At 45.3% G+C, this 69,158-nt stretch overlaps 5 protein-coding genes across 12 annotated transcripts in view; 1 reads left to right on the top strand and 4 right to left on the bottom strand.

The window, feature by feature from the left end:
- Window positions 1-628: 628 nt before the first annotated feature.
- On the top strand, window positions 629-6,790 carry EDF1 (endothelial differentiation related factor 1). The gene is made up of 5 exons (XM_074289125.1): window positions 629-1,384; window positions 4,052-4,103; window positions 4,567-4,727; window positions 5,050-5,143; window positions 6,230-6,790. Exons 1-5 carry the CDS (start codon window positions 1,307-1,309, stop codon window positions 6,289-6,291), a joined length of 447 nt encoding a protein of 148 aa, XP_074145226.1. The 5' UTR covers window positions 629-1,306; the 3' UTR covers window positions 6,292-6,790.
- Window positions 6,791-9,472: 2,682 nt separating this feature from the next.
- On the bottom strand, window positions 9,473-26,236 carry MAMDC4 (MAM domain containing 4). Its single transcript, XM_074289110.1, has 29 exons — window positions 24,183-26,236; window positions 23,077-23,184; window positions 22,527-22,700; window positions 22,286-22,411; window positions 21,511-21,644; window positions 21,302-21,386; window positions 20,898-21,029; window positions 20,678-20,815; window positions 20,400-20,488; window positions 20,048-20,218; window positions 18,655-18,739; window positions 18,274-18,474; window positions 17,942-18,067; window positions 17,579-17,710; window positions 17,228-17,352; window positions 15,552-15,663; window positions 15,161-15,277; window positions 14,860-14,994; window positions 14,568-14,704; window positions 14,013-14,232; window positions 13,740-13,877; window positions 13,300-13,418; window positions 13,041-13,131; window positions 12,659-12,805; window positions 12,126-12,266; window positions 11,765-11,892; window positions 11,547-11,655; window positions 10,641-10,819; window positions 9,473-9,850 (listed from the first exon to the last, which is right to left on the bottom strand). Exons 1-29 carry the CDS (start codon window positions 24,220-24,222, stop codon window positions 9,782-9,784), a joined length of 3,708 nt encoding a protein of 1,235 aa, XP_074145211.1. The 5' UTR covers window positions 24,223-26,236; the 3' UTR covers window positions 9,473-9,781.
- Window positions 26,237-26,345: 109 nt separating this feature from the next.
- PHPT1 (phosphohistidine phosphatase 1) lies at window positions 26,346-31,033 on the bottom strand. The gene is made up of 3 exons (XM_074289126.1): window positions 30,785-31,033; window positions 28,724-28,848; window positions 26,346-26,648 (listed from the first exon to the last, which is right to left on the bottom strand). Exons 1-3 carry the CDS (start codon window positions 30,948-30,950, stop codon window positions 26,556-26,558), a joined length of 384 nt encoding a protein of 127 aa, XP_074145227.1. The 5' UTR covers window positions 30,951-31,033; the 3' UTR covers window positions 26,346-26,555.
- A 4,078-nt stretch (window positions 31,034-35,111) lies between these two features.
- AJM1 (apical junction component 1 homolog) lies at window positions 35,112-53,436 on the bottom strand. Of its 2 annotated transcripts, XM_074289111.1 has the most exons (3): window positions 49,044-53,436; window positions 40,393-40,478; window positions 35,112-40,282 (listed from the first exon to the last, which is right to left on the bottom strand). In XM_074289111.1, exon 3 carries the CDS (start codon window positions 40,221-40,223, stop codon window positions 37,221-37,223), a length of 3,003 nt encoding a protein of 1,000 aa, XP_074145212.1. In that variant the 5' UTR covers window positions 40,224-40,282; window positions 40,393-40,478; window positions 49,044-53,436; the 3' UTR covers window positions 35,112-37,220. The 2 variants fall into 2 exon arrangements, with proteins under 2 accessions (XP_074145212.1, XP_074145213.1); XM_074289112.1 differs by lacking the exon at window positions 49,044-53,436 and having other exon boundaries at window positions 40,393-47,870.
- Window positions 53,437-53,570: 134 nt separating this feature from the next.
- The window catches only part of RABL6 (RAB, member RAS oncogene family like 6), an 80,108-nt gene continuing 64,520 nt past the window's right edge, over window positions 53,571-69,158 (bottom strand). For 4 of the 7 annotated variants that reach the window (XM_074289116.1, XM_074289115.1, XM_074289114.1 and 1 more), the window contains 7 exons: window positions 67,991-68,367; window positions 67,328-67,475; window positions 65,248-65,463; window positions 64,105-64,441; window positions 60,243-60,414; window positions 58,098-58,156; window positions 53,571-55,286 (listed from right to left, as the gene is read on the bottom strand). In XM_074289116.1, the coding sequence (XP_074145217.1) occupies window positions 55,092-55,286; window positions 58,098-58,156; window positions 60,243-60,414; window positions 64,105-64,441; window positions 65,248-65,463; window positions 67,328-67,475; window positions 67,991-68,367 (1,504 nt within the window). In that variant the 3' untranslated portion in view covers window positions 53,571-55,091. The remainder of the gene's footprint in view (window positions 55,287-58,097; window positions 58,157-60,242; window positions 60,415-64,104; window positions 64,442-65,247; window positions 65,464-67,327; window positions 67,476-67,990; window positions 68,368-69,158) is intronic. The other 3 variants (XM_074289119.1, XM_074289117.1, XM_074289118.1) reach the window with 1 other exon arrangement.

The following is a 69,158-nucleotide window of genomic DNA, read 5'->3' on the forward strand; positions in this document are numbered from 1 at the left end:
TTTATGTAGGCCTACTATGCACCAAATATTATCTCATTTGACCTTCACAACGACCCTGGAGTATTATCCCCATTTCACAGATTAAGGGAAGTGCGGTTGAGTGACTTGCCCAATGTCACACTGCTAGAAACATCGGAAGCCACGTGTGAACTGTCAGTTCCTCCTGACTCAGCACTCTATCCGCCCACTGCACCACTGTGTGCCACCAGCTGCCTCTCCGTGGAATCGCTGGGAATACCAAAAGTAGTACAAATAATCCTCGCCCTCACCTACTTAAATTTAATGCGGAGACAACATAAAAACGGCACTGTGCAAATGAAATAGATGAAGGGAAAAACTGGAAGCAATTGCAGAGAGAACGCATTGCCCTGGGAAGGCTTCTTAAAGAAAATGGTATTTTGACTATTTTGATTTGACTATTTTGACTATTTTTTAAGGAGAGTATTAGTCAAATGGAGTTTGCGTGTCCTTCTAGCTTTAAAGCCTTTATCTTTGAATATGTGACCACGTTAATTTGACTCCCACCGAGGTATTCGCCGGACACAAATGATTAGATTGTGGAACAGCTGCCCCCCCCACCCCCCCTCGTCTTCACTTCCCTGGGATTTGGTTCTTTTGGACTTTGCGCCAGGCAGCTTACGTGGGAGGGACATGGCAGAAGTGTAATGAGTCCTAGAGACGGTCACAATTTCGGATCCTTTTCCTCTTTTTATTCTAGGCTTCTGCTAAAATACTAAGTTTTTCCTTGCTCTGGAGTGAGTCCGCGGAGAATATAAAAGACTGGTAAAAGAAAAAATACCAGTGGGGATTGAAACTGACGAGAACAAACCAGAACGCTTGTCCGAAACTACAAACCCCAGCAGGCCTCACGTTTAGTTTCGTCCCATCTTTGGTGGGAGAGCGGCATTAGCAAATCAAAAAGCATTCTGGTTTTTGTAGTCTCTTCTCCAGACATTGAGTTTCTCTAACCCTGTCACGCGCCGAACTGCATGCTGGGACGGGTAGTTTCGGCAAGCGCGATTCCCCTACCCCCACCGCAGGCGTTTCCTCCGACTAGACCGGAGCGAGAGTGTCCCAGACTTCCTGGAGAAAACAACGGCCTCCTTCTCTTGTTATTGGCCAATCGGGGCCGAAAGGTGCGGCTCGCGGTCCGAGAGGGCGGGGTGTGGTTTTTCTGACCGCGCAGGCGTAGGGCGCCCGGTGAGCGAGAAGAGTAGCGACCGATCGAGGCAGGCGGAGCGTTGCGTTGCGTTGCTCCCCGAGTCCGGCTTCCCCGAGAGCGGAGACTCCCCTTCACACCCCCGCCATGGCCGAGAGCGACTGGGATACGGTGACGGTTCTGCGCAAGAAGGGCCCCACGGCGGCCCAGGCCAAGTCCAAGCAGGTACGGCCCGCCGGCCGCCACCGCCGCGTCCTCACTCGAGCCTGGGGGTTGCCAGGCCGCGCCGCCTTCCCGGCCGCCTGCCGCAGCGGGCTCCGCGAACGGCCGGAGCTCGCGGAGCCCGCCGCCATCGTCGGGCTGCAGCCGCTGCTGAGTCACCGGGCCCGATAACTCGTCCGGGTTGGACAGCGCTCCCTGGGCCGCGGCCCCGCCACGCGGGGGCCGGGACGGAGAAGAGAACGATGCCGGCCCAGCCCGGGCCCAGCCTGGAGCTTGGGAAGCCGAAGGCCTGCAAAGGCAGGACGAGGGAAGGCCGAGGGCCGCCAGCCCGGCTCTCTTGAGCCCCGGAATCCGGGGCCGAGGGGCGTCCGGGAGACAGGAGAGGATGGCAGCACGCAGCGTGGGGCCCTGGAAGGAGAGACCTCGGGAGTTTTCCGGGGCTCATGCCACTTAACCTCCTCGGGCCTCAATTTCCACAACTGTAAAATGAAGGGATGGCCCGGGATGGCCCCTTCCAACGCCAAAACTAGGAGCCCAAGTTCGAGTCCCTTCCGAAAACTTGTGCCAGTTGCCTCCTGGCCACAGGGCCCTCTGCTGGGCCTTGTAGAGATAGATAACATCTGCCTAGTAGGGGATAGGAACAACTCCAAGTGCACCAGGGGGCTCTTTGTTGCATAAAGGGTAGTGTGTTTTCTGTTCTTCATTCATGAAATTGCCTTCAAGTGTCTGGGATTTCATCCGTGCGGGTGGGGGGGAGAGGTGGCTTCTTTAACCCTTGGCTGCTGAGTAACCCTGTGATCATAGGCTTGGGATCCTTACTCCGCAATTTTCCCCTCTATAAAACGGAGATAATACTTGCCATCCCTCTGAGAATGTTGTGAAGAGAGTATCTGCCAAAGATATTTTATGCTTTGCTAGATAACTTAATGAGTCACTGTGGCCGTCCTTCATTAATGCACCTCTCTGATCTTCACTAGGCCGGTCTTTGGATAGCAAGTAGACAGATTGCTGATGTCTCACGAGGCCTTTCCAGTTGAGTAGTATCTGACAGCACTTGCAGTGTTGGAATCGCTCTTGGGAACTTAGAGGCTGAAATTAGGGGCATGAAGACGGCTTTATCCCTATTTTATCTTAATTTTCTTTTTTTTAAAGTGGTTTGTGATAGGTGTGTGGAAAAGCAAACACTGTCCCGTAAGTGCCCCCAGCTAATACTGGCTACTGAAGAAAATTCAGTGTTAAAAATTAGAGAAGCTAGAGTTATTTACTCAACCATGTAATCTTTAATGTTTCATACAATTTTCCCATCTCTTTGAGATCCTTTGACCTGGGTTGAAAAATTGGAAAAGCTCACCCACTGATTAAGGAAGACTTTCATCAGTGCTTACCATCTGAATCTCTATTTTAACTCCTTAATGTTTAAAATCCTCTTTAATTTAGAAAAACCCAGCATCTTTCTGTTGCTGGACAGTGAACTAGTATAAAGGAAATTCACTGATTAAATTTTTACTGTATAAATATAGGAGGGGAAGATTAGTAGTCTTGCATAACTCCTACTCAATTATCAGCTTGTATTTCCATATTCTGTCTCTTCTCTGCCTTTTGCAGATTGTCCCCCATGCCTTAAATGCTCTTATTTCCTTAACTCTATTTCTTATAATCCTTCAGCTTCCCTTCAACTCAGCTCAGCTGTCATCCCAAATCAAGCCCTTTGCTGATCTCCCTCCCTCTCCCAAATTTCTTTGCACCATCTCTGGATATATTTTCTCCTTAATATAAATAAGCTGCTTGGGGGCAGGAACTTTTTCTTCTTTTTTTTTGTTAGTAGAAAGTTTACTGAATTGGAAGTCAGACTTATTGAAGATAGCAGAAGGGAGAATGTAAAATTTTTGCTTATGTTTTGTGTCTTAGAAAGGAAAAATCTTCCAAGAAAACAGTTCTTTTTTATGACTGGCTGTGGATGTCTGATATTGTTGACCTATGTTGATTTGAATTTTGTTCTTGTGACTGTCAAATTGATTTTATTACAAAAAAAAAAAAAAAAAAAACTATCCAGGAGCATGTAAAATTGCAAATAGTCATCAGAGGAGCTAACCAGAATATAGATACTAAATCTTTTCATGTTAATGTTAGATTTGTAAACAGTTTTGAGTGTTACCAAAAATATATTGTCAAAATGTTCAAAGGTCTCAAGAAGGACTTAAGATTACAATCTACCAATTATTTCTTGAGAAAGAATTTGCCTTGTTCTTTTAAATATTAGTGGATTTTTTTTTTTTTTTTTACAGAAAGAACAAGTCAAATACATCCAGTAAAACTACAATTAGAGCAGTGTCTAAAGCTTGCCCCATTTTCTAAGAAAATTTAATTGTCCTTTGATTTAAGGTCACAGAAATCTATTGCTATGTTTCACCAGGGCCCCTTTTACTCCTCTTCCCTCCTAAAAAAGTAATTTCTCTTTTATCTGGTAGCAGTTTATTGTGAATTGCCAAAGTTCATGGAGGATTTTCCTTTCAGCAGCTTTGGCTATTTAACCAAGTGTTATTATGTGTCAGTTTTCTAAAAAGCAGTCATCATTAGGAAAGGAGAAATTACCTAGAAGTTAAAATATGAGTATGTGCCAGATGCTTCAAGACTTAATTCTAAACCAAATATATCTTCTGATTTTTATAGGCCATCTTAGCAGCTCAGAGAAGAGGAGATGATGTGGAGACTTCCAAGAAATGTAGGTGCTTTAAAGTTCCCAAAAGAAGTTGTATATTAGGGATTGTGTGTGTGTATGTATGTATGTATATGTATGCATGCTTGAGTGCATAAATTTGCTTCCTTTTGGGAAATTCAGGTAAGTTAATATTACTAAAAAAAAAAAAAAAGCTACCTAATTTTTAGACAGAGTAAGGACTTGACAGCTGAATTTCTGATATGCTCAGACAATTGTATTTTCTGGAGATAAAGGAAATAATTTGATCATCTTAATATGACTTGCAAAGGTAGCTTTTCTTAGATCATGATTAAGAGAGTCCCTCACTTTTCCACTATCTGGTATCCTAAGAATCTTTTGACAGTCCAGTTTCACAGTTGTAAAACACTATTAGCAGCTGGAAGCTGTGGAATCTGATGTAACATTCTGAAAAGGTTTTCCTTAAGGTCTTGTTTCAATCCTCTTTACTTCTCTTGTTTGTGCATAGGGGCTGCTGGCCAAAACAAACAGCACTCCATCACAAAGAATACAGCCAAGCTGGACCGAGAGACTGAGGAACTTCACCATGACAGGGTCACTCTGGAAGTGGGCAAAGTGATCCAACAGGGCCGACAGAGCAAAGGATTAACACAGAAGGATCTGGCCACAGTAAGTACTTATGAGGTATAGCTTCATTTAGGAGAGGTACCTATGTGATATTGGGCAAATGACTTAATCTCCCTGGACCCCCATTTTCTTATTTTAAAAATGAAGACTTTAAACTAGATAGCCCAATAGTCTTTGAAGTCCCTTTCAGCTAATAAATTATGTGATCCAAAATTTACAGTAACTCCCTGAATATGTCATGCCATCTGTCCAGCTCTTAATGCCCTTTGAAGAACATGAAGGAATATGTAGGATGTGATGACTTGTTTCTTTCTGAGAATTTCCTGTACTGAACTGATGTGTTTAAAGCACATCTTCTCTTTAGAAAATCAATGAAAAGCCTCAAGTTATCGCTGACTATGAGTGTGGACGGGCCATTCCTAATAACCAGGTCTTGGGCAAGATCGAAAGAGCCATTGGTAAGTATATCTTTATTTGGCTTGGACCATTATAATGTGACACTTAGATTTTCCTTGAGCAGCTCTTAACAATCTAGCCACAAAGGGTGGGGGAGGGGTGGAAGGGTTAAGAAGATTGGGTTTTTTCTGTGTTAAGAAGTGGTGCTATTATCACAGTGTTCCTAAGAGCTTCATTTAGAAATGATTTGGAAATGAACATATTGACTTTTTACCTTGACCGAAGGTAAAGTTTGAGAAACTTTAGGGAATGAGAAAATTTGTTTTAAGATAAGTCATACGAGAGAATAGTAGTTTCCCTTTTTTTCCCTTTGGGATTTCTCTTTTAAAACTTTTTTCTGATATCATCCTCTTCCCCTCAAATCAGTGGCCTCTCATTAGGGGTTAAAGGAATAGAAACCTCATTTTAAGACCCATTGTTCTCCATACTGTGGTCAATAAGCTATATGCAGAAGCCTTGGGATCAGAGGTTCCTTGTTAATTAAACCAGGATCAATTTCTTCACAACTGAGCTCTGATGTTGGTGGCCCAAATGTTAGTATTTTCATTTCATAGTCAAAGAAAAGCTCATCAGGAGAGAAAGGTCTTCATCCTACTTTCCTGCTGCTTCCCTTTTGAGTAGTGGTGAAAAAAAGCCAGATTATTTTCTTTTAGTTCTTCTTCAAAAGACCTTATCTGAACTCTGATGAATTAGATTGTTATTGTTCAAATTTTCCTTAAGAACAGATATGACCATGGACCTTTCAAACTGGCCATGGAATAATAATCAGTGTAGTTCTCTTCAAGTAGTATCTTGACTACTTTAGACTGACCAAATGCAGCAGGTAAAATGAAAAGTGCAGTCTCCTGTTGTTTTTCAGTATTTTGAGGGGAATATGAACATTTACAGCATACAACAAGTATTAGTCTATCTTGGGAGGAAGCAAGTAGAGTCAAGTGAGAATAATTGTGGAAACACCATGACTGATAAATGGGCTAAGGCCAATGGTTGTTTTGGAGGTCTGACTTCTGAAAATGATTTTACTATTAAGAGCTATCTAAGCAAAGGGGAGGATGATATCTTCATTAGGTTGACTGTTCTCATTCTAGGCCTCAAGCTTCGTGGGAAGGACATTGGAAAGCCGCTTGAGACAGGACCAAAGGGGAAATGAACACAAAGCCTCGAAATCAGTTCGTTCAGACTGATCTCGTCTGGCGGGTTCTCCTTCACCACCAGAACCAATGTGTGTCTGCACATTGCCAAGCTGAACACAGGGGTATCAGACTTGTTTGGGGGAAGAACCTTCCAATTCTATACCTGCTGTAACAAAAACAAAAAAACAAACCTTGCAAATTAAATGATTCTCCTGACTTTTTTTTCCCCCTTCCTTTTCTGAAGATTGAGGAGCCAGAACTAATAATCCTCTTAATTTTGTCAGAAAATGTTTATCTCTCTAGAAGCAGTTATAACTTTTTGAGGCATTGGGGCATATGTTGAAATGGGATCAATTTAAATTAATGTGTTTTAAGGGGAGGAGAGAGTTATATCTGTTTGGCATCTGGGGAACTTGCTCCCTGTTTTACAGAGTGCAAATGTGTCACCAACTTAAGTGACCTCTGTTCTCCCTAGCCTGAATTTTCAAGAGAAACTAATAAAAGTTTGTTACCCTTCTTGTTTGTGGCAAAGAGTTACTTTTTAGTTTGCTGAAGCCCAGCCCTTCTCAGAATCTGCTACCAGTGTGAAAATAGATTTAGACCTTTCCTAATAAAACACTCAATTCATTAAGTGTGTTTTCAGTAAGATCTGGCCTGTTTTTAGACTCTTTCTGCAGCAGAACTCTTCAATTTGACCTATCTTAATTAGCAGTGCAGTTGGAGTGCTTCATATTTGGCTTCTGGCACTATAGAAAATATAATGGTCTAAGTTTTATTTTTTTATGTTTATTTTTGCAAATAGTGTCATTTTTTTCTAATATGTAAAAATAGTTTTGAACATTTTATAAAATTTTGCGTTTCAGATTTTTTCTCCCTCTCTTCCAACCTCCCCTCCTCAAGACAGCTAACAGTCTGATAAAGGTTGTATATGTACAATCATGTATATACATTTCCACAGTCATATTGTAGAAGAAGAAACAACAAAAGGAAAAGCCACAAATTCCTTGCCCTTCCCCCTAAAAAGGTGAAAATTATATGCTTTGTTCTGCATTCAGACACCTTTAGTTCTTTCTCTGGATGTGGATAACATTTTCGATCATAATGTCTTTTGGAATTGTATTGGCATTAATGAGAAAAGCTAAGTTTATCATAGTTGATCATCACATAGTGTTGTTACTGTACACAATGTTATGGTTCTCAGTTGAGTCAGCATCAGTTCATGTAAGTCTTTCCAGGTTTTTCTAAAATACACCTGCTCAGTTCTTATGGCTGAGTATTCCATTACATTCATATAGCACAAATTGTTCAGGATGGCCTAAATTTTAGGATGATGGATTCATACAACCTATCAAGGACATAGCTTGTTTTCATCTTGAAAACTCAGATAAATATTCTCTGGCAGAAGGTAACACAACTTATTGTATGAGAACAACTGTTCTCTCCCTCAAAGTGCATTTGACATTACACTGTATGTTCTAAGTGGAGTGGAAATAAAACGTTTTTCAACTAAGCCATTATAAGCTGTAGTAATTACTTTTGCATGGCTCTATTTATAAGTCTCAAATCCTGAAGCAGAGATGCTTATGTATTTGAAAAGAAATTTGAGACTTCAAACTAGCCAGGTGGATTTTAGTTTTTCCTGGACATCTAGTGTAAAGTAATGAGTAGTTTGCATAAAGTATGAAAACTTTGCATGATATTGTTAGTCATTGGACCCCTCTCCAAACAAAGCTGAAGATACTTTAGGATTAAGGACTAAATGTGAAAAGAGACCTCGAATGCCATTCGTCATAAATTGCCAATGTTTAGAAAGAGGTTGGCATTGCTATTTAGTGTTGTTCAAAAACCAAAGTGCCTGGGATATCCTGAAGCATTGGTAAACTGGCTGGACTGGCATTCAATGGCAAGGAGAGTCCCATAGGATGTTTTAATTCCTACCTATATCCATGGATTCTTTCTTTTTCCTCCCTCTTAACTGAACAGAAATCCCCCAAAAAAAGATGTTTTGGGGATTTTTCTTTCTATGGGTATGTGTAGATGGTGCTTCTCAGGATTTTCTGTATCTTCAGTGAACAGGAAGCAAGCTGATAAAGGCTTCTGCTGGAAGGACTCCTCAAGATCTTTGAAGACAGAATATTACTCCTCACTTATTTTCCCTAATTTCCCTAATCCCTGAATTTTTGCCTTTTTAAATTGAGTATCCTAGGCTAAACTTTTTTCTTCCTCCTCTTCCCTACTTTTTGTAATTTCGCTGCATTCCACTTTGAAAAGAGAAATAGGGGTCTAACTAAGGAGAGATAGGGGAAAAGTGTAGCGAGCTGTCGTCTCCAGAAGCTGCCGATCGCTCTCTGGGAAGAGATCTGCTGTGTCTACTCGAATCTCTTAGACAGATTCTTCTTCCTGTAGTGAACCGTTGTCTCCAGGTAGTTGCTGTTAACTCTTGTCCAGAGAAGTGACTTCCCTTCCTGCAGAGAGCCGCGTCAAGCCAGATGTAGTGCAGAGTCTTCTCCTATCTCTGGAGTGGTGTCCTCTTTTATCCTCCCAGAGAATGGGCGTGGGATAATGCAAGGGCTTCTGGGAAGAACCATTTCAGCCAATGAGCTTGCTCCTTCTATCAAGTCAACCTGAGTTCTCACCTTGTAATTGTCCAGACAACCTGAATTCTCACCTTGTCACTGTCCAGACAACCTGAGTTCTCACCTAACAGAAAAGAATGGACTTTTATAGTCCTATCACTAACCTTTGCATCATGTTTATTTTTTTCCTTTGAATAAAAATACCCTTAAGTGTTTACCAGCCTGCCACATTCCTTTAGTCTCATACTCTTGTTTTCTTGTGTTTTTGTAATATCAGAATGCCTTTCCCCAGTCTTGCCTCTTAGTTGGATCTCTCTTAGCAAGTTTGCTTAATTCAGCTTTCTATCATACAAAATAAGCAAATATAACTTCAGGATCATTTCACAGTCTGTCCTGGTGGTAATGGTTACCACCAGGACAAACATCCAGTGTTTCATAATGCTTAAGCCTAGGTAGAAATACTGTTTGATTGAAGTTTTTACAATTTGATGGAAAATAGGTGGTTTTAGTTTGTTGATTAGGAAATATTAACACAAAGCAGCTTTCAGTGACAATCTTTCTTTGACAAACTTTCTGAGACAATCTCACGTACTAAAGATGAATTTCTGCAGAATTGAACAAGTCAACATTACAAAGTGCATTTATTCAAAGAACAAGAAGGTTCATCTTCCCACTCAGTCAAATCTCAGTTCAAAACCAAAATGGAGACTACCATATATAGAAAATAGTGGACAATGGAAATGAATTTCCAGAATTTTAACTTTTGCATCAAATATTTTTCATTCAGCTGTGGTGCTTGGTGACTTTGTTACCCCAAGCATCACTGGCTTTCCTCTATGTTGAGAGAGAGACCATGTTCCAGCAGGGGCTATCTTAGTTTTCTCCTATACCTGGAGTTGAAGTTATAGCACAAATATCAAGTGATCTCCTTTCAAAGGTCCTGAATTGCATCTGGGGTGGTAGTCTGGTCACCTGTTATTGGGGGCAGGGTGACATGATCCTGAAATGGAAAGGGTAGAGTTATCTTAAAGAGCTATATGATTAGTACTTGGATTATATAGTTCAGTGGCTTAATAGAATGCTGAGCTTGAAATCAAGAAGACTCATCTTTGTGAGTTCAAATTTAGCTGCAGACACTGGCTGCATGATTCTGGGAAAGTCGCTTAACCCTGTTTTCCTCAGTTTCCCCATCTGTAAAATAATCTGGAGAAGGAAATGGCCAACCACTCTGGTATCTTTGCCAAGAAAACTTCAAATAAAAGTCATGAGTGACAACACTGTAAGAACACTCAAGGAGGTCTAGTATACATTCTTGAACAAACCTACAAGGTGTGGAAATTAGCAGATCTCCTAATTTCGCTTGATAATCATACAACAAAAAATAAGCAATGTGTGCCATATTCACCCAATTCTGGTCCCTTTCAGCCAAATATCTCCCATGACTTAGGACCATAGATCTAGAGCTGAAAGATGGAGACCTCTGATCCAACCCCTTCATTGTACAGATGGAAACATAGGCTTAGCCCAAGATAATGCATTTGAATCCAGTTTAGTGATAGCAGTCTGGGCTCTTTCCGTGGGGTCACTGTGGGGTCAGACAAGCATTTGGCATCCTCCTTATGCCTTATATGCCTCCTGCTTTTTACATCTGGGGGAACCAGGGCTCAAAGAAAAAAAAACCTTGGTCTAAGTTAAAGGCCAGATTGACAGGAGGGAGTGGGAAGCCAGTGTTCTTGGTCCCCAGCTCTTCCCCCCACCTTCACAAATAAATTCCCAGGTGGGAGACTTACAGAGTTGAAAACGACATTATCAAAGCCAGATGCAGTGGCGGTGGTCTCCTCCTTCTGCTTCTTAAATGGGTGGTCTCCCTTCTTCATCCGGCGCCACATGCCAAAGGCCAGCAGCCCCAGGAGAAGAGCAGCCAAGAGCGTGACCGTCACCACGGGGATGGTGGCCGATTTGGTGTCCTCTGCGAGTGGAGAAGAGGAGGATGCAGAGGGCTCCCCTGATCACAAGGGGCTGAGCCCTCCTCTGTCCAGGCCGGGCGCTCCTGACCACAGGAGGACCTCCCGACGGAAGACACTTTGGACTTTGAACAATATTGAGCAAGTTGTCCATTGTTGATTAGCCCCAAGATAAGCACCCTCCTGAGTTTCCTCTTGAGGGCCTTCACTTCTCTGGGAGCTTTCCCTTGGAACAAGGTCTCTGAGGGCCACTCCTGTGACCACACCTCTGCTAACCCTCCCCACGCTTGCAAATACGCAGCCCTTTTAAAGGCCCGCCAGTGTGCCCTAAGGAAGAGAAGGGGTGGAGGGTAGTGCCCGCTTGTAAAGTGAGTGATGGAGGCCGGGTCCACTGCAGGGGCAGTTTTCTGAGATTCTGTGAAATCCGAACAGAAGCTGCGGACAGTTAGCAAGCTGACCGCCCCAGATTCAAGCTACGGACCCTGGGACCCTGGGACCCTGCGCACGGCCCTGCCCTAGAGTAGGCCTCGACTTTCTCCTGCAGAGGGGAAGGTCCCTGTCAGCTGGTGATGTGTCTGAGCACCTCATCCCCGGGGCCGCCGGAACAGGAGAAGAAAAATGGCAGAGGGAGCTGCGTGGAGCCCAAACAGGCCTGCTGGGGACCCAGCACCCGGCCACGCACCCGGGCCTGTGGGCTCGGGGCACCAGCCCCACGTCCCCACAGCGGCTCACCTCTAGCGGGCGCCTGTGGCTCACAGCTCTGCCCTGTCTGGTACACGATGTCATCCAGCGCGATGGGGCCCAGGACAGGCTGGCCCCCCAGAGTGGCCTCAAATATGATCTACCCAGGGGAGAAGAGTCAAGGGTCACAGTGGGCAGATGTGGATCGGAGCTGTTGTCCATTTCTCCTCACCACACAGCCTCCCCCTCCCTTCAGTCTCTATCCTTACCTGAAATTCCAGCGGGCTTGTCACCTGGACCTGTCCTTCGAGCCACTGTTGGCGCAGATACGCCTCCGTGCCCCACAAGGTCAGCAGGCCCCGGGAGCTAAGTAGGAGGACTTTCAGCTCACCCTTGTCTGCCAAGACACCAGTGGGGGAGGTTAGGCCCACTGCCCTACCTTTAATCAAGGCTACCTGACCAGGAGAGGCTGGGGTAGCCCCCAGGCCCTTGACCCTGCCCCACCCTCCTGCCTGCCCTTCTCCCTGTGGAGGCTTCCTGGTTTCCTTCCACAGGTTAGCCCTCCCCTTCTCTCCCTCCTCTCTCTGAATCCCCTCCTTTCTCATCAGTCCTGCTGCGGATTCCACTCACAGAAATGCTCGGGAAAGCCCATGTAATACCAGAACCTAAGGCAGGAACCGCCCGCGGGAGTGGGGGGGAGAGGCTCGCTTTGAAGCCAGGCTGCGCGACCTCCAGGGCCCAGAACACTGGTGTCGAAGAAGGCAAAGTGACCTGGGAGCCAGAGAGAGAGAGCTGAGCCTGGCGCTTTTGGCGCGGGGGGAGCCCGCCAGGGTGCAGGGCATCCCCCATGTGACTTGGCAATCCCTCCCTAAGTGAACCCGAAGTCCCCCCAAGGCTCACAGCCCTCCTTAGTTTCTGCATCTACTCCGGCAGGGACTTAGGAAGCGCTAGGGGCAGGCGGAAGGGCGGATGGGGCCTGAGAGTTAGATGTGTGCATGGTGGGGAGGGAGATGGCAGGTTGGGGCTCAGACTCCCGCAGCGTCCGTCCCGCTTTCTCTGCAGCCAGACCCAAGGCGGGTCAGGGGAACCCCAGCCAGCACTCCCAGCCACCGAGGACTCCAGGCAGCTCCAGTGCGTCCATCTTCTTCACTTTGCCCACTCACCAGTCTCGGTGCCCAGGGTGTGGTCCACGGAAGGCTGGGGGTACCTGGAGGGGATGGCACCGCTGCTCCAGTCCCAGCTATAGCCGCCCAGGCCGGGCCAGGCCGTGTGACTCCAGCTGCACATGTCCGATTCAAAGTCACAGGACCCTGCAAGCAGCCCCCTCCCTGTTAGCTCATCCCCAGGTCCTGAGCCGGAGGGAGTGCCTCAGGGGGCCTCCAGAAACACGGTCCTGGGCCCTCCCCAGAGCAGGACTTGGGCTGGAGTCCGTGCTGTGGTGTGAGGCACAAACATGGGGCTCCTTGTTTCTGGCAGGAGTTTCTTGGCCCCGGGTTGTAACGCCCCCCTCCACTCCCTGAGCCACAGGGCATGCTGGAGTTCTACCTGGCTGAGGACAGGGGCCATCCTTCAGATGCAGATCATCCACAGCCATGTACGTGTGCTCCACCCCCGCTCCAACTGCCTCGAACACCACCTGGGGAGGGGGAGAGCGCTTCGGGCAGGGTCATGGTATCAGTCTGGCTGACACTCAAGGTCCATGGGTGCGGGAAGAGCCCGAGCCCAGCCCCCTCCTCGCCGGACACGCCATGATGGAAGGGGGGACGGTTATGAGACTTCCCGCAGCTCTGCGCCACTCACTCACCTTCCACACTTTTTCAGGCTGGACGTCCACACTGCCCAAGCGCCAGGCGAAACCACCAGGGGTGTTCGCGCTGAATACCTGGCGTCTCTTCCCCTCATCCACGTGGACACGGAGCGTGCCTGGGAATGGCCAGTGGGAAGCTGAGGAAGGGGCAAGGCAGGGCCAACTACCTGCCCTGGCTCTGTGGGTCTGGAATCCCTCCTCCAGGCCCCGGGCTCCCAAAGAGAACTGGCTGTGACGTGGGCCCGGCAGCGACGGGCTTCCTGTTTTCTGGCCCCGCAGGTGAGTCCCCCCACCCTGTGAAAGGCTGCTTCCACTCCTGGGGTGGGTTTTTCTTCCCAGGGTGGGGAGGCAGGAGGAGAGGGAGAGTTCCTGAGCTACCCCACAAATGCCGTCTGCCTGATTTCCGTCCTCTCTTAAGTTGCCAGCTCCTTCCTCACCTGGATTCTGGAGGCTCAGATGATACCAGAAAGTTAAGCATCCCGGCTGGGCCAGGGGTGAATATTCTTCGGAGGTCAGTGAGGCTGTCTGGCCCTGCGCCAGGGCACCTGGACTCGTGTCCACCAGCATGTAGTGTCCTGGCAGAGAACCACACCTGCAATTCCCCGTGCCTGCCCCATAGCTCCTTTCTGATCCAAGGTACCCCTTTTCCCCATTATCCCTCCCTACCCCTGCCCCCCACCACTGTGGCTTTACTCCTGATCCCCAGTCACCTTCAGGGGTCTCTGTGGTGTGGTCTGCACGCGGGCCCCTTCTGGTGCTGCCCGTGGCATTGCCCTGTCGTTGCCAGGCCCCCTGCCCGCTAGATAAGAATCCACAGTCTGAGTTTTCAAAGGAACAGCGTCGAGGAGCCCAGCAGGGACCCGGCCGCACAGTAATGTCATCCACTGCAATGTGGCCATGGTACCCATTCCTGAGAGCCTCAAAAGCCAGCTAGAGAACAGAAAACCACGGCTGCCGTTTTCCAGCCCGGCATCACGAGTGGATGATTTCAGCTGGGAGCCTCGTCTCCACGATGGCCCCACGTCTGGAGCTCAGGACCCTCCTGTCACTGAAGCTCAGCTTTGTGCCCTCTTCCCCAGTCTCCCCATTAGAATTTGTTCCTTGAAGACAAGGAGTGCTTTTGTCCTGTTTGTGCTGACAACCAGCACGGCGCCCGGCACGTTGCTTACTGCTAACAAAGGTTTGTGGGCCGCCTGGGGCTGAGCTAGCTGTGGGGCGGGGGTGCAGAGCCCTCCGGGAGGTTGGAGGGGCCGCAGGAGTCTCACCTGGTACTTTCCGGAGGAGTCTGAAGGGTGGGAGAGGGTGGCCCAGGCCTGGTGCCACTGGTTGCCATGGGTGCCTGTCCGTGCCCACAAGTGCGTGGCAGCCTCTCCAGCCCGCCTCAGAGTCAGGCTCAGTGTCCCTGGGGGCAGTAATGCCCTCATTAGTCCAGCCAGGATCTAGACCAGCCTTCCTATCGGGCTCCCCGGGCATCCGCTTCGCTTCTGTGCCTTTCCCCGCCCTCCTGTAGCGAGCCCACCCTTCCTGCGCATCCCTCCTCTTCTTAGGGCTGCTCACCAATTTGGGGCCCGTAGAGGTGGTACCAGAAGGAGAGACATTCGTTATGAGCCGGGGAAACCTGGGGAGCCGTGAGGAGGCGGGCCCCTATTCCTCGGGCAGGAGGGGACGTAGGGTCCAAATACATGAAGTGGCCTGGGGAGAGGGAGGAGAGCCGGGGATGGCAGGCCCTCCCTCCTCCCTGCTGTTCTCCCTCCTTTCCCCCCCCCCTCTCCCCCCTCCCCTACTTGCTGAGGCCGCGGCTCCCTTCCAGCAGGCAACACAAAGGAGAGGGTGCCCAGGGCACAGGTCCAGCCCTCACCTTGGCTGGTGGTGTGGTCATAGCCCGGGCCCTGCACTGAGGTCCTTTGCCACAGGGCATCGGTTTTGTGCTCAGGGTACCAGCCGCAGGAGTCCCGTTCAAAGTTACACGAGAGTTCTGTCCAGAAGGGAGACAAGGAGGCAGCTGTGAAGTGGCAGATCCCACCCCCCAATCTCTCCCACCTAGAGTTAGGGGGAGACCCCCCAACTAATCTCAGTTTCCTCTCTGAGCACGAGAGCATGCCTTCCCTTTTGTGCATCCCTGTTCCCTCCAGGGGCTGCTGTAGGGGACTGCCCTTTAGGGTTGGGTTCCTGGTCGAGGTTTCCAAAGGAAAATTTTAGAACATGGGTATGGGGAGGGAGGATTCATAGGTTGTTAGCGGTATGCATACCTGTGTCTTTCTCTGCGGTCACAGTGGGGTTGCAGTTCACAAAGGTAATTTCATCTACTGCGATCCCTTTGGTCCCTGGGGCACTGAAAATCACCCGCCCCAGGAGCTCCAGCTGAGGAAGATTGGGGGGGGGGTGTTGGAGGTCAGGGGAGAAATAAGAAGGAAAAAAAAAGAAATGAAGAGATTGTCTCTGGGCCAGTCTGCGACTCTGACTTCAATCAGTCTGCCTTACCTCTGGGAAGTCTCTCCAAGTGACTGAGGGAAGCTGCAGCAGCCTCTTTCCTCCAAAGTTTTTTGGTTTAATTTTTAAACTGTCTTATTGTTAATAATCAATCAACAAACACATTTCAATAGAAGCTGGTAGGGTGCATGGTGGAAAGAACACTGAACACCTAGATTTAATCCTGTTTCAGATACATACTAGCTGTGTGGCAGTGGGCAAGCCATTTTACCTCTTTTAAGTCTCAGTTTCCTTATCTGTAAAATGAGAATGATGAGGAGAAAGGAAAAGGCATTTATTAAGGGCCTACTATGTGTCAGGAACTGTGCTAAAGCACTTTGAATAATTTGATCCACACAACACTAGGTGGTAGGTACTATTACTATTCCTGTCTTACAGATGTGGAAACTGAGGCAGGCAGAGGTTGTGACTTGCCTAATGTCATACATTTAGTGAGTGCCTGGATCTAGATTTGGATTTGGGTCTTTCTGACTGTAGATTCAATATTCTATTTATAGCACTGTCTAGTCAACTTCATCATATGACAGTGTATTAGGTGTAAGAAGAAGAAGAACAGTCCCTACTTTATAGGGTTGGGATGAAGATCAAATGGGATGGTATATATGCAGTGCTTTGCAAACATGAAAGTCCTCTATAAATATTTGCTATTATAATTAATATAATATTCAAAGAGCAAGATTATATAGAAACTGTTGCACAGTTTGCTTTTAAGAAATAATATTTTAAATTAATCATTCTAATTGTGTTCTCTTTACACGTCTCTTTTGTTTTCTTCTGTGCATCTCCAAAAACGTCCCATTGATACTCTCTTTTCTTTTGCATATCTATTGCTGTCCACTAAGCTACCACTAAGTCTTCCATTTTAACAAATACATACAATTAAACAACACAAATTAGCAAGAGTCTTTTTGACTCTTCATGTCATTTCATCTCAAAGTTGGAGGGCTCTCAGAGGTTACTTCATCCTCTAGGTATCTCTGTCTCATCTCTGCTTGATGCTTTTCAGTACTAAGCACTCTGTTCCCTCCCAGAGCAGCTGGTTTCCCTTCTTAGACAGGTCTCTTTGTTAGCAAATTTTCCCTCGTGTTGAGTGGAAATGTACCACTATACACTTGCCTCCCTGGCTCTTCCCTTTTGGGGCAGGAACAAATCAAACACCTCTTTCACACGACAGCCTTACAGATCCTTAGCAGCATGGTGTTGGGGAAACAGCTACGCGTTTGAAGCTGTGTCTGAATCCTGGTTTCTTGTTTATCACCTTTGTGACGCTGGTTAAGTTGCTCAAGCTCTCAGACTCACTTTCCTCATCGACAGAATGAGGAGTTGGACTAGACCATCTCCAAGATCCCTGAAGTTTTCCCTCCTCCAAGCTAAACATTTCCAGTCCCCCAGTCCTTGCCCCCAGTGCTGCTTATCTAGGACCCTGCTTGCGTACCTGGAAAGGCCTCATCCTTTCTCCAAGTGGCACTGTCACCCAGGTCCATGTATCATTGCTATTTCTCTTAATGCTCCAGGCCAACTTGTGGGCGCCATCCTCTATCACACGGAGTGACAGGATCCCTGAGGACAGAGGGAAGCCCACACTACTTTTGGTACCCTCCTCCCGGAAGTAAAAGAGCTGGGGTACGGTCTGCGATAGGAGACAGGGAGAAGGAGGGATTGGTGGCAACTCTAGGGGCAGAGACTCAGGTGTGGGGAAGTTCAGAGAAGAGCCGTATTCTGAGCTGGTTTGGCAGAGGCTAAGGTTAGAAGTGAACGGGAGATGGGAAGAAGGATGGGAGAGTACCTTGTGGGTTTCCCTGGAGGTAATAGGCCATCTTGAGAGTACAGCCTGGGCCAGATGGACCTAGAACAGGAGTCAGTGCCCTGGCCACCCCCATCAGCTGTCCCCAGGCCCTCTGCACTGACAGAAAATACCCTGAGGAAAGAAACAATCCACTTTTAATGTAGGGATCCAACAGTTCAGAAATACCGCCTCCCAGCTCACTACCCCCCCACCCTGAGTCCTATTAGGAGAGGGCTAGAAGAGGCAGGGAGAGCTCTCAGCATGGGGGTTCACTGAAACTCCATGAGGGGGAGGAATTGAAGACGTCAGCAGGTAGTGAAGAAGGGATGCCTTTCCTGGTGGGGGTCGGGGAGGGAACCTCACCAGCTTCATTCCCCAGAGCATCAGTCTTGGGGTCAGAGCTGTCCTGAGCACGGATCCTCTGCCACTGGAGAGAGCCCACGCTGGCATCCCTCCAGCCCCCAGGGCCTGACTCAAAATTTGTTCCACCTGAAACCAAGCAACCTGCTCAGACACTGTCCCAACTGCATTCGGAGAACTCCTCCGCCCTCCCTGCCCTTTTCCACCCAATCAGACCCTGGTGACCAGCCTTCTGTCTCCCAGTCAGGTCGGTCCAAGAACCCCCACGAAAAGGAGAGTCTGGGCCCGCGGAGAGGGACCAGCAGTCCTGCCCTGGCTCGGAACACGGTCTTTACCACAGTTCTCTTCATCCACACCCCCTGCACACTGGGGCACAAAGTCACACAGCTGCTCCGGAGAGAGGCACAGTTCCCCACAGGAGAACTGACCAGGTTCACAGAAGTTGTCAGCAGGAGTCCTTGGGCCAGTCTTGGCGTCTTGGTGGTGCCGGGGCACGTCAGGGGCAGAGGTGGCTGGGGGACGAATGTCTTCCACCTCTGAGGATTAAATGCGTTATCTGTGAGGGTCCCACTAAAGCAGAGAGGGCACAGTGACAGCCCTTGGTCCCCAGCAATTCCTGGAGCTGGCTGCTCCAAGGAGGGAAGAGAAGGAGCGGGAGGGTGCTGAGAGCAGAGGCAGAATGCTTGCAGAAGGGATGAGGGGGGAGCTCCACTCACTGGATACTTGTTTGCAATGTTGGTTTAGGATCAGATCATCAAGGCCCACGACCCCTCCAGGCCCCGTTTCTCCCTTCAGGAGGATCTGTCGGGAGGCAACAGAGAGCTACTTCACAATTCCAGGGGACATCCCTCCCACATAGTGCTGATTTTTTTCTTCTTAACAGACTAATTCTTTTTTTTAAACCCTAAATCAATCAATCAGTAAGCATTATTAAGTTATTTTCTATAAGTCAGGAAATATGTGAGGTGTTGGAAATATAAAGACAAAAATAAAAGTCCTGCATTCAAGTAACTAACTTTCCCTTTGAGGGAAACAAAATATAAGTCCAAATATGTGCAAGGAAAATACAAAGCTGATATTGGGCCCAAGACAGTAAGGGGACAACTATAAGCTCCAAGGATCAAGACCCCAGGTAGCAGGTGGTACTTGAGCTGAAGTCTGAAGAAACTAAGAGACCAGAGGAAGTGGAGGTGAGAATAAAGATAGTATTCCAGACATGGGGACTAGACTGTGCAAACGGAACGAGATGGGAGAAGAATGACAGAACCATGGAATGCTTGATGTAAAGTGTTGGAAGTCTGGGCAGGTGAGCTGCAGCCAGATTGTGAGGGGTATTAACGGCCAACCAAAGGAGACTGCATTCTAGCCTAAAGATAATAGGATGTGCTCATTCCTTGTGAAAAATGGATTGGCACAAGGAGAAGCAAGTCTGGGAGACCCATTAGGAGACTAATGTAACAGTTCAATAAAGAGGTAACGGGGGCCTGGGCTAGGGATGCAGTCCTGAGAACGGAAGGAAGGGGAAGGATACAGGAGACGAGGTGGAGGTGCTATTGACAAAACTAGCCGACTGATTAGACTAGCAGGGGGTGTGGTGAGGGAGAGCAAAGAATTGAGGATTACTTGGGTGATGAGAATGACAGAATGATGAAAATAGGGAGATTAGGGAGAGAGGTGACTATTGGCTATGTTGAGCTTGGCACGCCTATGGGATATCCAGTTGAAAATGTCCAGCGGACACCTTGGTGGGGTGAGGACTCGGGACAGAGATTCTCCTTCTGACTGTCTAAAGATAGATCTACAAGTAGGAATCTACTGAGCTCAGCGCCTGTTTGTATGTCCAGGTTTTAGGGGAGTATCTGGCCGTGCTCCCTAAACCGCGTGCTCCAAACCTGCTCCAGGGGACACACAGACATCTCCCGTCCCTGCCACAGACATCTGAGGCCCAGTGATTGTGTGTGGGTGCTTCGGAAATCTGTCCTTAACAAGGGCTTTAAAAAAGGGGGATTGGATTGAATTCATTTGACATTTGATGGTACTTTGGAGACCAGAATTCTCCATCCCTCTGACCCGTCTTCTCCGCAGCGCCAAGGCCACGATCCCACTTACCCAGAAGCGCTGCTTGCTGTAGACGGTGACTTTGTCCCGGACCCAGGCAGTCCCCAGGTCCCCTTGGCGAGTCCGTATGAGGTCCATCTGGTGTGACTGAGGGTCCTGGCTCTGCAGGAACAGCTGTAGGCTTCCAGCCTCAGAACCATGCAGGTAGTAATAGAAGGTAAACTGGGGGTAGTGAAGATGGAAGTCAGTCTGGGGAAAGGGTCCTTGCTCCATCCTGCTGGCCCTGATGATGGGTCAGGGGGACTTAGAGTCTCTAACCCTGGAACCAGAAAAAAGCCATCGCCATTCCCTTCTCCCAGCCATCGCCCTCCTCTGGGGGTCGTCTGGGCCCTGAATGACTTACCAAACAGCTGTTGGTAGTTGAAGGATGGAACTCTGGGCTCACCAAGACGGCAGGAGCTCCTTGATCAGCCTTGGTGAGTAGGAAAGACCCTGGAGCAGAGGTGTGAGAAGGCAGAGGAGGTTTCAGGAGGTAATGGAAGCAAGAGGAGCCTGGGAGGACTAGAAATGGCGGAGGGCTGTGTTGTTGGTTAGGGCTCTTTTCTGAAGGCAGCTCCCGGGGTGTGGGCTCCAGCTTCCACCTCCACACCCTGCTCCCACCCCCGCCGGGCCCACTCTTACCTGACGCACTGTTCTTGCTGTGGTCTCGGACTGGCTCTGCTGAGGCTACAGAGGCTTTGGAACCTTGGGTTATCACCCACCCTGTGGTGTTTTCCCACTCATCCAGACCATTCTCAAAGTCTGTTATTTTATGGTTAACTGCAGATGGAAAGGGAGGGCTCAGTGCACATCCTCCACTGAACTCCCCTCCCATCCCCTGCGGTCCCCTTCCCACTGTCACCCTTGCTGCAGGAGACTTGGTCTTCATCGGAGGCATCCCCACAGTTATCCTCTCCGTCGCACAGCTGAGTTAAGGCCACACAGGCGTAGTTGTTGCAGTGCTGTTGGGAACTGGTACAACTGCTCTGAGGGGCTGAGCCAAGGGAGAGAGTGGTCCCGGACCCAGAGGCAAGGAGAGAGACATCAGGAAAAACCATGTAGAGGAGTGGAGCTTGCCCAGGAATCCCTATGTACTCGAGGGTGCTTTGTCTCATTGTGGGGAGGTGGGCGGGCCCGAGATCCCACCCCTTGGGGTGTAACCCTTTCCTGAGGGGAGGCTGCTGGTCTAGAGATGGGGGAGATCCTGATGACCAGAACCCTGGGCTAAGGCCTGAGGGAGCAGGGGGAAGGAACAGGGGATTTTACAGGGGAGGCCGCAGTTCCAGAATTCCATGTCATCCAGGGCCACAGCTCCCCTGTGCGTGGCATTTCGTGTGGCAGAGATAGTGATCTAGGGAGGCAGGGCAGAAGGGAATGTCAGTTCCTGTTCTGGCCAAGCCTGTGTGGGATTCCCCTACAAGGTCGCCCCCAGACTCTCCTTGTATTAGAGCCCTTGTCTCAGGGCCACAGCTTACCCAGAAATCTCCCTGAATGCGGCCCGTGGTCACCACCAGCTCTTGCCAGCCACTTCCTCCCACACGCCCTAAGCTTTGCCACAGCATGAGTGTCTCTGAGTTGTGCGTTAGCTCTATTTGAAGATTCACCACATCTACAAAGGAAAGGGGCTTAGGGACGCCTCTCAAATTTTTTGGGGAAGGCCCTGAGGCTCTTCTAGACTCCTCAAAGAGCACACACACACACACACACACACACACACACACACACACACACACACACACACTCCTTACCCCATACTCCTTCCTTTAATGCTTTTTTTCTTCCTTTTATTTTTTTTAAATGAACAAAAATCTATTTTCTCTCTTTCCTATCTCCCTTTATTAAACAACTATTCATGGCCAAGCAAGGCACATTGCTGTATCCAGTGCCCTTCCATTTCTCTTAGACAGTAAGCTTCCTATGGCCATGAACTGGGTTTTATTTATTCATCTCTGTCTAACACACCCACTAAATGTGTTTATTGGAGGAAAAAAAGAGTTTTCCCTGAAGATTCCCAGATAATTCACTCAAGTTTCCTAATTCTCCTCTTGGTAGAACTCTTCCCCAAAAAGTCCTCTCTACCTGGAGCTTCCAATCACTCTTCAAACTTTCCCAAGGACTTCCACAATTTAGGGTTGGAGTATAGTGTTGGATGTGACCGAGGCAAGGAAGTCTCAGGGGTCTCTGGAGAAGGGGTCATCTGGTGTTGGGGAGAGAGGATGGAGGAGTTTGGGTGGGGCTGTGGCCTCCTACCTTGGATATTTCCATGGTACCAGAGCTTTATTTCACAGGTAGGGGCTGCCTCATGGAGGACAGGGGAGCGCAAGACAGCTGTGGCTGGTTCCTTTCCTTGGTGGGTACCAACAGCTATAAACCAGCCTGAGAAAAGAGGACCCGACTCAGGAGAGAGGGTGAGAGCTTTAGGTGAAGGGATTGGTCTTTAGGATAGCTGAGAATCACTGGGATGGAGCAGAAACCCTCCTCCTCATCTTACCCAAGTCGGTGCCAAATGTGTGGTCTGAGCGGAGTTCTGGACTCCCGAAGGTTGACCCTGCTTGGTCTCGGAGCCAGCGGTAGCCAGAAGTACTGATGTCCTGCCAGCCACAGGTGTCTTTCTCAAAGTCGCAGGCGAAAGGAGCGTTCAGGTTAGAGTACTCTTGGTGGTAACCTTGAGGAGTCCAGGGAGTTAGGTCAAATTAGACCCTCTAGCCTTAGGATGGGGAGTGGCAGTGACTGGCATTACTTTTCCCTCCAATGTCAGGCTCAGAGTGCCCAATAAGATGCTTTGAGAGTAATATTCCCTTAGCTTCCAATTAGGACTACAATGATAGTGGGGTGGGAAGCTACAGCTATGGAACTCCTTTTGGGTCCTGCCTTCTCCTTGGTGAAAGACCAGTGAGACCCTTTATACCATGTCTTCTGGAGGCAGCGGCCAGGGGAGAGCTTGGAGAAGGGGTAGAGGAGGGAGAACAACTGAGTTTGACCTGCCAGGGTCCCCCAGGTTGGAGCCTCTTCCATAAAAGGGGATATCAGTAATATCTTACCACACTGACTTTCATCAGAGCAGTCCCAGAAGTCACACACAAAATTGCAGGTGGTCTTCCTAGGGTTCGAGGAGTGACTTGCTTGTACAGATTGAACACGTATATTAGCTAGTGAAGAGAAGGCTAGGGGTTGGTTCTGGGTTTCCCTCCCACCTTTCTCCCATTACTATCTTTTCCCCTTTGAAACTGGGACCAGGGGGAGGGGGTATATATGCCCTAAAATGAGGTTGTCTTGAGGGAAGTTTGCACAATGCCAGGTGTGAGGTGTATTAACTGTGAAGGTTCTCCTAGGACAAGTATCAGACCCAGGAAAGATAATGAAAGGGGCCTAAAAAAGATAGGTTTTTACAGCTTATAAAAGTGGTTCAGTATACCAATGGCTTATATTCAGGTCTGGTGGGTGGGTGGGAAAAGGTGGGGAAGGAGAGGGATTGAGACATGAACATTTTTGGAACCCAGGAGAGGACTGAAAACAAGACCCAGGAATTCTACCTCTCCAAGATCTCAGCATTAGGGATACCTTCTATAAGGAGAGGTTCAAGCACAGGTTTCTGGGAATCCAAACCAGGTAGGGTAAGAGGCTAAGTAGGTATTTGAATATTACAACGGTAAGGTAAAAGAATCATGAATTGAAAATGAGTGAAACACAATGAATTACTATGTCTCTAAGTCCCACACCTTATGGGATCTGCTTAAGAAAGCAGATAAAAAAGGGAAGATATCTCCCCCAGCTAGGGGACTTTCAGAAGGTCCAAATACAGTCCCCTATCCTCAGGAGGGAATCCTGAAACTGAGCATTTTAGAGATTGACGGTCATGCATGACCCTAGGATCATCTCTCTCTCTCTGGCTGGGCAGAGCTCCTTTTAGCTTCCCCAAGTACAGTATCTGCTTTCTGGGAACCAGGTAGCTCAGGAAGAGCCGGCACTCTTCAAAGACTTGGTTCCAGCTCCTCTTCCCAGTTAGGGGATACCAGCTCCCAAAGACCAGGCAGGCTTCTGGGTAGCTAAGTGCCTTCATCACTCTTCTTGGAAGAATCTAGATCCCACCACCTCTTCTCCCCCAGCCCCATCCTTTAGCAGGGAACTGTTTCCCCTGATAACTCACCTGAAAATGGGACCAGGAAGAGGAGCAGGAGCAGGTACATATTCTCTGGGACAGAGGAAATTTCAGATGGGGGGGCGTAGCAAAGGAGAGAAGAGGGGTGCTGTGTGAAGAGGAATGAGAGCAGAGGAGGAGAGAGAACAGATAGAAGTCTGGGAGGACAGACTGCAATGACCAGGGGGCAGGTAGAACTTGGAAACCCCAAGTGGGGGGACTTTGCCCCAGTTATCAGCTTACTCTTGCTACACAGTGCTGATCCCAGAGAAGCAGCATTTCCTAGGATTCCCTACTCCCCTCCTCAGCCCTCAAGCCTATGCTGACAATCGGCTATAAAATGCATTCCAGGGAGGGGAGGGATGTGCCCCTTGGGCCCCATGGGATATGGGGGAGGTGGGGCATTTAAACCTGAGGTTGCACTGATCCCTGGACCCCACATGGCAGGTTCCAGAACTACCTTAGCCTATTTCCCTGTCACCCACCCCAATGTGGGCTAACTAGAAGGACGCACTGGCTATTGACTGACTTAGAAAAGAGCAGCCAGGGCTTCCATGCGGGACAAAAGTGAAGCACTGAGGTTAGGAAGGAATGAGCGGCTCCATCCTCAGCTGTGTTATCAGTGGTCCTCTGCTTGGCATGCAAGAAAGACATAAGCTTGGCTCTGTCCTTAGGGCCCGTTGTTATAAAACTATGAACAACCAGCCAACCAGGGCAAGATGCTGGAGGTTGGTTGCTGAAAAGCAACCTTTTTCATCAGAGAGCTAGGAGAGAGTTGGTAATTGGGAGGCCGAACAAATGGGAGTTTGTGGGATTATTGGCTTCTTATGCCTGAGGGCATCCAACAGTAGTGTCCCAAGGGGGCAGAAGAGCCTTAGTGGCTCAAAGCTGGAGTGGGCTGGGGAGCAGGGATATAGCTGGCAGAGGAGGCGTGCTAATGGATTGGCAGTGATAAGGGCCAGAGCACAAGGGGCATCGACGGAGTTACTGCAGACACCACTGCAGCTGGTATGGTATGGCAAAATGAGCTCTGTCAAATCGTCCCCTCCATTCCCTTGTTCTGGCCAAATTTAGAGTCCTGCTTCTGGTCCCTGAAAGAACCTATCTTCTCATTCAGGATGAATAGGGCCACTGGAGTTTCTTAAAAATGGTGAGATAGTAGCATCCTTGTCTTTTCAAAGCCTTACCAAGCTTGACGATTTTTATATCAGAATTACTAAAAGCTGTTGAGTAGAAGTCCAGGTAAATGCAACACTCAGGCCATGGCCACTGAGTTGGGTGGAGCCTGAGCAAGCAAAGTGAAGGGAGAATTTGTGTCTCAATTACGCAAGGTTCTGGTGGGCCCCCTTCCCAAGATGTCCTTGAGGATAGTAGACTCAAGCAGAGGCAATCAGGTCATAAACTGGGGCAGAGAAGCCCTTGGGAACAGGCACAGGGGGTTGGGGGAAAACACTGCTCCCCTTTCCTCTCCTTATCAGGCCCTTAAGGGGTTGAACTGGTGCTTTCCTGCCCTTCAGACCCAGGATGAGCAGCTCTTACCACATTGGCCTCTGGCTAGCTCCTTCACAGGCCAGGACGGACAGCCGCCCATGGAAAAGGGATCAGGCTCTCTGGTACTTGGAATAGCAAGAGGGAAGAGGACCAGGCCATTGATACTAGAGACCTTCTTCATTGTACCCCTCAAAAATGGCAGAGAACCCCTTTTTCCTGTCACCAGAGACTGATTCAATCAGGATGAGGAAACAACCCAATCAAACCCATTTTTGGTATAGCAAGGAGTCAGGTTATGAGGCTGGAGGAGGGGCTTTTCTGAAGTAGGGAGAAGAACCAGCATATGGGACTAGCTTTTATTGGCTAAGCCCAGATATGGATTCTAACCCTTACCTCTTCTGGTCTTATGTGGTTCATAACATCATAAAGCAGAGTCCCAGAGATACTCTCACCCAAATGAGGTCTTTCCTGATTTTCTTCCCCACTCTGCTCAAGTTATGAGCCTTCTCTCTCGTCATTCCTTTTTATCTATTTTTTTTTTTTTTTTTGTATATATGCTGAATATCTTCCCACAACACAATGTCCCTTTTGACTGTGTGATCTCAGCCCCAGAACCCTGCTTGGCACCTAGGTGCTTCTTGCCTGTCGGGCCCACACACATACACACACTGACCCGGAGCCAGGATGGGGGCTGCCACTTTTAATTCCAGTTGGGGACTCTGTGCCTGAAGGCCCCATGGGTCCCAGCTAGGCACCACAGCACTGGAAGGCACAAGAAAGGCAAACACCAGGTATCAATTACATGCCCCCTTCAGACAATACAACAAAAAGGGGGGCTCAAGAGTTCAAGACTAGCTCTGACAGCCGAGGAAGGCAGTAAGCCGGGCCCCATCAGTAACCATCGTCAGCCCAGGTGACTTCATAGGTGGGGTAGTGAGCTTTGATCTTTTCTGTAGAGAGTGAATGTTGAGCACGTCCAAAACCCTATAGAAAGAAGATAGTAACATCAGATTCTTGAGATCCTCAGGACTCCCAGCTCCTCGATCCCAGAGCCCTAACCCTCATCTCCCATGGTTCCATACCTCCCATGTCTATCTTGGAGTACATCCCGATATAGTCAAGGGCAAGTCTCTAAATCTGCACCTGGCTCTGGGACATGGAACCAGGTCTCAGCCAGGCTTGGAGACTCAGCCTCTGGACCTTTTCATACAGTTTTTTTCTTCTTTTCCATTCCCATCCCACACATATTTTCTTGCCTTTCTCAACAGGGAAACAGGATATAGACTTAAAGAAAGAAGAGACCTAAGAGATTATAACCCTCAGTCTAATTTCTTTGGTTTTCATCTAAAGTTTATTTTTTTTATTCTCTAGTTTAATATCCTCCAAAAGGGGAATATCGATGTACAAAGCAGAAAATAAAAAGAGGACTGAATATGAAGCTCTAAATCTCTATCACTTGATTTTCAAAAAAAAGCATATAATAAATTCCACATATTACTTTCAAAACTGTCCTGCTTATCTGTGCTTCTTTTTCTAAATTCCTTATAACAGAAGAGCTAAGTATGGAAAGTAAATAGGTAGGATATGACTATCATTCAAAATTCAACATGCTTTATGCTGTCTCACAGAATCAGTTCTAAGGCTCTGAATGATAAAAGCCAAGTCAGAAACATGATCTTGTTGCTTTAAGGTTAGGGTATTCTGGGTGCCAGTAGGGAGGGGAATCTTGTTGCTGGAAAGGCTGGAGGAAATTTGAGGAAACAAGCACCCTGTTTAAAACAATTATTATTGTTTTATGCTTTTATACATAATATATTCTATGTAATATATGTGTTATATAACATACACATTTAAAATATGTCAATGGAGGCAGCTAGGTGGTGCAGTGGATAGAGCACCAGCCTTGAATTCAAGAGGACCTGAGCTCAAATTTGATCTCAGACACTTCACACTTCCCAGCTGTGTGACCCTGGGCGAGTCACTTAACCCCAGCAGGGGGGGAGGGGGAGTGTCAATATATGTAATATAGGTATTATGTAATATAATACATGCAAAATATGTAACATATGTAAAAATAAAGAATTTGTAAAGAATTTTGCAGAGCTTAAAGTATCATAAATAGTAAATGTTATTATTTCTTAACTCTAAAGGAAACAAAAGAAGAGAAGTGGGCAAATTATCTGCAGTCTCTCAGGGATGTAACTCAATTAAGGGAAGACCAAATCCTTGACTAGACAGTGGATCTCCTAGGGTAGACTGGCTTTTAGCTGTGAATGGAAGTCTTATCCTATTCTTCCAGTTCCAGGGGAATAGATGCAGAGTAGCACAAATCAGGTGAGTGTTCTCAGGTGAGGTCTGAGGACAATGTCTTTCCTTTCCACATCCTATTTTTCATAGGTGGATCTTATTTTATAAACTAGATGGCCTTTTGAAAGGTTGCTTGGAGTCATGTGACCTTTGAGTTATGGCTCCAGGAATGAGGATGGTTTTTCCTGAGCCATCCACATTCCCCCAGCCAATGACCAATGACATATTTAGCAAGAGCAATAAAAATTTCCTCTTTAGACAGACCTCACATTTTTTTTTTTATTGAACTGTAATTTTATCAGGATAGGGAAATCCTACTGAAAACTAGACCAGTGCAGATCAGCACCTTGAGAGTACCTGTGGGCACCAAGCTTAATAAATGTTTATTGACTGACTGAGAGGTTAAGTGACTTGGTCTTCCTGATTCAAAGGCCACCATGATTCATTCTATACCACGTTACCTTCCAGATCTCATACAGCAATATATTTTATCACCATTTAATGCATTAATCATGTAATACATAACTATCTGTGTTTGAATTATTCTTCTACTGAACTCCAAGTCCAATGAGGAGAAGCAAAATATATGTCCTCCAGCAATTCCCAGTGCTCTGCATATACTATGCACTTAATTAAATGCTTATAGAATGAGTGAATTTATCTGTAAGGTAGCAAACCAGCAACAGGGATACAGGCTTTGGCGAAAAAAGGGGAATGAGATTTTTCCCTATGTAACAATAACTGCAGCTCACCATGGAGTAGCCATATACGTGAATCTTCTTGTCTTGGCTCTGGTGGGAGATTCGTCCACCACCCAGACACTCACAGTCAAAGCCTTTCTTCTGGATTTCCTCTGACACTTTATCATAGATATCAGCTGGAAGAAAAGAGAATATCATGATATCACAAAGACACACTGCGTCTTGATGTTACCACATTTAGCCCTGCCTTGACCTCAAGGGGGTCAATTTCTTTATGATTTATTCAATATTTTATTTTTTTCCAATTACATGAAAAAACAATGTTTAATCCAATTTTTACAAACTTGAATTACAAATGATTTCCCATGCTCAATTCTCTTATTCTTCCTTGGGAAGGTGAGCAATGTGATAAAGGTTACACATGTACAAATATATACAAAATATATCTGTCATGTTGTGAAAGAGAACACGGACAAAACAATAAGAACAATGAAGTTAAAAAACAAAACAAAACGGTATGTTTGGATCTGTATTCAAATCCCGTCAGTTCTTTCTCTGAAGGTGAAAAGCATTTTCCATGCTCGGTCCTTCATAATGATCTCCATGTTCTGCTGAGAACAATCAGGTTACTCACAGTTGATCATCATACTATATTGCTATTTCTGTGCACACTTGACATCAGTAAGTTGTCCCAGGTTTTTCTGAAAGCAGCTCATCATTTCCTTTAGCACAATAGTAGCCCATCCCAATCCCAGACCACAGTGGGTTCGGCCACTCCCCTATGCTGGCCAAGCACTCAGCTTCCAGTCCTTCGTCGCCGTCCTCACAGCACCCCCCTGTAAGTCTCCCTGGGATATATACCTAACCGTGGTGCGGCTGGCTCAGAGCACGCGCGATTTCATCACCCCTTAACAGTTCTAAACACGTTCTCCAAAAGGGTCGGTCGGCTTCCAACTCTATGGAAAATGTAGTGGTGTCCCAATGTTCCCACGTCCCCCAACCTTCTCGCTTCCTTTTCTGCTATATTAAATCAATGGGAATGGCACTTCACAGCTTATAAAGTGGTGCCTGTATAAAATGCTTTGTAACATATACATAGAGCTCAGTTTCGGGTCAGGATGTGAGTTAAATCCAACCCTAGACATTCACTAGCGGTTGATCCTCAGTTTTTCCATCTGTAAAATGAGAATAAAAATAACTCACGGGGTTAGTTTGAGAAACAAAAGAGGTAACAGATATAAAAACATGTATAAAATATATAACCGTGAGCTACAGACAATCTATTATGGATTTAGGGTTAGGACTTAGGAGAGCCTCTAACCCAATGTCCCCATCTTGTAAATAAGGAAACTGGTTAAAGCTCGTCTAAAACACGCCAAGCGGCGGCGAAGCCGGCGTTTGAACGTAGTCCAGCCTGTATCTCACGCTCTCTCCAGGACTCTCACGGAAGCCTCCCAGCACCGGACAAGGTAGGACAGGGGGAGTTACGGCCACGCTAGGCGAGCGGACTGAGGTGGGATGACGCGCCAGTCGCCTCCTCCAGGAGGCAGAGCTGGGCTGAAGGCCAGGCCTCTCGCCCCCAGGCCAGTGGCTTTTCCCCACACCCAGTGCTCATCCTCTCCCGCTCCCGGACTCGGACAGCGGCCTTGTCCGTCTTACAGCTGAGGAAAATAAGGGCCGGCGTGGCTGAGAAGGACCAAGGTCAAGATGGTTAAGTGTCAGAGCACGGATTTGAACTCAGGCACTCAAACTTCAAATCCAATGCTCTTTCCACTGTACCACAGTAGTTACTGGGATTAGCACCACCGCACAGCCTTCTGTGGGCAGCGGGGACTGCCGGGCTGTGGGAAGAAGGCAGAGGAACTGACGCGCCTGGCCCTGGAAGGACGCGGGGGATCCACCGCCACCAAAAGGGTGTCCGGTGGTTGCCCCGGTGCGCTGCCCTCGGGCCCACGTGGAGTTCAATCCCGACCTCTTACTCAGGGCCCCGCCCGCAACTCTAGCCCTCCCCTCCCTCTGAGCACTCAGCCTATGGGTTCTCTCTCTTCCTGAGAGCCCGCCTCAGCTACGCCCCCGCCCCCGCCTCCATGGCCGCGCCTCGTCCTTTCTCACCGTGGTACTCGGCCCACTTGTAGCCGCGGACGATCTCCTTGCTTGGGCAGTCCTTGCCATCGGAGTTGGAGTCCCGCGCAGAACGTACTCGGATCAGCACGTACTTGAAGACCCCGTCGGGATCGATGTCCACATCCGGGATCTGAGCGAGGTCGGCCTCCGCCATCTTTCCGCAACGCGCTAACCGGTCCCTCCCACCAAAACCCAACACTCTCTCTCTCTCTCTCTCTCTCTCTCTCTCTCTTCCCTTAGTTAGTATGTAGAGGGCGGGCGCAGCCTGCGGGGTGGCCAGTTACGCTATCCGGAGCGCCTTTTCTCACGGTGCTACTAACCAATAGAATCAGAGAAACGACAGAATTAACCAATCAGCACTTAGGTGGTCACAGACGGCGCAGCTGTTTTCGTTAAAGCTCAACTACGGAAGGAGAAAGGCGATTTAATTTTCTCGGCTAGAAAAGGAACGATTTCTTTGCCTTTTAGGGAAGACCCTGAATGAATCCAACGGATTTCGGGGGAACTGTGTTTGAGAGAATCATTTTTAGGTTCATACATTAAAGTAAGAGATACTTATTCAATTAATTTCTCTGCTATGTTAACTTCAACACCCTATGCTATGTCAGACAGAAGGCTCACGTCAAAGCAGCGTAAATCTCCCTTCATTTTACAGACGTGGAAACTGAGGCCCCGAGAGGGCAAGTTTCTTGGTCAAGTTCAATCAAGTAGTAAGTGCCAGCGCCTCCTTCCCGAGGCCAGAAATCGCTGATTCAGGCCTTTGGGGGAGCTTTAGCCGGGAGCTTTCCAGAGACAGGTGCAGTCCCTTTGTTTGGGGGCGCTAAGTTGTGGGTAGGAGGCAATATTTGGAAGGCCTCCTGCGGGAGGTGGTCTGAGTCAAGAAATGCTACAAAAGCAGCGAGGTACTTTCTGGTTGGAGCTTAAAGTGTGAAAAGATGAAAACTGACAATACAATGCATTTATTTTATGCTGTATTGGGTTTTTATAATCGACATAGTTTCTGCCTGAACTCACTTTGCTCAAGAATGCAGAATTCTCCCCAAATTTAAAGGCACGGTTGAAAAGGAATGCTATTATTCATGCTTTAGTCCCTGGGACATTTGCTTGTGGACTTTAAAGCTTAAGCTTATGCCACCCAAAAAACCATGGCTTGTGCAACTAGGAGAGGTTTGCTCTCTCCCATAGGACAGCAAACTGTGATACTGGTTCCCTAACAAAGAATACAGGAAGCAGGGAAGTCCCATACAACCCTTAATGCTACTTGTCAGAGAAAGAGCGCCATCAGCCATCCCTGAGCGCCCATCCACTTTTCCTATTTATCCAGTTGCAATGTTCCCAAACTGCCAAGACCCCTTCCATTCCTCTTCATCAAGAAAGCAGCTTACCCTTTCTCCAGGCCTCACTGGGGTGGCCAGTCGGATCTGCTTTGTTAGTAGTTTTATGAATCACTGTTATTAAACTAATTTTATTCAGAGTATGTACCTCTGTTTACCTTTATTACATTTACTTGCCACAAAAGACTGTAGAGAAAGGCCAGGTTGAGGCCAGATGTGTAAATGCTAGCTTGAGAGGTTTTGTCTTTATTTAAGAAAAAGGGAATCATTGAGAATTTTTAGGCAGGTGAGATAAATCTATATGTATAAGTGAAGTCATTAGTCAATAGGAATTGGAGGTAAAAAAAAAAAAAAAAAAAGACCTTAAAGACCATGTAACTTCTCATTTTTAGGAAACTCGGGCATAGAACAAAAGATTTGCCAAAGGTAATCACAATCAGGGTCAGTTTTTGAACCCAGATTTAACCTGAACTTCATTACCCTTTCCATGATGTATATGTGGATGGATGTGAGGAACGTGTTTAATAGAACAATCAGTATGTGGTTACAGAGACGAAATAAGATACTATTTTTCTATTCTAAAGAACAAGTGTAATAAATGGGAATTGGGAGGATGGGTGGGTAATAGGTGTGTCTCATGGTGACTTAAGGCAGAGTGTGTGATAGAAAACACGTCGTGAGTTTCAGGGGATCTAGCTTCTACCACCATTACTCCCTTACTTTCTTTGAGCCTGTTTCCTTTAGAGATTTTGCTAAGATTTCCTCCATCTATGTATAATATTCTTTCCCTTTCCCTCAATCCATCAAGCCTCCCCGCCCAAGCCTCTTTCGAGAATAATGGATAGGACTGCTGTCCAGGGTACTCTTTCCCCTCCAGTTCCCTCCTCTCCAGCCTTAGCAAAAAGACGCTGCAGTCAAGTTACATTCAAGTTCTATTTTATGATTATCTGAAGGAACTCCAACCACCTCTGAAATAATCGTTCCCTCTTCCAGGGAACCATTCTCCCCTCTTGGCTACCCAGAATCCCGTTCCAGGGTGTGAACAGAAAGTAGCATTCCACGCATGATTAGAAATATTCATGCACGGAGCATAGGCTGGGCTTAAATTAGTGATCCCATGCGGAGGGCTGGCTCTAGCCAAACAGAGGGGGTGGCGAAGTGGGGCCAGTGAGCCCATTTCCCGGCTCCTTGGTGCAACTTAAATTTATGGGGGAAAGTGTTGGGGAGGTATGGAGCGGCAAGCCGCCGTGCAAACACGCGATGGTGCAAAAGAAATCGGGATTGGGAAGGATATACACGCATAAATCTCTTCAGTACCCTTCCTTCTTCACCAGACGTGGGAATAAAGGGTCATTTTATCTCTCCTCTTCTAACCGGGTAGAGCAGTAGGAGAAGGTGGGGGCGTGGGTGAGGGTCCCAACCAGAGCCTAAAGGGAAGAGACTGAGTGAGAAGGCCAATTTGCAGATTAGAGATTAGTGATCTGAGTTAGGTCCCTAGAATACACCCCACATCATTATCCATTCCCGTTAAATACAGGATTCCAAGTCACTCCTAGTCTTGGAGAGCTGAATGTCTAATTCAGCTTTCTCCCCACTCTGTTCCTAGAGGCAGCCTCCATGATGAAGAGATCTAAAGGCCCAAAGAAATCTCTGAAGAATAGGGAGAGGTTAATGCAGATTTGAGGATGGGACAAGAAATGGTCCCTTCTCCCCGCAGAGACATAGAGATATGTGTGTGGGACACACAAGAAGAGTGCAGCTAGCCTGAGACCATGTTTTGGAGTAGACAAAACGCCCTGAAAGGAGACCTCATCACAGTTCTTCCCATTCCACCTTTTTCCTTAGGTGCCTAAAAGAAGGAGATATCACATGGGTGGGAGAAACTTGGGAATTCTAGGGTCCAGAATGAAGAGATGATCAATCTAAATGCATCTTTTGGAACAGAGGAATTAATCTGGTCTATGGGCACATGTCATTCAAGGGAAAACAAAATCTAAATGGACCTTGGCACAGAAAAAGTCTTTGAGTATGCCTATCATATATAACTTTTCAGTACAACTTTAAGTACCCTCTGTCCCCATCTTCCCTCATCTCATTGCCTCCTATAAACTTTCCATTCCACTCTAACAAAGTAGCTTGCTGTTTCAGCTCTCTAATACTAACTTAAATGTCACCTCTGATTTCCATCTCTCACTCTCTGGTCTGTTCCATCTCTACATTTGTTCTTGGCTTTTCCTGATCTGAAATGCTTTCCTATTCTTTTTCATCAGTCTATGACCCCCTTCTTTGGCCTAAATCAACTCAAATCCCACTTTCTCCACAAGGCATTAATTGATTAATCTCACCCTACATCAATCTTGTGATATTTTCTTAGCACTTAAGTATATCCTTGGCATTTATGTTACTATGTACAGATGTTTCTATTTTCTTGTCTCATGCACATTCGTAACAGGAAATGTCCCCCCTTTATCCACCTTATTACAACATGGTGACCATTCCAATACAGAGAGTCACTAGTGTATACTGCCTGATCAATGTCTCTACAAGGAATACTAGTCCTCTCTTCACCCCCACTATTTTCAGCCTCTCCTCATTATTAAGCCTCATCTCTTCCCCCCCCCATAATCTTGCTCCAATTCCTGCACGTATCCCTCTATTCAATTTATTTTAAGAATCTCTTTCCCTCCTCCCAATTGCTCTAAACTGGAGTCTGTTTTGCTGAAGTTAGGTCTTATTTCTGCTTATGGAAATGCTTTCTTTCAAGGCTCAGCTCATGTTTCTCCTACTCCCTTTGGTAAATAAAGCCTTTCTTGCTTTGCCTACTTTTAATCTTAATTGTGATCATGCTACCCCTATCTCCCCTCCCCCCCCACTTCCATCATAGAATGTAAGATCCTTGAGGTCAGGCACTGTTTTTGTTTTTTGTTGTAGCTACAGCACCTTGAATAAAGTATGTGCTTAATAAATATTTGTTGGTCAAATGTGTTTGCACATATATTTTTGTTTGCACATGTACATTCTTCAATAAAGTCATCCTCCACTGCCTCATCATGACATTGAGATGACCTATATTAAAAAGGTTATGCTAGCAGAATACAAGCCTTGGCTGGTCCTAACATATTGTACATTTTAGGCCTGGCAATGGCGTATATGCATCTGTCATCTGAGAACCATCTAGCTAAATCTGGAAGGCCTTATCACCAGGAAGTTGAACATCAGGTGAATTTTTTTTTTTCAGTTATAGCATCTTTTGAAGACTATTAAGGTATAAAGGAAATTGTGATTTATATCAGTTGTGATCTGTCACATTGATGAAATTATAGGTTCTAATACATGTATATATAAATGTATTCTAATAAATATATTCATATTATGTGCTCATCCTAGCTCCATAATTAGAAGAGGAGCTTCCTAAGACATTAGAAACTATGCTATCTTCTTCCCTTAATACACAAAACAGGGCTCTGCCCAAAGATTATGTTTGGTACACAGTAGGGGAAAAGTTGGGGGACTGCCTCATCTCTCATTACAGATCAAGGAAAGTCCTGCTTGCTTTATTCCAGCCATTTAGATAGCATTTCCTGTGTCTAACTTGCCATCAGTGACCATGTCTTCCCTTCATTATCCTCTCTTGGGATTAGGGAATGAAACTGGTATTAAGGGGAAGGAATATGGCTTATCATTTGGATGATAATATTGGAGAGCTATACAACTCTTTCTTCCTAAACTCTTTTCAAAGATCATGAATTCAAGCAGGTGACAGCATATCCAACCATACTCATCTAATATGTGAACACCTGCCCACTCTCCTGGGGAATCGGCTCTTACCTATAGATGTGTACACAAATATAAAAAGAGGCACATTTATCTCTTTCCCCAGACTTGGCAACATTTTTCTCCAAAGAGAGAAAAGTGCCAGGTTAAGCCCTGCTTTATCCTCCCCACAATACACACACACCACACACATATATACACACACACTCAAAATCTATGAAATCAGGATCTCTGTAAAATGAACTGGGAAAGATGTGAGGGAGGGGAGCTACAGTAACAGAACTTGAACATCCATATCCTCTACTGATACGGATTCCTTCTATTATTGCCTAGCACCATCCTTTCCCTCACCCCGACCCCTAGTTCTGTAAAAATTATGATCAAAAGCCCGGTTTTGGAGTCCAGCTGAAGTGGGCTAATCTTTCTAAAGGAATGGGGTAGGGAGTAGAGAAAAGGCAAGAACTTAGTATATGTCTTCTCAATTTGGAGAATTCTCCCCAAATCCCACTTGCGAATGACCTGAGTAGGATAAGGGTATTTAAAGTGACTAAACTGTAGCTTTGGTTAATAAAGAAGTTCAGGATGGGGATGACGGGGGCATGAAGAAGCACCAGTGGATGGGAAGTGGGGGAAGGAGAGGTAAGGAACGAATTCCTCACCCTGGGCCTGTGATCCCTCACACCCGACCAAGGACTCGGCTTCTCTTTTTGTTAGGGGTGGTGCTGACAGCGGACATTGGGGAGGGCAGTGGATACGAGTGTAGTTTCACCGCATTGCTCCGAACTAAGGCCCTCCTACATTCCCACTTACCCACTTCCATCAATCTACCCAGAAACCAGAAGATGGATAGAAAGAGAGTCAACTGATGAGAAAATTAAGCAGAGAAGAGGGAGGAAAGGAGACAAAACCTAGAGAAGAGAGGTTGCTCTGGCAGGGAACTAACTGGACGAGAGTTTGGGGGTGGGACCACACCCAATTAGGCGAGGTTGGGGCGGGGCCACATCCAGGAGGAGAGGAATTGGGGGCGGGGAGAGGCAGCCGGAGGGGGGACCAAAGCCGGGGTGGGGGCGGGGGGGGCACGAATTGAAGGTAGCGTCAATTCCAGGAATTGGTGGGGATGTGGGATAGAGTCTAGGCTGGAGAGGCCGTTGAGTGTGAGGCCCGATCTAGAAAGGCAGTTGGGAATCCAAGGCGGTTGGAGACACAGGTCCAAAACCTACAGCTCGTAGGAGGGAGGGGTGTGTGTGTGTGTGTCTGTGTGTGGTGTGAGAGAAAAACAGAGAGACGAGAGACAGAGGACAGAGGAAGGGGACGTGTCACATGATGTCATCGAGCAGGTTGGCACTGGCCACCCAGTCGAGGGCTCGGGGCTCGGAAGCGGCCATGATCATGCACATGAATGGGCGGCCAGTGCGGCGGTCCGTAGGGTAGATGGTGGTGGGAGTGAATCGCCGGTTGGCCTCCACGTACTCGCAGAGCTGCTCATAAATGCGCGGGTACTCATGGCGCAGGAAGACGCCTCGAAGACGCAGCTCGCGCTGGATGTGGATGAAGGCCACCTCTCGCGCGCGCCGGCCCGCCTCGCCTTCCTGACCTAGACCCGCGGTGCCGGGCGGCGGCGTCAGGATCAGGGTTTCCATTTCGGGCTCGCGCCGAGGCGCGCGCCGGCGTCGCTCGGGACTCCCGGGCGTTGCCAGGGCCACCTTAGCGAACTTGCGCACAGTGGGCACTGGGCTCTTGGGCGACGGCCGGGCTGGCACGTCGGGTCCCACGGCTACGGTTACGTTGAGCAAGAAGCACTCGGCCGGCTCGTACTGGCGCCCGGCCGCCTGCAGTTCCTGTCCATAGCCGCCCAGTGGATCCGCGTAGCCGCCCAGTTCGCGCAGGGACAAATAGGTGGGCGACATCAGTAGGCTCTCTAGGCCAAACTGCAAGAAGTTCTCTGCTGACCCCGGGCTAGGAAAGCCCAGGAAGAGGACCCCGCGGCCTCGCGACAGGAAGCCCACGCGCGCTATGCGTGAGAAGGCGCGGTGCACGGGCGGGCTCTCGCGGCAGAATTGCAGCACGTGGCGGCACACGCTGCCTACCCGGCCGTAGACGCAGCTGGCTTTGTGCACGTCCCAATCCTCCCGGCGGCAGTGGCGCGAGCAGTAGTAGGTGTAACAGCTGTGGCACGACTTGAAGTAAAGGCAGGCGTTGAACATCGTTTCGGTGCGGCGGCATTTGGCGTTGGAGCACGTCATAAGGTCGTCCTCGTCCGCACTGAGCTCCGGGGAGCCGCCGGCCGTTTCGTCCGGCCGTGGCACATCGGGGCTGGTAGGCGACCCGGGCTCTGGCTCGGCCTCGGGTTCGGGCCCCAGATCGGGCTCGAGAGGCCCCCGGGTCTGCCCTTCGCTCAGGAGTTGGCGCAGCTGGCGGCCCAGGCTGTCGCTGTCCGCGGGTGTGGGACCTGTAGGGGGCTTGGAGTCAATGACCAGGTCCGTGATAAGTTCGTCCAACTGCTCCAGGCTCCGCTGCCGAGCTGAGGCGGGGCCGTCACGAGCCGGGGGGCGAGGGACCGGTGGCGGAGGGCGGCCTCCGAGATGTTCCCAGCCCCCGACCCGACGCTCTGCAGCGCGCAGATCGTTGTCGGTGATGGTGATCTCCGGGGTGACGTACCAGGCGCGGCTCGGTCCTTCTCCAGCCCGGCCCTTTTCCTGCAGGGACGTCTCCGACAGCGACAAAGCCGCGTACCGTTTGGGAGAGCTGGATAAATTGACCACAACCGGAGGCCGTCGGCCGTCGGGAGAGAGGCCCCGGGACTCCCTTGGCTCCCGGCCCAGCAGGTTTTCGTAACTGCGGCCCCTGAACAGAGGGTCCTCCCGGCGTGGGCCAGGCGCCAGGATGTTGTCCCACGAGCGAGAATAGTGGCGGCTGTCTGTGGCCAGCCGAGGTGGACTGGTGCCGGTGCCTCCGTGCCAAGAGGATAGCAGTGCCCCGGGGCCGGGCGGCGGTAGTGGGGCAACTTGTAGGGTGCGATAGGGGAGGGGTTGCCAGTCTCCCCAGGACTGGCTTCCCCCACGGGGGTACGGGTAAGTCCTGGACAGGGCATTTCGTTCGCGGTACTTAGTGTAGTCTTCAGTGTAGAAAAGGCGGGAGGAAAAAGCTCGAGAATCCTCTATGTAGCGGGGATCATCTCCAAAGCGGGGACCGTAGCAGCGCGGGGCTTCCCCGTAGTAGGAACGAGTGGGGGGCTCCTGAATAGGGTAGGTACGGGCTTCCTCCATGTAGTATCCCCGTGGGGGGCTGGGCCCCTGGGGTTCCTCGTAGTACTGCTGGAAGCCGTGCCCAGGGTAGGGGCGGGGGCCGTAGCCGTCGAAGGTTTGGGCGGGGAGAGTTGGGTAGCCGCTGGGCTCCTCCGTGTAGAAGAATTTAGTAGGGCCAGGCGGGGCAGCGAAAGGAGGGCAACCCCGTTCTGGATAGTCTCGGGAGGGCGGCGGCCCAGGGAAGGGACCATCACAGAACAGCGCCCGGGGTTCCCCGCTGTAGGAATCGCTAGGCGTGGGCGTGCGCGACAGCACCACATGGCGAGGTCCAGGCACCGTGAGCCCCCGGGGAGGCAAAGGTACTCGTGCCCAAGCCTGGCTCTCCGCTGGAGGGACGGAGCGGGATCCACGGGCGGCGTGTTGCAGCACTGCCTCATCGGGCTTGATATCTACGCGGCAGCGTACGTGGGGGGCCGGGGCCGGGGCCCGTGTGGCCTCCTCCTGTGGCGGAACGCAGCGGCTGGCAGGGCAGAGGGGTGAAATGCGGTTTGCACTACTGCGCTGCGGCTGTAACTTGATGGGGTGAAGTTCGTTGGCTAGTGCACGCATGGCAGGGTAGGTGGGCTCTCGCCTCGGAGAGGGCGGCTCTCGGGGCGGAGCCCTCAGCACTTCACGGCCCCTTCGAGTGACTGGGGGTGAGGCGGGCGCGGCCGCCGGCACCAGGTTGGTCTTGGTCCTGGGAGCACTTTTGGAGCGGGCGCGGCGCTTGGGCTCCCCATCCTTTCCGCGGTGGCGGGGCCGAGCAGGCTCCGGGGCAGGTGGCCCGCATCGCTGCACCAGGGGAGGCTGCTCTTGTTGGTGCCGTTCGGGACCGCGGCCTTCCATGGCCGGCCCGTCCAGCGCCTCTAGGAAATCAAAGCTGCGGCAGTGGCGCTTGTTGAAAGGCGCGGGAGCCGCGGGCCGGGACATTGGGCTTTCACATGGCGGGCCACTGGCTGCGGGGCCCGGGGCGGCCACCTTGATGTCCTGGTATACAGTCGACACCAGGAGATCCGGTGGGTCCGTTCGGGTCATCTTAAAAGAGGCGTCCACGCCACCGGCTCCGTCTCAGACGGCCTCGGGAGAGTCTGACCCTATGAAGGTGGGGCAAGAAAGACAAAGTTAGAGACGGAGCCCTGATTCTCCTACGCTCAGGATCTGTAAAAGATTAGGAATATTACAGCTTCTATAACCCATAAGTTACCTGGGACAGTAGTACTGTAGCGGTGCTGGCTGTCTGATGCTGGTGCACTGTTTGAAGGAAGTTCCATTCCTGCTGGTTAGCAGCACCTAGAAAAAGGATTCAAGAATCAGCTGGAGGATCGAGCTTCTACTTCACCTCTTCCCTTCCCATCTGGGGTGGCTTAGTTTGGCAGTAACAATCTTCCTGTCAAAATAGCCTGAAGTCTGAGAGCAAATTTCTGTCCTAGGGATTTGTCCACCTCTTGGCTACTGATCACTATTTCTCCATCTGGGTTTTGGGATAAATCCCTATCACAAGATCTGGCACGGCTCCTGACTCAGGGCTAAAGAGCAGTTTGTATCACTGGTAGATGTAGGGGAAAGTTAAGTGGATTTGACCTCAGGAAACCTAGGTTTGACTCAAGTATTATAATATCTTGACCAGGTCACCTCTCTGGGTCAATTACCCCATCTGTAAAATGGGGATAATTCTTGTCCTATCTATCTTACAGTTGTGAAGAAAACTTCCTAGAGCTGAGCTATTCAGCAGGGAGCTCCCACTCAAGAATTTGCAACTGGTGTTTCTATGGTTACTGGGCTCCGTGTATGGGATGGGAAGTATTCATTAATGGTCCTGTATGGCTAAAGCCTTGAATTATTTTTAGCCATTTGTAAATCAATAAGTTTCCTATGTGAAAATATAAGGCTTTCTCTTAAATCACAGAGGAACCAATTCTCTTGTTCTTGCATCATGAACACTTGCTGAAACATAATTTTAGAGCTGGAAGGAACTTCTTTGTCTTCTAGATTAATAATCTCCTCTCCAACATCGTTGGGAACTTTTGCTTGAAGATCTCTATTAGGAAAACCCCTAACCCCAATTCTACTTTTTTACAACTGTTAATACACCTCCTCTCTGTGTAGGTTGAAATCTTCTCTGCAACTTAACACCCACTGCTACCAGCACTGCTTTATGTGGCTAAAGGATATAAATTCTATTTCAGAGAGCATGGTGAATGCATGAGGACATAGGACAGAAACATCATGGTGCAGTGGAAAAAAGAAATGGCTCTAGGATCTGAGAACATAGGTTCAAATTCTTCCTCTGAGGCTTCCTCTTTTGTTTGACTTCAGCCAAGGAAGTCAAGTTAGTTTCCTTAAGTCTGTTTTCTCAACTGTAAAGTGATGGCCCCATGGGCCTAAGATGCTTTCCAGCTGTAGAGCTGTGACTTTAGGATGGAAGGGAATATGGATGCAGGATAGGCTTCTAGACCCTTTTGGATCCCTTTCCTGTCTCACTTAGGTTGTAAAACGGGGAGAGTGTGGTGGTCACAAATATATACTCCACCCTTTCAGTTTCTACATTGACATATGACTAAGCAATCAGGAAAATTAAGGTCCAAACCCTACTGACATACTGGGGGATGTAATACTGGACAAATCACTTAACACATGGTGCTGTAGTAGGAGTGCTGTAATTGGAATTATAGGATGCAAATTAGGATCCCAGCTCTGCTTATTATCTGTGCAACTTTGAGCTCTCTTAACCTCTCTTGTCCTCAGTTTCCTCATTTATAAAAATGATGGGGCTGGCTTACATGACCTCTTAAGATCCCTTCTAATTCTAGATCTTTATATATTATCCTACCATGTGCATAAGGCCACATATGTAATTTCAAATGAGGATGCACAGAGATATGTATGCAACATGAAAATATAGCTCACTTATTCCCCTCTCCTCAACCTCCCCCTCTCCTCTGAAGTCTGAAATATATCAAGACATGGTATCCAGGAGCAACTCCTGCTCCAAAAACATAAATGAGCTCAAAATGGACCATGTCACAGTGAGGGTTGGGGAAATGCATAGTCCCTAAATTTGAATTTTTCCTACCTTAAATAGCACAGATGGACCCAAATAATCTTAGCAGCTACATAGAACCTTGAAGATTGTTACTATACTTTTATCATCTGTTTTTCCACGGTCTGTTACAGTGAACTGAACATAATGGTAGGTGCCTAAATACATGTTAGTAGAATTAAAACCATGTTAATTTGGCTAGAAAAATTACTTTTTCCACCATCACCACCCATTTTTTTTTAAAATCCAAACTTTAATTCATATGATTCAGATAGTATAGGTGGTCCTATATAGGTAGAAAAATGCCAGGGAAATATTCACATTCTGTTTTACTTCTGACGTACTTGCAATAATTCCTAATTCACGCTTTCCACTTGAGCTAGACAAAAGTGGTCTCTGAGGCCCAAGGAATATTTAGGGATCAAAACTAGATCAGGCTACCACCCTGGGAGAAACTGTAATGTCATTGAAAGTAATTAGGTGCTGAACTTACGAGTCAAAAGGAAGCACATAAAACAAACAAAAAAAACTTCTAAGCATTAACTATGTGCCAGGCACTGTACTAAGTGCTGTCAATGCAAAGGCAACAGAAAGAGCACAAAGTGACATTTACTAACCTTGTGAGTGTGGGTCAGTCACTTAAGTGTGTCTAATCCTCAGTCTGCAAAATCTGCAAATTGATATTTGCCTTTCCCACGTCACAAAATTTCTGAGGGAAGTATTCTGTATTAAATTGAACATTCAGTCCCTGTTGTAACATATATGATAGCTGATTGAAGACCAGTTTTACGCCAAAGACCTAGGGTCAAGTCCCTCTTGACATACTGTGTGACCCTGGCAAAGTCACTCTACCACCATTAACTCAACTGCTTCACAGTTTGTAAAACTGCCTCCAAGTTTCCTAATTTGTTTTGGTAGTAGAAATTTTCTTCACTGATTTTGTTCCAGTGGACACGAGGACAGAACTTACTATTATATTTCAAATACAAATTAGTAGAGCTATATTTTTTTATACTCAGTCTCCCAGAGATGGAATAATGGCATATCTTTCAGCAGATTAAACTTGCTGGGGACATAAGGGGCTAGGTGAGCATGCTGTAACACTTGACAGTGATGACATGCATTAACAAGGACATGGATATTGGGAAAAGGGGTGAGAATCATATGATGAGAGAGTGGTTATATGCTGTATTAATTGCCACAAGACATTAAAAGGGTTTGGGTACAGAGAGCATCCTATGGTGAATTAATTGATATGGATAAGAAATGCATAGAATCAGAAGTTAGTGAAGGTAGTATGCACATTGATATGATCACAGATTGATGAGATCATAGATCTATTTTAGGATGAATTTGAATTTCTTTGTGCTGGAAATTAAACTGTCATCACTAACTCAGAGAAGCAGATAGTTCTGAGCTGTGGCACCCACATGAGAAAGCATTCAGGCACAGAGCTGTCTGAGGCAGCTAAGAGTTTGGGGCTTGGAGTCAGGAAGACCAGATTTCAGATCCTATTTGTGTAACCTTGGGCAAGTTACTCAACCTCTCTCTACTTCAGTTTATGCATCTGCAAAGTGGGAATAATAGTTGTGAGGCTAAAATGAGGTAATAGCTAATGTATATAACATTTACTATGTGCCAGGCATTGTGGTAAGCATTTTACGTATATCATATTAGGTCCTCACAGAAATCCTGGAGATAGATACTATTATTCCCATTTTACTGTTGAGAAAACTGAGGCAGACAAAGGTTAAGTGGTTCATGCAGGGTCAGGCAACTAGAAGTCAAATTTGAACTCTGGGCTTCTTGACTCCAGGCTCAGCACATACTTCACTGCACCACCTAGGTGTCACCTAAATTGGTAAAGTACTTTGCAAATCTTTAAAAGGTTTTTTTTTTTTTTTTTTTCTTTTTGTGAAGCAATTGGGATCAAATGACTTGCTCGATCACACAATGTCTGAGGCTGGATTTGAATTCAGGTCCTCCCAATTTCAGGATCAGTTCTCTTAACTACTGTGCCATCTAGCTGTTAGAGTTCTATATAAAAACTATCTAAAACCCATCTGTAGCCTATATATACACAGATGCTTACATTACTCTTAAGTACTCTGCCTCCTAATTCATCAACCTTATCTCTTCTTGATTTGCACTTTCTCTCTACTACAGCCCATATTAAAGAGATGATCATAGCCTTGATCTTACTTGGAGTTGTTCCACCTCCATGATCCAGATCTCATATTGTCTGGCCATAAATATGTTTCTTTTCCCTCCTATGGTATTGATCCTGTAGTTAACTAGTTCAATTACATGGCTTTCTACTCTCTAGTGCCTTGCTCCTTGTCCTATATTTTGTCAGCCCTATTTGTTCCATCATCTACTTTTCCCCATTCTGCTGAAATGCTGCTGAGTGCTTTGTTTGGCTGAATGCTATGTTCTGCAAAGCTACACAGCCTTACTGTTGGGCCTACTACAATTTCATTCTCAATCCAGATCCTTTTTGCTATATGACAATTCTCTTATTCTTTCATAATTAACCATATTTTCCACAGTGGCTGTTCCAAATGTCTCTTAAAGCCTCCTACACCACTTTCCCTTCCCTTTCTGCCAACAAAATCTTTTAAAATATATTTTATTAAATAGAATCCACTCATCATTCTTCCTCACTTTGCCCATCTTTTATATCTCAGAACTTCTTATCACAACCCCAAGGGAGAGTGCCAAGTGGTGGTGTATATTAGGTTCACCTCAACTACTACTTCCAGTCAGACCTTCATGGAGAGGGTCCAGAACCCTGAGCAACCTGCCTTGGAGTCTGGCCTTTAAAGTCATGATGGATGGAGATTAGCCTCTGTGGAGAAAAGACTCGCTACTGCAAATTATTAGTACATCACCACCAACCACTGACTAAGTGCCATTCATGAGTTGGCTCAAGAGCTCTGGAAAAAGTACCTCCCAGACCATTGGCCTGCTTCTAGTCCAGCCTTCAAAGCCATCATCCAAAGGGGCAAGAAGGAATCGGCCATCTCCCCACTGTCCCTCAGACTTCCTCACCTACTTGCAACAGTCTAAAACTGTGTTCAAGAGTCTTGGGAACAATAGTCTCCTTCCTCCCATCCCAATTTCTCCTTCCAGGCCAATGCCTGAAGCCATAAGCTAAGAGTCAACTTGTAGAGTTTTCAGGTGCTAACGGGTTCATCTACTCAGCAGCCACAACCACTGAAGACCTGGAAGAGAAAGTTCTTGTCACCATAGTCTTTGGCCTTGTAACATGGTTCAGTGTCAGAAATAGATATATTTTGTTAGTGGATATATTAAAGAAGACATACTATTTGTGTGGAAGTTGTACCAAGGACCATGAGGCATTTTCATCTGAGCCGAAACTTGGATGAAACTTATCTTTCTCCCTATTAGAAAGTGAGTTCTTTGAAGGCAGGAGCAGTTTTCTATATTTGAATTTCCAGGTTCATAGTAAGCACTTATTTAATAAATGTGTTTTCATTCATTCATTCACCATTTACTCTTCCTTTGCTTTCGTTCTCTACTCATGATGTTGGCCCTTGTCTTCAAGGCTAGCTGACCAGTGCTTCATCTGATACCCATTTCTCCTCAGGGAATTTGTCCATTAGAACACACCTGTTTTTAATTTTTAGTCTTTCCTTATTGAAGCTGTTTACAAATTGGCTCAAGTTTACCGAATCCTTAAAAAGTCTTCACTTACCACCATCTTTTCCTCAAACTATTGGCTGGCGTTTTTACTCCCTTTCATATCAAACTTTTAGAAAGTTTTCCCCCCCACTTCCTTATTCTTTTGTATTGTGACTTCTGACTCCACAACTTGAATGAAACCCTTCTCTCCAAATTAGCCAATGACTTCTTTTAGTTGCTAAATCCAATGACTTTTTCTGATTTATTGTTCTGACCTCTCCTGCAACTTTGAACTTGTATCACCATTTCTTATCCTGGAAAGGATTTTAGAGGTCATCTGGTTTAACCTTGGTTTATAGACAAGGGGATAGAGCCCAGAGAGGTTATGAATGACCCACATAATATAGAAAGGAAGTGTCAGAGGCAGGATTATGTGAATGACTTCCAAATCTTTATAGCCAAGCTAAATCTCTCCTGAATTTTAGTCCCAAATCAGCTACCTTTTCCATCTCTAACAGGTTGTTTTATAAGCTTCCTGAACACAATCTGTCCTTAAATGAGATGCTTCCTATTACTTTTCCCACCTACCTATCATCCATAAAATTTCTTTGTATCTTGTGATTGAAGTTCATAACCATAGCTGTTTTAAGGCTCCATCTCTCTTTCTTGCAAATGAACAAGTTCTATGCCCTTGGAAGAGGAGAAAAAGGCCTTGGAAGGCTTCTTAAATGTCTTTATGCTGCAGATTCCAATACCCATCCCTACCATTCCTTTATCCCTTTCCCATCATCACATCCAGGGCCTAATGGGGAGCTCTTTCCTCCAATTTCTTCACCACCATTCTTTTAGCCGTTGCCAAATATTGTCGATTTTGCCTTCGCATTTCTTGAATCTATTACTTACTTTCTTCTCATGTGACCACCACCTCAGTTGCCTGGATTATTTTCAACTTCCTAATCAGTCTCTCTGTTTTCATTCTCTTCCCCTTTTCCATTTTTCATACAGATATTATCTTTAAGTACAGGCCTTACCATGCTATTTCATCTCAGGAATCTTGAGTGGTTCCCTGTTACTCCAAGAAGATAAATTCCTCATTTTAATGTTTAAAGCTCTAACGATACAGATCCAGCCTAAATTTATTTCACATTGCTTCCCTTCACACATACTACTTTACAAAAAAAAAAAAAACAACCCGACTTGTTTGCCACTCTCTGAACTTTATGCCATTTGTCCATGCATTTGCATACTTTCCCTCTTCTTTCTCATGCCTGAAATACATTCCTTCCCTCTTTCCTTACCCTCTGAGAACCTTAGCTTCTTTTAAGATGCAATTTAAGTGCCACCTTTTAAGTGAAAAATTTCCTGATCTATTTTAGGGTTTTTCCCCTCCTGAAATTATCTGCATATGTCTCCTCCCAGTACAGTGAAAACCACTTGGAGGAAAAGATTTTAGCAAAATTCTTAGTTGCTGATCTTGTGAAGTTCTTTGAGACCAGGATGTTGATTTTTTGACAGTGCACCTCAGAATTGAGCAGATTTCTTATCTTAAGAGGTGCTTCATGAATGTTTGATTGATCTGCATTGGTGGAGGTATTTTCTATGACAAGTTGCCCAGATCCAAATAATCATGTTTAGAACAAGAAGGAAAAATCCCCAGTGCCTTAGTGCAGCATTTTGCATAGAGTAGATACATAATAAATGCACTTTAACATTTGAGTGCCCTGAAGGAAATTCCAGGAGAATTCACCTCTTTCCAGATAAGTTGTGGGGATATTCTGATGAAACACTTGTTTCTGAAGACCCCAGCACAGAGAGCCCTTTCTTATCTGATACTGGCATATGAAGGGCAGGCCCCTCTGTGGATGAGCTCCATGGAAACTAGGGGCACATACAATATGCACACATGCTGCTGGGAGTGAAGGGTAGACAGATAAGATATTCAACAGCTAGATGCCTTCTCATTTCCTTTAGAAAGGCCCTCCTCTTGTAATGGCAGAGCCCCCACCCTGCAGGTACATATAGTGCTCCTTCCAGCTCTTCCTCCCCCACTCTGCCACATCCTCGAGTCCCCTCTGCAGTCTCCAGGGCTCCTGCCTATTTGGAGATAACCATCTCTGTTCACAGTGCCCAGGGAAGCCCAAATTGGGAAGAGAGATGGGGACAGAGTTTGTTCCTGTTCCCACCAACTGAAGCTCAGACTGGGCGCTCTGAGGATTTAAAGAGCCCATCACTCCTTTCCCTAAAGTTCTTAAATCTGGCTTTTGCCCATAACTCAGTCACAGGGGAAATAGGTCAGCTGAGGGTTCCATGGTGCTGGCCACACCTGCAAGAAGTTGTGGGAGGCGGTGACATGGCAGGACAAGCTTCATGCAGCCCCCAAGGAGGTCAGAGGAAGAGAAAAGGGCCATTTTTGGAGGGTGGTGGGGAACAGCTGTTTGAGCCAAAGACTGGGTCTACATTTATTCAAGCAGGAGCTTTAAGCTGTTTAAAACCACCGTCCAAGATCTCCCCTATAAATGGGTAGACCCTGTACCTCTGAGGAAGAGTAAAGGGCTTAGGGAGGCTTCCTCTTGCCCAGATCCCCCACCTCTCCAAGGTCTCACCTCCCTACCCCATCTCTACCCTTCCCCCATTTCTTTCCCATCACTATACTCAGGACCGGGGAAGAGCTAGGCCTTGAGGTTGTGTTAGAATGGCCTAGAACTCCCTTTTGAACTGGGGTCGGGGTATCTTATAGGTGCAGAGACCAGTTGCCATTCCCCTTCCCCTCCTCCCGCTTTGGGGGTCAGGAGCCCCTTCCTTGGCGAGGATATTGGGGGATGGAATAATCTAGGGGGAGGGGGGGACTTTTCGGGGGCACCCCCGTCCTTCTGCAGGAACTGGTCTGGGAGGGGGCTGCGTAGCTGCCCTCTTCCCTCCCTCCCGCTCCCGCTCCCCCAAGAAGGCTGTGGCAGGTCCGGCAGCTCAGATTCTCCCCGCATTCCAGCCCTGCAGCTCCCCCGGCTGGCCGTCCCCAGACTCCCCTAGGAGCTGTCTTGGGGAGTCCCCTATCATCATCCCCAACATCTTTCTGGTCGCGGGAGGACATTTGGGGACAGAGGGAGGCGGGCTCTGGTTTGGGGTCCCCCGCGCACGTTCCCACCCCCCTTTTCTTCTTCTTCGGGACTTACCTTGGCGCCCCCCGCCCGGGCGCCCTCTGGCTGCTATGACGGCCCAGGGGGGGCAGCGTGGCCCCGCACGACCGGCCCGGCCCCGGCCCGCTGCGGTCGCCCGGCTCCAGCAGAAGCTTCGAGGCAACCGCGCCGGCCGGGCCCCAGCTCAATGCTGCCCCCGACGGCCGCTCCTGGGGCCGTGCTTAAAGGGGCAGTGCATCCGGGGACCGCCCAAAGCTAGGTTAGGTTAGGTTAGGTGGCCCATCCGTCTCCGACCCTCTGCACAGTCACTAGAAGTGATCTACACTTAAGTCTGTTGTCAAATCAATGATGCTTCTTCCTGGCCACTTTGTCAGATCTCATGGCCAGCTTCTCCATTCCACTGTGCCACTCCCTGCTAAGAAAGACCTTGGGCAAATATCTTTTCCCCACAGGTAAAAAGGGGTTCGACTAGGTCAGGTGTTCAGTTTTGTTTTTTTTTTTTTCATTATAGACCCCTTTAATAAGTCTAGTGAAATCTATGGACCCCTTTTCAGAATGCTTTTAAATTAAAAACAAATGCACACACACACACACACACACACACACACACACACATACACACACACACATACACACACACACACACAATTACAAGGGAGGCCAGAAATTAAGTGAATATAAAGATGCCATTCTCCACACCCTCTCTCAAGTTCATGGACTTCCAGGAATCTATCTACATCCTATGGACCACATAGTTCAAGAAGCCCTGGAGTAGGTAGGAGGTCTCTGAAATCCTTTGTAACATTGACATTTTGTGACTCCATGACTCACTATGATCTGTAGCTTATGTTTAAATCAGTTCTCTCTCCTCCAGTCTAATGTGCCTCTACTGGGGATAAGGATCTTAGTCATCATTGCAAGAGACATCGGAGGCCATTTTACTGATGAGAAAGCGGACCAAAGGGGTGATGACTTGTCCAACGTCACATAGACATGGGAAGGGATTTGAAGCCAGGTCCTTGGACTCCAGAAGTGGTATTCTTTCCACCAAGCTCAACAAGTTGTACTTCAAGTAAATCTTGAAAAATGTATGAAGATTTTTTTTCTTGGAGGTGGGAGGAAAGGGGAACTTAGCTCCATTGAATAAGGAGTAGAGCTAAAAAGTATGCCCTGAATATGAGTACCAGTTGTTTTTCTGGCAAGGGCCTTGCCACAGAGGGTCCTAAGTGGAGGGTCCAAGATGAAAGCAGATGGAATAGTGGTTTGGAGGTAGGGCAGTTCATTAGGAACTCCTTATTTCCCTCACTATCAGTGAAGACAGAATTGTCTGGTATTAGCCTTGACCCTTTGCCTTTTTTGCTTCCTCACAAATTCCTCTATGCCATTTCCTGTCCAGTTCTCTGCCTGTCTGTTCTCCCCATGGTTGCTCCATCTGATCCAGGCTAGAAGGTGCTAACAACTCACCTATATAAAAACCAGAGCAGATGGAGCTACACTCTAGGAAGTGGCACTAAGTGCCAGCAGTCTCCTATCTCTCCAGCTGGTCCTGCTGCTTGTGCCCAGCAGCCCCTCCTGAGTGTCCTTTCCCACAGGGTGGTTGGAAATCTGGTCCATGAGGAGGTGCCCTATGATAAACAGGTATGTATACTGCTTTTTTAAAGTTTGCAAAACAGTGAATATACATGCCACTTAACTTTCATAACAGCCTTGAGGTAGGTACTACAGAAATGACTGTTCTCATTTCAAAGATGAATAAACTGGCTCAGAGAGAGTATGACTTAAGACTCTGTCAGACAATGCCAGAGGTCAGGACTCTCCATTTCCTCTTACAGTATCATTCCATACCCTCTCATCCCCCTTCCTGGGAGGGGCTATGTGTTCCTCCTGCTTCTGCACAAGCACACACATCCTTTCCACCTGGGGCCCCATCTCCTCAGTCACCAAGGCCTTTAATATTTTATTCATCCCTATGAAAAGCTTATGACTGAAATCACATCTTTATAGAATATATAGAATAGGTATTCCAGTCTTTTCATTTACTAGTTGGATGAATTTGGGTTTGTTTCATCTCCCTCAGTTTCCTTGTCTATGTTTCCAATAACACCAGACATTTCCATAACTCATTAGAATTTTCTAAGCATTATTGCACTATGACTTTTTCTTTTGTGAGGCAATCAGGCTTAAGTGACTTGTCCAGGGTCACACAGCTAGTAAATGAGACAATATTTGAATTTAGATCCTTCTGACACCAGGGCCAGTGCTCTAACCACTGGACCACCTAACTGTGCACTTCTCTCCACCTCCCCACTTCCTTCCCAATATGACACAGAAAAGTGTCATACAAGTGGTGGTGTATCTCCATTTTACAAAAAGACACCTAATGAGTGCCTAAAGCCAGATTCAAAATCCAGGATTTCCAGAATCCAGGTTATATGGCCATTCCTTTTGCCACCTAACAATGAGGTGAAGTGGAAAGAATGCTGGTGGGGGACTTAAAAGGAGACTTCCCTGCCCTATAAGTCAATGGGCAAATCATTGAAGACTTCTAAACCCCAGGATCCTCATCTGTAAAATAAGGCTAGACTTTGAGAATCCTAGAATCCACCACTTGCTCCAGGATTTATTTCCCCTTGGGTTTCAACACGGCATTTTCTTGAGTGTCTTTTGTACACTTAGCATATAAATGATGTTTGCCCTTACTTGACCATTAAGGGATGGTGTCTTATGTGGGGTATAACATTCCCAACTTTTAGCACAGTATTCTGCACACAGGAAGCACTTAAGGTTAATTTAATGATTAAATAATTTGTAAAATTATATAAATGGTCACATCACTTATATGAAACAACCAATTTTCTGCAAATTATACACACATTTTCAGCCCCTACTCATTGTTTTAGGGACTCCATCATACAAAATTATTGGGAAGTCTCTGATACAAGGGAAAATCAGAGATGCCTCATCTGTCTTGTCCCTTATCTCTCTAAGCATGGATAGGCTGCAATATTTACTCAGCCCTAGATGCTAGAAACAGACATGGGAAGCAAGGGGAGATGGCAGGACAGAATAGGATAGGGGCATCCAAGACATCTTTGGAGATTGTTGATAAAAGCCAGGAGCCAATTACTTAATCCCCTTTCCTTGTGCCCACTGGAAATTTATAGTAGCCCCTCGAGGTGGATCCTCATTATAATGGTTGATACCCAAAATAGATTAAGGGAAGGGGAAGAAAATGTTGCTTAGCAACTATTAGTCTTAAGCTTGAGGGTCTAGCAGTTCCCTTCTTATTCTTATTCAGTTCCACCCTTTTCTCCTTTAGATATGACAGAGCACATGGCTGATCCTCCTCCCTTACATTCACAGGAGAGGTGGGGCTAAAGCTTCTACATTGGTGACTGTTTCCATGGCAACACAGTGGGGGTGGATGTCAAGGAACCATCAAGCTTTTGGAAGATCAGTAAAGCTGGGCAAATAGGGACAGGACACTTCCTGATCTAGTCCCACTCTGCCATCAATTAAAAAAAAAAAAAAGGTTCTCTGGAAGGTGATAGTAGAAGGAATTATGTACAGGGAATGGTGAGCACATAGTAAGATGTGGCATTGGAAATTTCCCTGTTTCCAGCAAAGACCCATTTTGAGCCCTTGTAAGCTTGAGTAGAAAAACAACAGCAGAGGCTGGGGAGTGATGGCCTATTCCTCTAAGGGTCATGCAAAGACAAAGCCTTAATAAAACTGAACAAGGGAGGAATTCTGGAATGAATCCTAAAGAGGTTATCCCAAGGTGATCTTGGCCAAATCACATTTCTCTGGGCCAGTTTCCTCTTTTAAATTGATGATCTTTGGGGTCCCAGGCACTAAATCTATAATCCTTTTTATCTTATGGCTTTGGCAAAGTTTGAATTGTGTCACCAAAGGTTGTGAAAAAGGAGTCTTGCAACTCCACAACTCAATGACAAGACAAAACATTTGTTTTAAATTGGACACATAACAGTATTTTATACATTTCTCACTGTAAGAGTGTGCAGTGTTAACATCCACTAAATTCTGGAAAGTCCATGCTTCTCCGTGCCTAGCACAGTGATGTATGATTAATCACGAGCTTGGATTATGTTGGAATCTGGAGAATCAACCGGAACACAGCTCCAACTCTGCCTGAGCTTTAGAGTGGGAGTACTCCATTTCCTGAAACAATTTCCAGGAATCAAGGTCATCTGTACCCATATTAAACAGGACCATTTTCTACAAAGGGACTGCTATCTATCATTTTGCTCCCTTTATGTCCAATTCTGGGCCCTAACACTAGTGCTTGGAGTATTCACATTGATTCTAGCTCAGAAACTTGTGTCATTCCTTGGGGGTTCATCCCAAATAACATATACATTTATGCCAAGGCAGAACACCTCTGAATAATGTTATTTGGGATGAACTTTCTTACCTTACATATTTGGACATTCTTTTGCTTCTCTGTCTAGCTAGTCCTCCCCAATGCCACCTTTTTAATCTTGGCTTACCTCCATGATCACCCCAAATGATAGGTGGGATGTGGAAGAAAAACACAAGACAGCAGTAAAAGAGCGCTTTATGGTCAGAGTGGAGCATCCAATAGAACATGATGGGAACAAACTTTTAAAAAAACACAAGTTTTCATACCCCTGCTTCCTTGTGGTATTTCCTCTCTGAGCCCAAATGATAATTCCCTCATGGCCACAACTGAGACAGGGAGTGACCAGATTTGGAAAAAGAAACCGCCTTCCAAAAAGTATTGCCATTCAAAACCCCACTCCCTTGTCCACCACACACAAATCAGCCACTCTGAAGATAATGGAGCCTGGAAGAAAGTAAGCAGGACTGGAAAGTAGCTGTGATAATTTCCTTTGGCCTAGGAGAACAGATCCTCCTGGTCATTGGAATAGAAAGGGTAAAAATTCTTTTGCGAGAATGGGGCACTGGGAGAAATAAAGAACCTTGGACTGGGGTTCTAGAGCATCATGGAAGGGTGGGAACTTATTTACCCTTATCACCAATGCTTTGGAATGGGCTGGTTCCTGAACATATTAAGGTATCTAGGGATGTCAATTTTTTCCCTTTTGCTCTATCTAGGATGAAGGAACATGGAGTGAGCTAAGAGACCACCAAGGGTAGAAGATAGAGACAGGGGCCTGAAATAATGTCAAAACACAGTTAACAAACAGGAGACAAGAAATGCTTTTGGAAGTTTGAGAAAATAAAAGTGGTTCCCTGTTTCCACAGCTGCTCTGCTCCAAAACCCCTTACCCTCCTCCTATGTAAACAGGCTGGGATTCCTGCAAGTGCCTCAAAAGGCTTTTGTCATGTCCCTGAGAAGTACTGTAGGGTTACGGGGGCAATAGGGCAAAGGAGACTGGGCCATGAACCCGGCCAAGGTGGATGAAGGTTTACTAGTACAAAAAGACACTTTCATTCCATGACCATTCCCCTTTCCTACTTGGATCCTTAATTTTTCTGTGCCCCTAAAGTCATGGATTTCTGGAGCTTTGGGGGATGTGGGAAAAAGGTAAAAGCTGGAACACGTAGCAAAACTTGTGCTGGACCTCTCCTGCCCCAGAAAGGCAGGCAGCTCAACAAAATTTCCCTTAGCTGTCTTTAAGAAAAAAAAAGTTATGAAAAATAGAGCTGAAATCTCAATTCCTCCCCAAGGTTAAGAGAACAAATTGGTTGGGCTGATACTGCTATTTCATTAGCAGTTAAAAATTGGAGTGTCTTGGAAATAGCAATGAATGGGAGAGGTGGGAAGGTATAAATGGGGAGCTGTGCCCCTCTTTCCCTTTTGCACTGGGCTTATTTGAGAAAAGGGTGGGTTAGAACCAGGCTTTGTTCTCCCAGCCCCTCATCCCAAGCCTTGTATCTGACAGTTCCCACCCAACTGGTTACTGGTCCTTAACATCGGAATGTCTATCAGGACACACACTGAACTCCCCATCCCCCTACCTTCATGGTCTCTGAGGGACATCTGGCAGACCCAGCCCAGGTCCTACCTGGCAGCCCCCCATCCTGCCAAGGCTCAGAAGCAGAGATGAATGATAGGTCTATGGGTTCCCATGCACCCTAGAGCTCCTCATAGTCTCCACCCCCATGCTGTTTGGGGGCTATGGCCCCACCCCCAAGGAAGGCTTCGAGTTCATCAATCTCCTCAGTCTTCTCCTTGCTCCTCTTTTTCTTTCTCTTCTTTTCATCCTTTCCTTCTTCCTTGTCCTTTGCTTTTTTGTGCTTGCTTTTTTTTTTTGCAGTCTTTTCCTCCTCCTGGAAGGTAAGACAGATGACATATTAAGAATTCTGATAGTGAGCTGACCCCAGGGATGGGATGGAAAAGCAGTCTTGATAGCCTTCCTGTAAGCCCAAAGAAAATCAAATTGGCTCAATCCTTCCAGAAAGGCCAATGAAAGTCTAAATCTAAACCCCCACCTTACTGTGCAAATCTGCCACATAAGAAAATTACTTTGGCGACACTAGAGCCAAGAAGCCTGTAAGAGGTACCATTTTCAAACACTGGGGGATACGAATCAAAAATATGGATCCTGTCCAAGTGTGTCTCATATTCTAATGGGGAAGACAGAATAAGATACACTTTATCACCCAATTTAACTAGGTGACAGTTCCTTCCTCAATTAGGAATTTGTTGGTTTCAGGCTTATCTTCACCCCAACTCCACCCTCATAGTTCAAGTACCCTAATGTTTAAGTTCTCCGGACTACTCAATTCTTAGAACCTTTATTTCAGGACCTCAGCTACAAATTTATAGGTGATGCAAGATCATGAATATAAGTGTGTTCAATGTTCATGAATTACAAAATTCTTTTATATAATCATAGCCTTTATTATATTCCATCTTTCCATGTCCATTCTAACCCAATATAAGTGTGTTCAATGTTCATGAATTACAAAATTCTTTTATATAATCATAGCCTTTATTATTCTATCTTTCCATTTCCATTCTAACCCGTTCTTCCTCTTTCATTATTAAGCGCCAATTGGCCTTGACTCTTTTTCTTAGCATTTGCACTAGGTTACTCTTCTGCCTTCCCTATTTTAATCCCTTGGAGCATCAGCTCCACTCTAGTCCCCTGCCCACTTATCTTGCCTTGCCAAACTCCAGTTTTGGAATACTATTATGCTACCTTGGCTGATTCAAAAGCTGTTAAAGACAGCTTAAAATTATGAAACCATGAGGACTGGATTCACCTCAAATTTGTTAAATATCAACTGGGCCCCCCTAACCACTTACAATGGCTATTCCAAAGCTTTCTATATCCCTCCTCAATCCTCCTCTCCACATCTCTTGCTAAGAACCTTTTCTCATACTATGCTGAAAAAAATGTCATTTGCTAAAACTCTTCTCATTCAGATTTATTGACATTTCTAAAGAAGAGGTGATTCTTTTCCTTGCTTAAGCAAAAACCTCCATATGCAAATCCAGCCCATCTTCTCTGGTAGATAACTGGGAAACAGCAGAGATTGAGCAGTTAGAAATTCACTCATGTCTCCCTCATCCTTAAAAAGGTCCTCATTTGGGGCAGCTGAGTGGTGCAGTAGATAGAACACCAGCCTTGAAGTCAGGAGGACCTAAGTTCAATTCTGTTCTCAGACACTTAACACTGCTTATAGTAACTAACTATAAGTGGAGGAGCTGAATCAGACACCTAATACTTCCTAGCTAGGTGACCCTAGGCAAGTCACTTAAGTCCTCACTTGATCCACCTATCTAATTGTTGGCTTGTATCCCATTTTCCTTTTATGGCTAAAGTTGATTTCCAATCTTTTAAATAATTAAAATTTTCTCCAGCCACCAATTGCCAGTTGCTCTCAATCAAATCTGACAGTCTCTTCTCATTTTTAAAATGATTTTCTTGCAGCTTCTGATACTGTTGACTTCCCTCTTCTGGATATGTTTTTGTGACATTATTCTCTCCTGGTTTTGCTCTTTTGCTTTAGTTTTCTAGACCCATTAATAGCGTTTGCTGAGGTATTGTCCAGAGTTCTTTTCTCTTGGTGATCTCATCAGCTCCAAGTTCAATGATTACCTCTTTGAAGGCAATTTCCAGATCTATATATGTACCCCTGAATTTTGTCCTGATCTTCATTTCAAATGGGGTGTACCACTAGCATCTCAAACTCAATGAAAAAAAGTCTCTGGCAAAATGTGGTATGTGATTAAAGTCTTGAAAAGCCTGAGAAACCGAGGGAAAGCATTGCAAGTATGGGGGAGAGCTAGTGACAAGGCCTGGAATCAGCAGGCTAGAGTTACAAGGTCATAGAGGATAGGGTAGAGAGCAGGAATAAGCCAGGGTGTGAAGGGCTTTTGGTGTAAACAGGGGATTTTATATTACATAAGAGAAACCTTTTCAGTTTTGAATGTATATGTATGGACATGGGTGTGATGTAGTCACAGCTGGGTTTTTAGGAACATCATTTTGGCATTTCAAAGGATGGATAGAAGGGGAGAAAGATCTGAAATAGAGCAATAAATGAGAGGCTATTGAAAGACTCCAGGTGTGAGAAATGGAGGCCAACACCAGATTGGAGAGGAGAAATAGTCTAAGGAGAATGATATAAATTGACAAAAGACAATACATTGGGAACAGAGGATCAAAGCTGTTTTTTAAAATGGCAACTGAGGACATAAGACTGGGGTGATCTAGCTCTTGGAAAAGGGAGTACATGGAGGAAGAGAGAAGGCAATTTCCTGGATAAGTCTGAGTGCTCCATGGGGGAAAGTACTTGCCCATCACTGGTATGATTAGGCCGTTCCCCACAGGATAGCATCATTCTGAAATCAATTTTAGAAACAGCAAAGCTTTAAGTCTTGCTGGGAACCTGTAGCTTTGGAAGGGCAAGATCTCACTTTCGTCATTTTCAGGTGCAACATTTCCTTCAAATCAGGACAAGAAGGCCAAGCAAGACCTTAATCATTTAATTGATGTTGTATAATACCAAGATCACTGGAGGCCTCATTTCTCAAAGGCGCAAAAGGACTGAGTAAATGCATCTCCCCAGTTCCAGTCACTGGAATATTATTTCCTCCCAACCCTCGTTGGTACACAATAGCGGAGGTACCTCTTTGCTTTTCTTCTTCTTTTTCTTCTTCTCCTTAGATGTGAGTTTGCCTTCCTTATCTGCAAGAAAAACAAATATTTGTCATACTAAAACTTTTATTACCAGGAAAAGTTGCAAACTGTATCAGACAGATTCCATCTTTTGAGTTGAGACCAGAAAGTTTTCTTAGATTAGCAGCTCTGCAAACAGAAGAAGATATCTTAATTTCTCAATGGGTAAAATGAAGGAAACTCAATTTTGAAGTTGCCTGTCCTGTATTAATAAGTACTAAAAAAAAAAAAGATCCTTGTTTTGGAGAAATGCCTGCCTTCAGGGATCATCAGCTTAGGATTTTTATCTCCAGAAAGTATTATCTAATGGAGATCTCAAATATAGTTTACACTCCTTGAGATATTAGCATTCAATTTATGAATGCTATATACTCAATTGCCTGCAGCTAGTTCTTCCCTTCCTCCTCCAGGAAAATCTACAATAATTGTTTAAGTCTCTACTCTTTGTTGCAAGGACAGGGAAATCCATGTTCTCATATTGAAGAGAACAGTGAAGAAACTTTGGGGAGGAGAGAAATGATAGTCAACCCTTTATGTAGCTAAAATATTATAATCCAGTTATATCATGGGTTAAATAGGTTTTGTTGATTGGCTATGAAATCCAATCACCATTTACAAATATTTCTATGGTCGAATACAAAATTTTAAACAATTGAATTAGGGTGCTTTGGACACATTAGGAAACCTTAATCTTATTTAATCATCACTTTGTAATATTTTCTAAGTTTCTAAATGTTTTGCTTTCCCAATCAGGGTGGTATAGCAGAAAGTGTGCTGGATCTGGAGTCAGAAGACATGGATTTGAATTCTACCTCTGCCAAATACTATGTGACCATGATCCGCTTATTTCATCCCTTGAACCTGAACTGGAGTAGATAACCGCTATGATTTCTTTTTGCAGCTCTAACAGTTTCTACTTGGAAACTTTTGAAATTGTCTCCTCATCATTTTTTCCCCTCAAGTATCCAGCCTTATAATCCTTTATTTTAGGTTAAGTCTATGGCGAGAAAAGGCTCCGTAACTTCCTCAGAAAGTAAGCACTGGAACTGAGGTCTATCTCAAGCCACCTCATTCTATTCTGGACATGATGCCAAAGGATGACAACATGAAGGACTTATTAATGATGAATTATGTTTAATAGAGAAGGAATTTCTTATTAATGATGAATTATGTTTAATAGAGAAGGAATTTTCACTAATGTCGACACTGATCTTGTCACATACAGTGACTAGTCTATATAACACTTTTTGTTTTGAACTTCTGACAAGAAGTTGATTCTATAATAGCTGATCTTGATCTGGTGGACTGACCCAGAAGCTTTCAAAAGATAACCCTCAATCAAACCATCACACTTAAGACTTAATAAATATCCAATAATCCAATAATATGACTTTTAAATACTTGATGTTTGTTAATTTTGAAAAAAACACGCTATCCTATAATGACTTGAATATTCAACTTCAGCCCAATGCTTCTTAAGTTATGTGTTGTAATGTCTATTTCTTTAAGAATGGAGCCAGTGCATATGCAAAAACAGCAATATGGAGATTAGTGGCTAACATACTGATAAACCTTAAATGACAGGAATAAGACAAACCAAGAAGAAGAATTTCTAATTCTGCTATTTAGAAAGTCATTTGGATAGTTGGCTTTTTACGAAATCAAGCTTGTCAAGATATTTATTCCTGTCATCAGCTGAGGTGCTCCCAAATGTAGAATTAAGCTCTCCTTATGTTATGGAGGACCATGTTCTCGGATTTGGCTACTGGCAAGTCATGTTTTATACTAGTCTCTTAGAAAAGAAAGTTCAGGATCTAAGTTTTCAGTTTTTTCCAAAGAAACCTATAATAATAAATAAATGTAATAAAATCTCCATTGCCTTAGAAAAGCAACCAAGTCACACAACATTCAAAATACTAAATGCTTCAATGGTGAATAGTTTCTGAATCAAGTCAAGAAAATGGCACTCTAGCATCATCATAGCCATAACTCAGATCTTGACAAATATGAGGTTCTCTGATCCACAATTCAATGGTGCCTAGTGGTGTAGCCTGGCTTTGGTGGGAAGTGACTTAATAACATGCCAAGTATTTACCTTCATCACTGCTTTCTTTAGGCCCAGGCTCTTCCAGGCCCAAACCAAAGAGATCTGAATCATTTTTCATTTTAAAGGAGTGTACTGTAGGCTTAATGGGCTGAGGGAGCTTTGCAGGTGGCATATCTTCATCTGTAACATCTGAGAGGTCTTCTCTCACTGGAAACTCCTCCTGATGAGAGAGAGAGAGAGAGAGAGAGAGAGAGAGAGAGAGAGAGAGAGAGAGAGAGAGAGAGAGAGAGAGAGAGATAGAGAGAGAGGGAGAGAGAGAGAGAGAGAGTGAGAGTGAGTATGTATGTGTCTCTTATAAAAATCAGACAGACATAACTCAGAATCATAGTTCAAGTGCACAGTGGATAGAGCACCAATCGTGGAGTAAAGAACTGAGTTCAAGTCTGACCTCAGATATGTTATATCACTTACTACCTGTGTGATCCTGGGTTAAGTTATTTAATCCTGATTGCCTCCCTCCCTCCTTCCCCTTCATAGTTTTCTCTAATAGAAATTGTTAGAGCAAAGTCACAGCTTTCTCCAACAAGCACTTTCACCAAGCTACACTGACAAGTGCTAACATTTATAAAATGATTTAAGAATTGCAAAGAACTTTACATTATCTCATTTGATCCTTATAATAATCCTATGAGGAAAGTATTAGATATTCCTATCCCTATAGATAAAGACTCTGAACTTGGAGAGGTTGAGACATACCCATGGTCACAAAGATAGTGACAGAATTCAGATCCAGAATTCCTGACTTCAGGTTCAGTATTCTTTTTATTACATTACTCTGCTTCTACAAGGGTGTCTCTGTAATCACAGGAAATGGAAGATAGAACTTATGTTGGAAATTCAATTTGGTGCCAGAAGACTTTGATTTAAACTTTGGTTCTATTACCTACCTAGTGATCATGGGCAAGTTACTTAACCCCCTTTGACATTTCCTCATCTATAAATCTATATATCTGTGATTCCAGTTCTAATAGTTTTTGTTGTCCTGAGCATACAGGGTAGTATTGTATTTCCATGGCTATGCTAAGAGTAATAAGATTCTCAGCTGTTCCCTGAATTGAAAGTCAAATAGAGTATAGTATGGATATAGCACACCTGAACTTGAATCCACTATAGGGGAGATGGCAGTATGCAGATAAACCACTTCCCTTTAAGACTGTTTTTTTCATCTGCATGTACACCTGCACTATACAACAGTCTGTTGTATAAAAGTGCTTTGTAAATTCTAAATCATTTTATGGGAATAATCTTTCTAGATCTGAACTTCAATGCTTCTAAATTTGATTTTAAGTTCTGAATTTTCTCCCTCCCAGTTCCCCCATCCATTGAGGAGACAAGAAAAATAAAACTCAGTGCAAAAATGTAAAGACACATAAAACAACTGCTCACATTAGTCATGGCAAAAAAGAAAGAAAATGTGCTTCAGTCTGTTAATTCCATCCGCTTTGTAACTGGAGGTAAACAATGTTTCATTACAAGTATTTGGAATTGAAGTTAATTGTATTTTCTATAGCGCCTCTCTAGCATGTCATTTTTCCATTTTTGTCAACTTCGCTAATCTGATGGGTGTGAAATGGTACCTCAAAGTTGTCTTAATGAACATTTCACTGATTAGTGATTTAAATAAAGTATTTTATTTTATTAAAATTTTTTATTATAACTTTTTATTTACAAAACATATGCATGGGAATTTTTCCGCATTGAAAACCTTCTATTCCAACTTTTCCCCATCCCCTCCCCTAGATGGCAGGTAGACCAATACATGTTGAATATGTTAAAGTATATGTTAAATACAATATATGTATACATAACCATAGTTATTTTGTAAAGCATTTTTTCAATATGGCTATTGATAGCATGTATTTCTTCTCTAGAAAACAGCTTATTCATATTCTTTGACCATTTATCAGTTGGGGAATAGTTCTTCTCATTTATTTGACTCATTGTTGGACTCAGTTCCCTATATAGTTTAGAAATCTTTATCAGAAACACTTGCTTATCTAACTTTAGTTGTGTTGGTTGTATTTTCCCCTATCCATAAACCTGACATATCATTTCCTTGCTTATAGTGTCTTTTATTACCTAAGTGAAGTTTATCCTGGTTTCTGGTGTGAGATCTTAGTGTTTCTAAACACTAAATTTGTGAAATAAGGATCAGCTCCATGTGAAACTTCTGAGTGATTTTATCTATGTCCAAATATTTGTTCACACAGCCCTCTGCAATCACTTAGTAAGCTACATGGCACTTTAATGAAACAAAAGTGGATCAAAGGTTTTATGAAGGAGCTGTCCAAGGCCATCTGGTAAATTAGTTTGGGAGTTCCAGTTTAGTTCTTCCATCAGTTTTCTGGGTATGCTAATAAGACACTACTAGTCTCAATGCTTTTTCACCAATTATCTCTGTAAAATCCCTAGAAACAGTATAAGAGGGCTTACAACAATTTTCCTTCTTTTGGATAATGGGATATTTGTCTTTAAGAAACAAGATCTTTGGGTATAGAGTTTTAGAGTCAGATTTTATACAATTAAGACCTTGGTGTGACTCAAGCTAATAAATTTGGATTCTTATGGCTTACAGGAAGATGGATAAGGGTAGAAGAGAGAGAATGAACTGCTCAATGTCTCTCTAGGTTCCTGATCATATATTTAGCTTTCCCACAGTTATAAGGTGTATAAGGAAAGGAAGCTGCAGAGCCTTGGTGCTTGTCACATTATCAACTTAGATTTCCTTCTCTGTAACAGAATAGCCTAAAGCCAGGCACATCCCAGCATAATTCTTTTCCCTTTTTGAGCTGTAGAAAGGAGACATGACTGAAAGCTTCTCCTTGATTTTTGCCTATAGGGCCCATTGCTGCAGAGGAGTGCTCCTATTGCTTTATAACCAGTTGTTCCTCCTGTTCATACAGATGCCAGGGAATCCCACTGGAGAGTTGGCAGGGGCAGTCCCTTGAGTGTGATCCAAGATAGTACATGGCCAAGGTCAGAACCTGTCTCAAGCTGTGATACTCCCTCTGGGGCTTAGAGACATAGTGACTCACTCCCATACCTCATTCTTCTAGGCTATTTCTGGGGCAAGGTCAGGGGGAGGGGAAATAGAAGATGAAACAAATGGAATAGGGTGAGAACATTTAATTTACATTTCCTATTGGACATATTTTTAGCCAGAAGCTGCCTTATGGCAGACAACTCAGGAGACTTTTCTCAATAGGACAAATGCCCCAAACTTTCTCCATAACAAAGATGATGTCCTGACAGGGTGGAATTGAAATAAAAAGTCTGTTCTAGCTGACACAGTCTGCTGAACACTGAATGCTTTGAACTACTCCAAGGAAAGAGGATAAGATATTGAAAGTACACATCTCTGAAGATTAAATGGGAATTAGGTTTTAAAAATATACAGACTATAATTTGAGATAGTGATCTAAACTGCACTGATGCAGACTTCTAGCCTCCCATGATAACTATCAATCTGTATTTCATACACATCTGTCCTTTAAAAAGAGCATTTTTGACCTTGTAAAGCTATTAATTACATGATTCTAAATTTTACACAGTGCTTCAAAACTTTCTCATCCAAAACATTTTCTCACCTGTTATTTACATTTTTCCTTAAACTCAAAGCCTTCCCAGATGAGGCTTTAGTAAGCAGGAATACTTCATTCCTATTCAATAATGGAATAACATAAGCGATTTCTTGAAATTATGCAGTTTAATTAAGGAGCACCACAGGATCTGGGACCCTGCAATTCTACCTCCCAGCCTAGCTTCATAGATCATCCTGAGATAGAGAAGTCCTACCTCCTGACTTGTGCAACACAAGCAAAGACAGTAAGAAAAAGGATGTTTTCATTACCGCTTTCTTCTGAGTGTCAGACTCTTCACTCTCAAAATCAGGATCATCCATGACAAAGGACAGCATCTGAGCAGCAATGGGTCCCTCTGGATCACTCTCTGAGGACTCTCGTTTCTCATCTTTCACCTCTCTGAATTTAGAAGTGGAATCTTTATTCTGAGAAACCGTTTTGGGTACCTGGGATGGAGCTTCATTGCCAAGCAGGGTTTCAGAAGTAGGTTTAGTACCACTGCACTTCTCAGATCCTGAACGAGTGGGTAAACTAACTTGAAGTTTGGAATCGGTGGCTTTGGTGGAAACTGCTTCACTCTGTGGCTTCAAGGAATTTCTGGAAGACCTTGAAAAGAGAATGAAGAAAGAATGAGAAATCTTTAAAATATCATCATGGATTCTTAAAATGTAGGTCCTGCAATTGGCAAAGAATTCTCTGATGCTATGACTGGTATATGGTGGGACTTTAGCTGGCTATAAATTTATTGTGTCCTGCCAGAAAAAACAGTGCCCTGCTATATAAACTACAGCATGTGTTAAAGCAAGGTTGATTTTAGGAGTATAGACAGATCCTTGGATACAGCACAGTACCAAGAGTACACCTGTTGGCATTCAAACAAAAGCCCATTCTTTCTCCAGCCTCACACAACATACTTTTTCTGTACCTATCATTCCTGTATTATACTTCTAGGCATATCCAATGACAGCCCAATGTAATGAATAGAGTGAACCTGGGTTCAAGTCCTATATTGATACTTATTAGCTGTGTGATCCTGAGCAAGTCATCTAACTTCTCAGAGGCTTTAAACAGCTTCACCTTAAATACCTTGGGACTTACTGAATAACTTGTAAGAATCCCATGGATATTCTTTATGCTGATGCAATCTCTATTGACCGATGAGAACCCTTTCAACCTTAGATATATGATTCTCTTAACTGTTACTGTAAATATATTCTCTCTTCCTACTACTCTTGAAGCTTCACATAAGATGGGCCACCAGCTACATCTAAACTTTGTTCTCATACCCGCTATCTACAATGATCCATACAGAAGTGTTTATCATAATGCTTTTTAAAATTAAATTCCTCCTCTTCATCTCTTCTGGTACCTCTCTCTGATACTTAGGGACTCTTTTCTCCTGCTATACTCACCATTTTGTCTCAGGTTCCAAATTCTTTTGGGTGCTAAGACTGGTGATTTGAGGACAAGCTGACACCTCATCAGCTTCATCCTCACTAGACAGCGCAATGTTTCTACTTGGGATGGGGTCTGCTGCCAAGGAAGTTTTGCAGGATGGCTTGTCTTCAAGGTCCAGGTCATCCTGGAAACCAGCTACCATGGGGTTTCCCCCAGTGGCGTCCCCATCACTATATAAAGGACACAAATATTACAAAGGAAGATCTAATGAGCAAAGTACAGATCAACTCTCAATCTTTTCTTCCTATCTATCCTGGTCTATAATCCAAACAGTACCTTTACCAGGGGAGAAAGAAAATAAATGAGGTTTTCAGTAGTCAGTATTTACTACCACTTCTGGTGCTCATGGGTGCAGAAAAAAGATATATAGTCATTTTTGCTATAATGTGTTTTTAAAAAATGAGAATTTGTTCCAATTTGATCAACATATTAGGAAACTTTTTGGGCCTAACTCAAATTTTGAACTTTCTTCTGAGTAATTTCTTCTTGAAGAAACTTCTAGAATGCAAAAAAAGGAATCACTTCACAATAATTCACAAGTTGATACCTTTCAGACACCTACTTCCACAAACTTCAGATCTCTGTCAAAATAAAGTACCACATTTAATGTGCATCTTCTAGTATGTTAGGAGATATGGGCAGAGAAAGGCTGGTTTCACCCCTCACCCCTCCACTGTCTGTTATGGCCTCTAGCCCTAAAGCCTGGAGTTTCCTTCTGCCGTCTGAGGCCTCTGATACAGCCACTCCTTATGTATTTCTTAATCATTTACGCTACCATTTATTAGTAGGTTCCTATCTTTTCTTATGTGTCACTGATGAAATAGCCTTATAAGAACCATCTGTTTCAACCTCAGTATTTCTATGAAATGGGCAGTCAATGTTCCCTTCCCCCCTTCTCGCCCAACTCCTCCTTCAGAACCATGCACTGGTCCAGAAAAAAACCCTGTTAACTACCTCAAATGAAATGAGATTACATGTCTTCATATAGTTTAAAAGTCTCTAATCTTTTGTCAGATTAGCATTATGGCTTTGGAGACATTTATTGATTTTAAAAGGGAAAGCATAGTCATTTGATTTCTTTAAAGGATTGCCTAATGTTTTTTCTCAAAGATTTTTTCCTCCTCTCTTAAGAAAGAAGTACAGTTCTTTTCCAATTCTGAATAGCTATTTATTAATTGTTTAAGAAGAACTCTCACATTCTAAGATAAATGGGAAACAGATGGTGCCTGGGAGCTAGGTCACTAATTTGAAAATAACCTAACTTGGTCTCTCTCACTTTGAAATCCTTGTGTTTCATGTTTGGCAAATCTGTTCAAGTTGAGTAAGTTACAGTCACAATATGCTAGAACTCAAGGTGCCTGTCATGCACTAAGCATTGGTGCCAAAACTGTTAAGAGATACTTAACCAAGGAATTCCCAACTGACTGCACTAACTCTTAACTCTTTTTTTTTTTTGAGGCTGGGGTTAAGTGACTTGCCCAGGGTCACACAGCTAGGAAGTGTGAAGTGTCTGAGACTAGATTTGAACTCAGGTCCTCCTGAATTCAAGGCTGGTGCTTTATCTACTGCACCACCTAGCTGCCCCACTAACTCTAACTCTTAAGTACTCCAACATCTGACAGCATATCTTTTCCCAGCACTACTCTGCCTAAATTTAATGCTCTTACTAGTTTTATATGAATTTGGCTCAAGTCCCTTCTTAAAATCTAAAACAAATCACAAAAGCCATTTTGCAAAGACAGTAGATTTAAGACAGACCGCATGGTAGCTCTTTTCTCTGGTCAAAGAAAGTCAGCAAATGTTGGCACTTGCAGAACCCATATGCTACAGGAACACTTAGGAGCTAACAGAAAGCTTTTTTAATTCCAAAGGAGTAAAAAACCCAAAAACATTCATGAAAGAAATGAGGGCAAAGAATGGCAGCTACAATTGTAGGTTAAGAATCTGGAATAAATCCTAAATAACTATAGCCACTAAACTTTTATATCTAGACTATACCAAAATTAGAAGACTAATTAATCTAACATGTCTTACCTGTCACTTTCATGCTCAACTTTTGTTCTGATTTTCTTCTCATCCTTCAGATTTGTATCTTCTAGGAAGCTCCTATCCAGGCTGTCTTCAGGAATAAAATCTTCAACACTCTGGACTTTTGCTGGTGCCTCTACAGAGTGGGTGGGCTCTGCATGAAGTGCAGATACCCATAATTATTACCCTTCCTCATTTAGGAGACCAGGAGCTAAAAGGGAATATATCTAAGGATTTAATCACTCCCAAGGAGAGAGCAAGGCCAGCCAAATGTAGACAAAGGCTGCCCAAGGGCTCATTCAGACTAGGTAGCCCACCCATTTTTATGCATACTACTTTTAAATTTAGCCAGCTTTCTAAGTAGGACAACCTCAACACAAACAAGTTAACAGAATAGCAAAAGCTTGACATGGGCTGTTCAAAAGAAAAAGGGACTCTAAGATAACCATTAGAAAACTCTAGGAAATGAAAGGACCTCATGGTTTCTGAAATCACAATTTTTCAGCTTCTAAAGGTCATAAAATATCTGTTCCTAAATAACTTAAGCTAAGTTATTAGTTAAGGAAAACTGTGCTACATAATTAACTGTCCCAAGGCTGATGTTCTATTATGCCTAGTAAAAACACACATCTGGAAGTATACCCCAGTTTTAGGAAGCTCAATGTTTACCAGGAGGTGAAGGGATAGCCTCAGAAGCTGGTGAGGTTCCAAATAGCCTTGAAATGATGCTTCGACGCTGGGCCTGAGGTTGAGGTGGAGCTGGGGTTGGTGGGCCTGGGGAGGTGGCAACAATAGGTGGAGAAGTTGCCTGGGTTTGTGCCTCTGATGGAGGTACAGGCGACACGGAAGGTGGAAGAGAGGGGCAGGTAGCAGAATTAGCAAGAAGTTGTTGAGGAGTCGGCTGAGGTGTGCTGGGGCTGGAGCTCCCTGTCGAAGTTGTGCTGGGAGGCACAATGGGTGACTGGGAACCAGAAGATGGACTCTGTCCATTGGCTGTTAATGGAGATGCATGTCCTCGATTTCTTGCTTCCATCATCTCCAGAAAACTGAAATATAATAAGTTAAGGAAATGAGAAAGTGGCAACAACAATAATAATTAAATTTGAAGAGTACTTTAAGGTTCACAAAGCACTTAATATACGTTCTCTCATTTGATCCTTGTAACCTTGGGAGGTAACTAACTACTATCATATTATGGATGAGACTCAGAAAGGTTAAATTCAGACTCTTTGAGGTGGGAAAGGTCTATTCAGCTCTAATTCCCTGATTATTGTCCCATGAGTAATACAGCATTTTTTTCTTGTAGAATATTTAGATCCCCAAATGCAAAGATGATGTGTTTAGGCTCTCTGACTTCTATAAGCTTCACAAAAGGCAGCATATATCTATACCCACATGTGAACAAATTCATCAATATGGTAGAGTGCACAGTGTACTGGATTTGGAATATGAAACATTTTGGTTTAAATCCTACTTCTTATATCTGTGAGACCCTAGACAAGGCATTTATCCTTTCTGAGTCTTATCTGTAAAATGAAGGGGCTTGGAGTCGATAGTGTCTAGGATCCCTTCCAGTTTTGAATCCATGTATGTCTATGATGCTGAACAAACAGACAAGAGTTAAAATTAGCCTTATACGTGTATATACTTTATATAATGCAGCCATTACATGGGGAGGAAAGTAAGTCTTTTAATACTTCAGTTGAAAATCAGCATACATTATTAAATGCCTACTATGCACACCACTGAGGATACAGACAAAAAAGAAACTTATTTTCAAAAGGCTTGTATTATACATACACTTTCTAATTTGAGATAGGTTAAGATTAGTGAAAAC

This window comes from Sminthopsis crassicaudata, chromosome 2 (genome assembly GCF_048593235.1).
Source record: "Sminthopsis crassicaudata isolate SCR6 chromosome 2, ASM4859323v1, whole genome shotgun sequence".
Lineage (NCBI taxonomy): Eukaryota > Metazoa > Chordata > Mammalia > Dasyuromorphia > Dasyuridae > Sminthopsis > Sminthopsis crassicaudata.

What these genes read in the sequence shown, in the direction of transcription:
- EDF1 (XM_074289125.1), top strand. Translation starts at nt 1,307, where the DNA reads ATGGCCGAGAGCGACTGGGATACGGTGACGGTTCTGCGCAAGAAGGGC. An exon ending in CCCAGGCCAAGTCCAAGCAG is followed by an intron (nt 1,385 to 4,051) that starts GTACGGCCCGCC and finishes TGATTTTTATAG; the next exon opens with GCCATCTTAGCAGCTCAGAG. An exon ending in TGTGGAGACTTCCAAGAAAT is followed by an intron (nt 4,104 to 4,566) that starts GTAGGTGCTTTA and finishes GTTTGTGCATAG; the next exon opens with GGGCTGCTGGCCAAAACAAA.
- MAMDC4 (XM_074289110.1), bottom strand. Translation starts at nt 24,222, where the DNA reads ATGTACCTGCTCCTGCTCCTCTTCCTGGTCCCATTTTCAG. An exon ending in AGCCTGAAAAAGTGTGGAAG is followed by an intron (nt 13,132 to 13,299) that starts GTGAGTGAGTGG and finishes CCCCCTCCCCAG; the next exon opens with GTGGTGTTCGAGGCAGTTGG. An exon ending in TGGCCCCTGTCCTCAGCCAG is followed by an intron (nt 12,806 to 13,040) that starts GTAGAACTCCAG and finishes GGCTGCTTGCAG; the next exon opens with GGTCCTGTGACTTTGAATCG.
- PHPT1 (XM_074289126.1), bottom strand. Translation starts at nt 30,950, where the DNA reads ATGGCGGAGGCCGACCTCGCTCAGATCCCGGATGTGGACATCGATCCC. An exon ending in CAAGTGGGCCGAGTACCACG is followed by an intron (nt 28,849 to 30,784) that starts GTGAGAAAGGAC and finishes CTTTTCTTCCAG; the next exon opens with CTGATATCTATGATAAAGTG. An exon ending in ACGTATATGGCTACTCCATG is followed by an intron (nt 26,649 to 28,723) that starts GTGAGCTGCAGT and finishes TTCTTTCTATAG; the next exon opens with GGTTTTGGACGTGCTCAACA.
- AJM1 (XM_074289111.1), bottom strand. Translation starts at nt 40,223, where the DNA reads ATGACCCGAACGGACCCACCGGATCTCCTGGTGTCGACTGTATACCAG.